The sequence below is a fragment of the Coenobita brevimanus genome, chromosome 95 (assembly GCF_032717465.1).
Source record: "Coenobita brevimanus isolate Jiangsu-jjx chromosome 95, ASM3271746v2, whole genome shotgun sequence".
Lineage (NCBI taxonomy): Eukaryota > Metazoa > Arthropoda > Malacostraca > Decapoda > Coenobitidae > Coenobita > Coenobita brevimanus.
In genome coordinates, this window is record NC_137048.1 from 22,206,120 (window position 1) to 22,278,208 (window position 72,089).

Consider the following 72,089-nt stretch of genomic DNA (forward strand, 5'->3'; position numbering starts at 1 on the left):
ATTTCTAGCAATTTTAAATTGGGAGAGTGATTCAGATGTTTTTTATTTTAAGTAAGAGTTATATGCTAATGACTTTTGGGCTGTTGCTCTGGCACAGTTGCCATCAAACCACTTGGGCGAGTTCGATCTTTTAGTGAACTGTTGACTTGGTATGAATAAATCCATACCAGCTAGTATTAAGTCGCAAATGTGGGACTGGGTAGAACTGGGATCACTAGAGAGGAAAGACTGCCATGGAACATCAGCAAGATAATTTCTAAATCCATCCCAGACTACTCTCAAAGTGTCATCGGGTCACCCTGACAGGTTCAGAATGGGGAGGTTTGGGAGGGTTAACTAAAGAGGCTTTGATGAGATTGTGGTCAGAGGATCCAAGTGGTGACAGTACCTCTATCCTTTGATCTGGATTATTTGTCAAGAATAAATCCAAGAGATGGGCATTATGGTCAGGATTATCAGGTATTCTGGTTGGTTGCTTTACCAACTGGGTGAGATTAAATGATTCCGCAAACAGCTCGCACTCTAGACCATCGTCGTCAGTCCAGGCAGAATGCAATAACCATTCAACATTGTGTATGTTAAAATCACCCAAAATGGTAATTTCGGTGCCAAGGGCAAGGTCAAGGTTACTCAACTGAGTGGATATGGAATCAAATACACTGGGTTCCGAAGAAGCATTGGGTGAATGATAAACTACACAAATGTATTTGGTAATGTTTTGACAATTCAGTTTATATAATGAGTAATCAAAACTGGATGAAGTGAAGTTTAAAATAGTGTCAACTGCATATTGGGATTTAATATAACAAGAGGTACCGCCCTTGTTACGGAAGTTTGTAAGTTCAAACAAAAGGTTCATTTTCCTTAGGTATTTTAGCCAGAGGAGTGACGATCTGTGCATAACCTTGAATAAATCGTCAATAGTAGCCGCTCAGTCCATGGAAACTCCTTACATCATGAGTACTGGTAGGTTCTGGGAAGTTAGAAACTGCCTTAACTTTCTCGTCTGAGGTATAAATTCCTTCAGTGTCAACCACATGTTCGAGAAATTAATTCTCTTACGTAGAAATTTGCATTTACTGAAGTTAACCTTAGACCTGCCAATTGGAGGCGATCAAGAACTTGCTGTAGCATGTTCAGAGATTGACTATGATGCCATCTAGATAAGCAAAAAGAGAATGACCGATCATACCACTGAATACAGAATCGATAAGCCTCATGAATACTGGTGGGGCATTTCTAAGACCAAAAGGAAGCATTATAAAATGATAGTGGCCAGAAAGGGTACTGAAAGCAATTATAGGGAGAGACGACACTTCAATTTCTACATGCCAGTAGCCACTGAGTAAATCTAACGAAGTGAAAACGTTATTTTTGCCAAGTTATTCCACTAAATCTGTTAAGGCTGGTAATGGGAATCGATCGGGTACAGTGACAGTTTACCTTACGATAGTCTACTACGGGTCTAAATTCACCTCATTTCTTCGGGACTAAGAAAAGCGGACTATTCCACGGACTGACGGAGTGATCATTGATGTCCTGATTTAGCATATCCTGTACTTTCTCGTCTGTTTCTTTTCATAAGCCATGGGGTAATCTATATGCAGGGACATAAACTGACTGAGTACCGGGAATCAATTCAATAATATGCTTAATCATACCTGCCTTGCCCGTATGGTCACCAGGTAAGGCCACAACATCTCTATAAGTATGGAAAAAATTTATTAATTGTTCTTTATATTGAAGGAAGTTACCCGGATCTACGTGAGAGGTATCAGCTGAAGGAGTCGTGGCAAAATCCGTAGAGTTTGCTATGGTATATACACCACGTAAATTATCATCATCCTTAGTAGGCTAGTTACAAAGAATGGTATATCCTGGTACACATATACGGCCGATGTGTACATCAGGAAATTGCCAATTTTTGTATCATTTTTAAGTTTTAGTGGAGCATTTATTACATTTGATAATTAAAGATAACACAAATTATCCTCTAACACGGAACACAATGCTGACTCGTATGTTAAACCATTCACACAACACGTATCAGGTAATGTTAATGCATTCATTCCTTCTTTGACACCCACAACTTGGAGAGACTTTCGCGAATTCTTGAAGCAACAAAATTGTGCACCATTTTGTCACTGCCCGTTTCACCTCTGCGTGTTGCAAAATGCCATTCAGACTATTTGAAGTAGTTAAATGAGACGTAGACGAGTCAGCCATTGCGTCACTGTTAAACGAAGTGTCATGAGATACTAGTAAATGATCCTCATTGCTCTCTACTGGTGGTGATGGAGTTGCAGTAGACTGTTCGATCGACAGTGTGTGACCGATTCATGCCTGATGCGTAATGTCCCTGTACGTTAATACTACCACAAGCAGGTATCAGTTCAAAAGAGTGTTGAACCACGGTGTCAGCAACAGTTAAGACATCTGCAGGATACCGGAGTTTGTTTGTGGCATAAAACTGAGCTGTGAAGCATTTTATTAACTGATCGAGTTGTATCTCAAGAGTTCCCATGCCCTTCACATAAATTTCTGATCTGTCAACACCACAGTGACGAATGTCATGCAACTCAAGGATCCAAACAAGTTTGATTATTCTTTTAGTGCTGTTTAGGGAGGACTCCGATATTAATAGACACAGAGTCCATGAAAATGATGTAGGGACTCCATCACCTTTACGCAAGATAACTATACCTAAGCGAGTCAAAGGGCCAATTTTGCAAATGTGGAGCAAATGGGAGAACTTCGTGCGTGTTTTTTTTTTCCTGGGTGAACATGAGACGTGTGGTTGACCTTGTGACTGCAAGGACTGTGAAGATGAAATTGTGACTGGGCGGATAGTGCATACTGTTTGAAAAGGAATGATTCCGAGTTTCTCTTCTGTCTCTACAGTTAATATGGTTATGTCATCCTTTGGAGAAAACTGAATTTCTAATGCTGCATCTAATTCATTCTTACTAAAGCGATTTAAGAAACTGAGATAACCAAATAACGTTGCTACATTCTTTAATGATCGGTAGTGTCTCCTTTATCCTCAATTTCCGTCCACAGACTGTTTCGTTATGCCTCTGAAATTTCTGTCTCGGTTTGTGCTGGCACGGCTGCCGCGTCTAACAGAGTATTTTGTAATGAAGAGATGAACTTATCCTGTCTCATACTTTGTAATAACGTGTATACGCTCATCAGACATCCTGTTTTCCTGTGATTACAAAAAAAAAAAAAAAAAAAAAAAACTACGACTTTGTTACAGCATTCATCAAAGATAGTAAGCTTATGAAAAAATCTGCAAAGGACTGGTGACCCGACTCGTGAGTAACCATTATCTACTTGGCTCCAAAGACAGGCAATAATTAGCAGTCTATTGTAAGTACTTTGCTTGTAACTGCAGACTGAACATCACTAAAGATATCATACATGCTAAATGCAGGATTCATTCAAGTGAATTTGAGACGAGATACATCTTCCAAAATAATTGTCTGGGGGAAGGAGGGGTTGCCAAAATTTTAAAAAAGTAAGAGTAGTAGAAGGTAACTGAGAAATTTTTGATGTATTAGGGGTATGATTCTCTGAGAAACCGAACTATTTCTCGTGAATAAGTCTTTCCGTTTCTCAGACAAGAAAGATTATCGTGTAAGGTAGTAGGTTTTTATTTCACCTCCGGAAGCATGTGCATCATTATTAGATAAGCAAATTTTCTTGAAGTAAGGAAATGTCATTAAAAACAAGGTGGAATGAAAAAAGTACAAAAGAAAAATATAATGAGTGAATATAAGTGAAGTTATTTTTTTTTTGTACCTAAAGAAAACTAATATGTACAGTAATAGTTAACAAAGGATGGTTTATATATATATATATATATATATATATATATATATATATATATATATATATATATATATATATATATATGTATATATATATATATATTTTGAAGGTTTATATCCAAAGGGTGGTTGGGGTTGATTGCTCATGCAATGCCACTCAGGGATGAGTAAGGCTGGTCACTCTCATCTTAAATGTCAGGACCAACTGTCTAGCCCCGGGCTCCTACGCTCCTCATGGGGCAATGTAGGGTTGGATGATGGATGGATGGAGATATATATATATATATATATATATATATATATATATATATATATATATATATATATATTACTGGTCCGGAGATAATAGACGGAAGTTTTCACTGAATGGCTCTTAATCCCACCTATTTAGATAACATCTAGTGCAGGGCATGGTGTGAGCTGTTGCCGATGGCTGGTGCGGGGTGAAGATGTCAGGTTGTAGGTTCTGGGTCACAGGAGGTTTGATAGTCAACTGGATGGTTGCCGGGATGATTGTGGCAGACAACAGGGATGGTGGTGGCAGACGGTTTTAGCGGCAGGCAGTCTTATTGACGGGCTTGGCAGCAGACAGACTTATTGACAGGCTGATCTGGATGACGGGCGGACTTAATTGCGACAAATAGTCTTGACGACAGGCTGGCTATTGATGTCAGACTTAGTTGGTGACAGATAGCAGACAGTCGGTATATAGGCTACTGGGTTTGACGGTAGACAGATTTGAAATAAGGCGTGTTCTTGACCTCGCTGCCACCAAAATGTGATTTATCATCAGGATGTCAGGTTAATCTTAACTCGTATCGGGCAAGGGACAGAGATTTACGTCCACCCCTAAACGCCAGCGACATAGATCTATGTCCTGCAGCACTGAGAAGTCACTGCAAGCAACCGAAGTAAAATGGAAGGTAATAACGTATCTCGCAAACTTCAGACAATTTTCTGCTGCGCTTACAACACTAATTTAGGAGTACAGGAGATGAGCGACAGTCTTCACAGGCTCACAGCTGCTCTGCTTTCTCAGTAATCTTGAACATTTCAGAGGTCGAGTGGCACTAACCCGACTCGATTCAACCAACTGTCCGGTTTTGATGATTGCTTTTATTAGTTCCAGGGATCTTATATTGATGTATTAAGCCCAGTTAGCCAAAGAAAATTTAAAATCGGCCAACGCAGACGGCTATCTTTTTTTTTTTTTTTTTTAATCAGCGTGGTATGGGTTAAAAAAAAAAATCTGTCTTCCCCACTGGATGCTTTATTGAAAAACTTAGATGTTACACGTATGGAGTGTAGTTGATGTCTAACTTCTTTTACAATCTTTCAGGGCACAGGTAGATAGTTTCCTTTGTGTGTGTTGCCCTACATTGTTTACAGGAAAAAAAAAATATATATTTCTCCAGCAGAAGCGCAAGGGGCCTGCTATTCTCAGCCTGACTCGGGACGTTCTCAGATGCATCAGCGTCCAGCATCCGGTTACTTACTCTAAAAAGTAAGTAAATATTCTAGCTCAAATACTGTTTAACCACCTCATCAGAAATGTTGAAAGTTTACACCAAGATGAAATTATGATGGCACCCCTATGTACGAAAGCTCGCTCGCTCGTCGCGCTCTCACAAAGCGCACTTAACTAATATTTACTATGATAACTTCTGCGTTACCTGATGGGAGGCATAAACATTAGTACTTATATGAATCAGATATTCATTTCTGTCTCTTGCTGAACTGGATAATTTCCACAGGTTGAATACTAAGTTAGAAATGCATGGAATCGATGAATCTTATATAATTATGAGGTAGGAATAAGTTATCGATGAATCTTATATATGAGGCAGGAATAAGTCTCCTTGGTTACTGTTAAAATCAACCCTTCAGTCTTACTAAGCCTGGCCATCAAATGAGCTGATAGAGGTTAGGGTTCTTCTTCATGTCAGAAAAAATGAGCGACAGAGGTGAAGCATGTATTAAGCCTGAAAGTATTTAGTGGTGCACGATTATGGAAATATTTCACTGAAAATGAAAGAGAACGAGGCTGATTTACCCTGTATTCTGTCCTCTGGTACCATCCCTCTAAAGTAAGTAAACAAAATCCTGTTGATTGCTAGTTTCTGGATCCCGGGAGTTTATCCAAAGCGACTAACAAACAGACTCCGATGTGATAGGTGAGGGATGGGTGAGACTAACAAACAGACTCTGATGTGACAGGTGAGGGATGGATGAGACTGGCTGACAGTGGGCTGGTGATCGCGTCAGACCTCTTCTTTACATGATAGTCATACACGCCTGCTATCCATTTGCTCTATTGTTACCTTCAGGTGACCCCTAAATGGAGTGACAAGCCAAATGGTTCTTATTTACTTGAAAACAGTTTAATTCACTGGGTTATAATCATATAATCAGATCGACTTATGATGGTCAAGTCATCTTGAAAGTAAGGGACTCCAGCTAGTTGTCGACCATAGAAAGTCACGTCTGAGGGTTAGCTGGCTAACATAGCACCACTCAGAGAAAGACGACTGGTCACACCCTCCTTAATCGTTTCGACTAAGTAGCCTAGCTCTGAACTATTAAGTTCTTGGTTGGCTGGAGGACATGCAGGTCTATAAATAGGTAGACAGATAGACAGATAGATATATAGACAGACAGAGGCATACCTTATCAAAAATGCCACCAAGCCTCTGTCACAGCATATCACCACTCCGCGTACTGTTATTCCAGACCACCTACTCCCTGCCAGTTAACTCCTTCACTCCGATGACGTATTCTCATTTTATCCTTGTTACCACCAGGCGATTTCATTCTCCTTAGAAAGGGCTTTCAGTAGCAAACTGGCTAATGGAGGTTATCAGACTCACTACTTTGAAACATCTCTTATACTGAAAATAACCATCTTGATGTAGCAAGAATAGTATTAAGGACATCACAAATTGAAAATATTAATGCGTTTTTCTTTACAGACAAACGTGAAATAAATGCATGTTCAGTTGGTTACACAGTACGAGGTAAAAAAAAAAATCTTAATTAGATAAAAAATTCTTTCGGGAATCCATAATAATAAGTATAAATATTGTTTACCTAAAACAAAAATAAAATAACTCACACTAAGCAGTACTGTTACCGATGAGTGGACTACCATTTTCGGTAAAGGTCATTTTTCAATGATGAATACATTTGCCAAAGGTGCATTAAAAATGGCAGTACTGCTACACAAGAAAGGCCTTCTCTGTTATTTTCGGTGTATACCTTTACGTGGTCGGTACTTTATTATGCAAAAGCGTGTTATAACTGGGTATGTTATTATTACAGAAGACAGGGTGTAATACCCATTTGTGTATACACCATCTTGTAATTAGCAATAAATTTTGCACAAGTGTGCTGCAGTTGGCAATATTTTGAGGTGAAAAAAATTTAGTAACATTTTTTTATGTACACTTCCTTGTAAACTGGAATGATATATAAAGGTGACTATATGACATTAGGGTGAAGTGTGTGAGGTTAGTGGCGTGGAGGTGATGAGCTGGCCATTAACAGCGCTCTGTTAATGATTCTGTACTAAAGTTGTGGTGTCCTGGAGTTCTCCTTGCTCCTCCCTCTCTGTCACACCTCACTCACATTACCCGCGACACCTCTCTCTCTCTCTCTCTCTCTCTCTCTCTCTCTCTCTCTCTCTCTCTCTCTCTCTCTTTAAAATTGGAGATTGCCATTGTCGAGGAAATTACTGTCATTTTGTCTTACCTCTGACATAGGGATGTAACGAAATAATATGTTGTGTAACTCACACCGCAGCTTTAGGCGGCATCGTTCGTATTTGACTATTTTGACTGAATTCTTCCATTGCATGCCCTCTGAATATGACCAGTGGTTGGCAGCTGACATTCTTTATTTGCACTTCCACACGACGTTCGGTAACATACTTTATCGAAGGTTGATGGCACTCGTACACTGAGAATTCAGAGAGCACTAACTTCTGTCTGGTAAATTACCAATATGCTGGGAATCGAACCAGGGACTCTCAGATGAGAGCCAGGCAGCATATCACTACACCACGACCAGGTAAAAGTTAACTCACGTTGTCACAATCTTGTAACCAACGTCCCTCCGCCCCCACTGTGGGCATCAAGAGGATGAGTTAACCCCCTGGCACTCGGGCAAGTAGATGCTTTTAATCTATCCCAAGCACTTACGGCAAGTCAGAATGAAGGGAGAAACCTGTACTGTACACAGGAAAAATCATCTGGTAAATTACCAATATGCTGGGAATCGAACCAGGGACTCTCAGATGAGAGCCAGGCAGCATACCACTACACCACGACCAGGTAAAACCACTCACGTTGTCACAATCTTGTAACCAACGTCCCTCCGCCACTGTGGGCATCAAGAGGATGAGCCCTGGCACTGGGGCATGTAGATGCTTTTAATCTATCCCAAGCACTTACTGTGTACAGTACAGGTTTCTCCCTTCATTCTGACTTGCCGTAAGTGCTTGGGATAGATTAAAAGCATCTACTTGCCCGAGTGCCAGGGGGTTAACTCATCCTCTTGATGCCCACAGTGGGGGCGGAGGGACGTTGGTTACAAGATTGTGACAACGTGAGTTAACTTTTATCTGGTCGTGGTGTAGTGGTATGCTGCCTGGCTCTCATCTGAGAGTCCCTGGTTCGATTCCCAGCATATTGGTAATTTACCAGATGATTTTTCCTGTGTACAGTACAGGTTTCTCCCTTCAGAGCACTAACTGTTTGGACGGAGAACTGCCTGGCTGGCCGGCGACAGAGAGTAGTCAGTGGGGAAACCTTTGGCTGGACATCGCATACAAATGAAGTACGCTAGGGTTCAGGTCTCGATCCATTTTTATTCATCATATTCATCTGTAATATAGATGTGGACATTCTCTACAGGTCTACAAAATAAGCGGACGACAGAAAGCCAGGAGATAATGCCTCCTCATTCAAGACTTGGGGACTTGGCTGGAATAAACGATTGATTTAAAACGTGGCAAATGACATTCAACCCGGACAAGTGCAAGGTGGTGCACACTGGTCATACAGATCCAAACACTAATCGGCAGTGACCTCAAGTTCTCCAAACAGTGCATTGAAGTTGGCCTGAAAGTAGAGAGGCGTTTAGGTTGTATAAAGAAAACGTTTACATACAGAAACAAAGAAACAGTCCTCTTTCTACAGTTTTATTGTGCGGCCGTATCAGAAATATCTTGGGCAGTTCTGGTCGGGCGACCAAGAAGAAGAATTTGGCGAGTCCCCAGAGAGAATAGGCACAGGCCCCTAAAGTGGTCCCATCCATTTGCATCAGGTACTGATCTTACTGAGGTTCTTTTCGTTAGAAATTCATTTGCGTGGAGCCTCCAAAATCGTTCATGGGTTTGAAAACATCGGCTACCACTTCCTACTTTGTTTAAATAGTAGTTGGGGGGGAATCATATTTGGAAACTGACTTGAAGTGTTTCCACCACGGTTCATTACCTACGCCAAAGAGGTTATGTTTTCTCCCCTGTCTGTTTGTTTGTTTGTTTGTTGGTTGGTTGGTTGGTTTGTGAGCAAGATTACACAAAAACTACTGGACAGATTTCCACAAAACTTGGTAGAAGAATGGGCCTTGGCCCAGAATAGACTCCATTAAATTTTGGTGCGGATCCAGATAAAGGTACGGATCCAGGATTTTTTTTTTTTTTTTCACTTTAACATTGCGAGATAGGGCGTCTTTCGACATTTTTGTACATTTTTCAGTAACTATTGCCTGGATTATGATGGCGGAGGTATACTCTCTGCTGTGTGTCATTTTAGTTAGGTAATTTTTTCACTCTGAACATTTGCAATACCTGGAATCTGCTACAAACACAGGTAGTGGGCAGCTGTCCTACATTACTCTTCAGAGCTAGGTTAGATAAAATTTTGTTGAGCTCATCTCGGTGGTAGAGTGTTTGTTCCCTCCTTTCCTGTAAAATTTCTTGTCCCTGCCATTTCCCCTGAGTTAAATGTACGTACCTCATTTGACGTTCCCGTTCTACTGATGGGAGAGATGGGTTGGGAAAGCCTTTACCTTTACCAAGCTTTTCTCACTACTTTAGTGACAACATGTACATGGCAAAATCATTCATGGAAACTCCTTGGTATGGAACGGAAGACCATTTGAAGTATTACTTTTTCTTGTAATTACATGTAACTGTAATTCTATCTCCCTCCCTCTCTCTCTCTCTCTCTCTACTTCTATCTCCCTCCCTCCCTCTCTCTCTCTCTCTCTCTCTCTCTCTCTCTCTCTCCCGACCAGAATCTCAATGTATTCTACGAGACATTTCCGTAACTTATATTATCCATATTAGTAGCAGCAGTTGTTGTTGTTGTAGCCCTGCGTTCATTTTAAAAGTGAGGCTACCTGACTGCAGACTGTATTTATAAATGTAAGTAAGATATAAATACCGAATATTGCTGTATAAATAACGTTTCCATTTCTTCGGCAAAACTGTTTTGGATTCCCTGTGGCAGTTAAACTATGCAGAATAAAATCACAAGACGATGAGCATCAGTTAAGTATACAACAGAAAACCATGCTTTTAATGTGGAAGGCAACTTATGATACATTTTTAAGTGAGTGTACAGGTAATTTTTCAAAGGTTGTTCATGTGTAAGCAAAAGTAAGTGCTCAGTTATTATAAACATTATTAAATCAACCATTTTATTTTGGATGCAGACGAAATAATCCATAATATGTATACAATTACGTTATCAGACTCATGAAGTATAATGGACTGCGAAATAAATTTTTAAAAACAAATTGCATTTTCAATTAGGGTAAGTGCTTAAACACTGTACGATGTTTTATAGTTCGTGAAGGACCACTGGTACCATCTGCCATGTATGTTATTAAATGATAAAAGGATAAATGCTATAATCTGTCTACACTGACATTTTATATCTGCCTGTCTCTATCCATCCGTCTGTCTGTCTATCCGTCTGTCTATAGCCAATATCTTTAAAATCCCGGAAGGAGTGGCCACGAGTAAATTGCTTCTATGCACGCTGTCCTCCTTCGGGTTGCCCTCCCTTCAACTCACATGACAATTATTTGTATACTTTTCCATCACGTCTTCCTCTCTCCCTCAACCTTACTCAGATACTCGTACACTTTCCTCGTCATTCTACCACTCACGATTTTCTGAATATGGCCAAATATATTAATTACAGAGATCCTACACAAACTGTTTAACGACAGCTGAGTGTGAATGAACTCTTGTTGGTTAGCTTGGGGAAAATCAGTATGCTTGAGTAAAATGTACGATGTGAATCTGATGTAACACCTTCGTCTATAGTTAATAATTATCCCGAAAATGATTCGTTAGAGAAATGACAGAATAAATAAAAAGAACCACTCAGTCCAGTGGTTTTTTAATCAGGAGTAAAGCTGGGATCAATATATTGGCAGTTTTGCGTGACTGCAGTAATGGAGATGTCTACAAGCTCATTCGGGTTGGTGGCATTGGTGATGGAGAGATGGGGATGAGAATGAGAATTATTAATAAACAGAAATAGACTTGATAGAAGATACGAACTCTCAGAATACATGCAAGATTATTTCTCCTTGCCCTTTTGCTGTCATCTCTCCTTTCCTGTCATCCTTTACCCGTATCCACATGGCCTTTTTTTTTCTGTTTAATTCGGTACGATACATCCTTGTTTACAGAAAACTTCAGTTATTTTTGTTTATATCTTAATCTTAGAACAAAGTCCCGTTCATTGAATATGGAAATGAATGTAATTCTGTTGTAGTCAAGAAATTGTAGTACATCTATTCTGCTACTATCATATAATGAGCTCATTACCACTATTGGTATAAAACTTTAAATATTGGAGAGAAGAATCCTCATGCAAAAAGTTTATCAATCGTACGAAGCAGGATGGTATCATTTTCGACAACTCGTCATATACCGTTGTGCGAGAATCAGTCTGTGTGTGTGTGTGTGTGTGTGTGTGTGTGTGTGTGTGTGTGTGTGTGTGTGTGTGTGTGTGTGTGTGTGTGTGTGTGTGCGCTTGGTTGTGTGTGTGCGTGTTTGGTTTTGTGTGTGTGTGTGTGTGTGTGTGTGTGTGTGTGTGTGTGTGTGTGTGTGTGTGTGTGTGTGTGTGTGTGTGTGTGTGTGTGTGTGTCTGTGTCTGTGTGTCTGTGTGTGTGTGTGTGTGTGTGCGTGTGTTTGGTTTTGTGTGTGTGTGTGTGTGTGTGTGTGTGTGTGTGTGTGTGTGTGTGTGTGTGTGTGTGCTTTGTTGTGTGCTTGCGTGTGTGTTTGGTTTTGTGTGTGTGTGTGTGTGTGTGTGTGTGTGTGTGTGTGTGCTTGGTTGTGTGTGTGCGTGTGTGTTTGGTTTTGTGTGTGTGTGTGTGTGTGTGTGTGTGTGTGTGTGTGTTTCTGTGTGTGTGTTTCTGTGTGTTTGTGTGTGTGTGTGTGTGTGTGTGTGTGTGTGTGTGTGTGTGTGTGTGTGTGTGTGTGTGCTTTGTTGTGTGTGTGTGTGTGTGTGTGTGTGTGTGTGTGTGTGTGTGTGTTTAGAGAAAGAGAGAGAGAGAGAGAGAGAAAAGAAAAAAAAATCTTGGTAACCATATCAAAATAAGCTGCCTGCATATTTTATGCCAAAATCTTTCTTCCAGTAAGTGAGTTATGCACCATATGGCATTAGTTTTTCAGAGCAGAATTAAAATGGTAAATACAATTTCTTTCCCTGAAATAATCCAATAATGAACTATTTGGAAAAGTTCTATTAATAATATACCGTACGACTATGATTTATGGATTATCAAATATTTCATGCATTTTAATAACAGTAGGAAAACTGACTAATAATCTGTTTTCCCTGGTATAAGCTGAGCCGCTCTATCTATTCACTGCCAGTTCTAGTCTTTTTTTTTTTTTTTTTTTTTAATAACAGAACGGAGGAAGGAAAAACAAATGATTAAAAAAATAATCCATACTCCAGATTTCTGGTGTGCTCAGTTCATAAAATATCTGTAACAGTTAGACTTGAACAGTTGTGGGTTGGAATTTGGAGGGAAACAACTCTGGGGATGCGAGTTCCAGAGAGATGCAGTTCGGGGAATGAAAGAATACTGATAGGCAGAAGTTCTGCAATATGGCTGAGTGACATTCCAGTCATGAGCGCTACTAGTTGCCCGTGTAGCACGAGGGAAGGCATGGAGAGGTGGCACCATGGACGCAACTTCGTCTGAGCATTTGCCAAAAAAATATCTGTAAAATAATGCAAGGGAGGCAACATTCCTTCTTACTTGCAGGGGAGGTAGTTTATTTGTATTGGCAGGATTGGTAGTAATTCTAACAGCTTTATTCTGAATTTTGTCTAGTTGTCTTAATGTAACCTCTCCACATCCATTCCACAAGGGTGAGCAATATTTAAGCTGAGAGCGCACATGACTCTTACAAATTATAGCTAACTGCTCGTCAGTGAGGAAGTTACGATCTCTGAACAATAATCCAAGTTTTTTGAGGCAGTTTTAGCAAGTGATCTGACATGAGAGGTCTAGCTGAGGGCGTTATTAAGTGAGACGCCAAAAATTTCAATACTTTTGGAGATGGGAATATTAATAGCACTGAAGGTAATGTACGAATCTGGCAATATTTGTCTATTAGTAAATTGTATATATCTGGTTTTACTAACATTAAAAGATACAAGGTTGTTTTGTCCCCATTCACTGATCGTAGATAAGTCTTGATTTATGGAGATTGCTGTTCTCAGTTGAGAGTTAGAAATATTAGAATTTGTTAATGGGTGTCTGAGTGTGAATGAACTATGTAGTGTTGAGTCATCTGCATATGAGTGGATAGGACTGTGGGTGACAGATAACAGACCATTAATACGAACCAGGAATTGGGTTGGTGCCAGAACTGATCCCTGTGGCACTCCGGCGATAATTGAGTGGAAATTGGAATGTACATCATCTACTTTTACTTTTATTTTCCTGTCACTAAAATATGCAGAAATCAAAGGAACAAAAGATGTTAGTCCATAGCAGGGGAGTTTGGACAGCAGGGAACTGTGCCATACTCTGTCGAAAGCTTTAGAGATATCAAGAGCTACTGCATGAGTTTCTCCATGTAGATCAATTGACTGATGGATGGTATGAGTTAGGAGATTGAGTATGTCAATGGTGGATCTCTCGAGGCGAAAACCATATTGTCTATCACTAACTAAGTTGTTGGATTCAAGATCTTTAACAATGTGCGTATTAATTACAGTTTCAAATACCTTACCAAGAGAAGATGTGACAGCTATTGGTCTGTAATTGGAGGGGTCAGACAACTTCCTTTCTTCGGAATTGGGTGGATATTGGCTTCTTTCCATGAATTAGGGAATTACAAAGTACGTATGCATAGTCCGCATAATTTAGTTAGAACAGTGGCAAGTTCAGGGGAACATTTTTTCAAAACAATTGGCGGAATTCCATCTGGGCCTGGAACTTTGTTGGTAGGTAAATTGTCTAGGATGGATTTTAGGTATCTTGTCTGTATTTTAAGTGGGGCAATTTCGGGAGAGTCAAGTTCTAGTACTGGGACATTCTGGCTGGTATCGTCTATGGTAGAGTTTCTGGCAAATGTACTGGCAAAAATATCCGCTTTCCCACGCGGGTCATTTGTAATGTTGCCATCTGAAGGTTTTAGTGGAGGAATGGAAGATGACTTGTTAAAGTTATTATTGAAAGAATTAAGAGTTGACCAGAATATTGTATTGTCATTAGGGTTGTTAAGTAGTTTTGATGCTTGCTTTCGAAGGAAATTTGATTTAGCTAGATTTAATACAGCCTTTGCATGATTTCCAGCAAATTTAAATTGAGAGAGTGATTCAGATGTTTTTTATTTTAAGTAAAAATTATATGCTAATGACTTTTGAGCTGTTGCTGTGGCACAGTTGCCATCAAACCATTTTGGAGAGTTCGATCTTTTAGTGAACTGTTGACTTGGTATGAATAAATCCATATTAAAATCTACCCTACTAACTTAGGTACACTCATGATTACTAATCTCTGACCAGAGACGCGCGGCGGGCAGTGTTATCACCACACACGAGCCACGCATTCGAACACAACCTCTACACTACTGGGCGGGGCAAAGAACACTAAACAGGTGATCTGAAGCGTTCTGCACCTCATATCTCTGATATTACCATATTTATATGGTTTCTCTTCCATAACATAGTTATCCGCGTTCATTTACAGGGGCCATCTTTTTAAACAGGCTGCAACTGGGCAATTTCTAAGAAGTAAATGAATGAAAAGCATTCGTGAGCCGAATGCTAATCGCCCTCCAGAATATGCTGTTGGCCAAGTCCAATATTTTGACTATATATTGATACCCTGAATGTTTCATGTTGATAGCTCAAGCCGTTCATGAGATATAATGGTGCTAAAGGCGGGCGATAAAAATTAGTTGACCTTTGGCAGCCATTTTGGTGACCTTCACCTTGTCCCCGAGTGCCCATTTTCGAACTCGGCCAAGATTTTGGCCATATCTTGATAACCTGAAGGTTTTATGTTGATAGCTCAAGCCGTTCAAGAGATATGATGGGAACAAATACACACACACACACACACACACACACACACACACACACACACACACACACAGAAAGAGAGGCAGGGAAATACATTATCGCTCCACCTCGTAAGGCGGCCGATAATGAACATGTGCCATTATTCGTGGGTATTGGCATCAGATATACCGTAAAAATCATGTATGATTTAACGGCTTTAATTGGCGAACATTTTGACCAGAGGGGGCATGCTGCTAAGACGTCGCGTCAGAATAGCGCAACCATTCCCACTGGATGGTTACTGGGCCTGTTTTTACTTGAAAAAAAAAAAAATCAATTCAAAGTAGCAAGTAATGGTAAATTTATGTCACTGATATAAGTATTAAAAGCATACGTACTTGGAATATGTCGTGTGGATGCCGGCTACTGTGGTAGTCGTGGATATTTCTCCGCTGTCGCCTATCAACAGCTCGGTTAAAGGATCGCCTCAAGAAATAGGTCAGTGAATTAATAAAGAGATTAATAAAACACAGTATGAATGTCAAATGGCATAACGCACTCATTACACACTAAAAATAACATCTGTGATCAACTTTCATGTCCGTTTCTTAAAATGCATAAGTATTACTTGAAAAAGTAATACAATATGTGACGCGAAAGTGTTCCAGTGATGCTTAGAAAATTGTTCATTGAAGCATTAAACCTTTCTGGAACGATGGCTGTGCGTGTCTGATTGAGTAGCCTACATCTGACCACGACTCAAGCTAACTCTCTGGTCAGAGATTAGCAATCATGAGTGTGCCCCTAGTGAAACATATGTCATAAATAGAAGTAATTAGGAGCACACAGGAATACAGATAACACGAGACCAATTGTCAATGAACGTAGTTTGGCGTAGTTTACTGTTGTTTACCGTTGCTGCCAATATTGATGAGCGTCGCCGTACTGCAGATAGACGTAGGGAGGCTGGTTGTAGATCGTCGAAGCACCGCTAGCATAAATTCGTAAGGCTTTGTATGACTCGAACTTGCCGCCGCATAGTAAAATGGTGTGTCGTCGACTAGAGCGAATAGGTAAGTCTCTCTGTCTCTCTTTCTCACCTTCTCCCTTTTTGCGCATCACAAGCGAGGTGACTTACAGAGCACTCTTGGGTTACGGAGTTTATTGTACACAGTTATATCGAAGTGTGATTCACAACGTAACGTAGCGTGACGGCAAAACCTCCTAGTTGACCAGCTGTCCTCCGCCCTCGATCGTATTCTCGGGCCCTCTTTAACCCTTTTTGCCCTGAAAGGAACCTCTCCAACATCATATATAGCTCGGAGAGAATGTGTGTGTGTGATGTAGCGTCTGGTAGATTTCCATTCACGTGGACTACAAAGAGATTTTTTGAGATACATCATGTGTTAAGACTTTTTTGATGGTCTGGGACAACAAGATTGTGAATATAGATTATGTAGATTGACATTACTAATGAGAAGCTGTATATGTTTCCAGCAGACACTACATCCTGCATACAGTGATGTGAAATATATACTAGTGCTTATATAATGCCCACATATCGGTGGGTCACTCAAAGCTGTTATACCAACGACAGTGAATATTGTCATAACATATTAATGCATATTATTTACACATTATAGTCAACTTGTAAGCTATTTAAGTGAAATACACAATATTGTATAAGTAACATAATTGTGCGAATACTGCATCGTATTTACTGTTACACTGTTACATTATGTAAATGCAGCTGTCACGCAAGTGTGACTGTAACATAACATTGTGTTAATGCAAATGATACACAATTGTGGTTGTAATGAAATTGTTGTTACATCTTGTTAATGCAACTGTTACATAATTTTGGTTGCAGTAAATTTTAGTTACATCTCGTTAATGCAGTTGTTACAGAATTGTGGTTGCAATAAAATTGTAGTTACATCTTGTTAATGCAACTGTCACAAAATGTATAAGCTGAGCCGCTGTGTCTATTCGCTGTCAGTTTAAGTATGTCATATTAAAATCTATCCTACTACTTGAGGTACCTCTAGTGAAACATTTGACATGAACAGAAGTAATTAGGAGCTCACAGGAATACAGATAACAGGAGACAAATAGCCCATATCGATGTTGTTTGGGTGATGCCAGTTGAAATCAAGATGTAACCAACACTTGTGAGGAATGAAGGCGGGAAAGCTTCATTCACGCACTAGTATTTACCATCATTCTCCAGCAGGTCCGATTAAATCCACTATTTAGTTCATGACCGATATCGATTCTCTCTCTCTCTCTCTCTCTCTCTCTCTCTCTCTCTCTCTCTCTCTCTCTCTCTCTCTCTCTCTCTCTCTCTCTCTCTCAACAAGTTCCTTTGTCGTCCCAGCAAAACCGCTAGATGGCAATTATGTCAACCTGCATAACCATCAGTCGGCATTACCATGAAAAATTAAATAGGTGAAATTATTTGGCATTTTACCATGTGGCCAGATTAAGAACATTAGGTTGAGTTTCCTCTCAGTCATCAGGTCATTTGCGTCCGTTCTGTCTCAGTCAGGTTACTTAAGGAAGATACAAGTTACTTCTGGTATTTCTACACCCACTCCTTTAAGCTATTTCAGCAGCATTCGTATCATTAAAACATTTCAGGCCACTTTCTGGAAAGTCCAATGAGGTCAATTGTAGTCCACTAAGAACTGTTCAGGGACATCCAAGGCAATTCAGGCCCTCCATTCAGGCTACTTATTCTGTTCAACCCCTCCACAACCAGTTCAGCCTAATCAGATTAATTTAGTTCCAGTTAGGACCATTTATTCACTCCAGGAAAACCCAATCCATTTTAGGTTCAAGACACGTAATATCCGTTTCAGCCTCACCAGCTAACTTCATGTAGTTGGCTTAGAGTTGGGCCATTTAGATTCAATTAGTTTTTTTTTTTTTCCTGTGCTCCACTCTGGGCAAAGGCTTCAGGGTCGATTTCTCGGGGTCAGTTGCCTATCTCAAGGCCCAGTAGTCCTCCTACACCTCCACATGTCACCACTTCGGCGCTAACACCCACCGTCCATATTGAATATATGCTAGGGCTGTCTCATACAGGACTGGTGTACTGGTATTAGCGGGGGTACTTTTACGACATGTCGGCGGGTCTTCTGGTAGATCAGGAAAGTCTGCTTTTATAACATTCAAATCCTTAAACTGTTTCCTGACCAGTCGGGATTTGAACCTGGGTCCCCTGGAACTGCAGGCCGCCTCTCTACCGATTCAGCCACCACCTCCCCCAAGACTCCAATTAAATGGCCAATATTGTCAAGATCATTCAGTATGCTCTAAAGATCGATATTAAAATCACAGATGAAGCACAAAAAGAATATTACGACTTAAGAACAAAAACAAAAGCTGAGGATTACATGCTAGAGAGTCATCTAGACTAACTAGCATATGATCCTGCAAGACTTGCCCTTCACTGCAGTGTTTCGTGTTTAGTATATTTTTCCTACGTCTAGACAATTTTATTCTGCTTGGAGAGACTTTTTGATCTGCAGCTACCTTCTCTTCCTGACCGAGACTAGGCTGTCTGAGGCGACTGATAACAAACCGTTCCCTTTATTCTCCTATTTTCTCTATACTCACTTTTACTGCAAAGGTGGCTGTTGTGTATATGTACACAACAACTTATTTTGATCAAGTGTTCCTGAACATCAGTACGAGTATTTTTTATTCTCTACACTCTGGCTTCGGCTGTCCTGTCACTGTCTGACTAAATACAGTATATCTGCGCTGTGTACTCATCCTCAAATGAAAAGTTCTTGACTATCTTAGGAATTCTAAGATGGACAACGTATTGTCACTTCTCTATTCTCTGAAATCTCCAATCTACGTGATTTCAGTGTTCATCACCACCTTTGGCTCTCCTCCCTTCATTCACTTGGTGAACAAGACTACATTTCTTTTTCTCCTTGAAGACCTAGAGCAACTTGTACAGCACCCTACCCGTATCGCTGACTGCCTTGGACAGAGTTCCAACATGCCTGGTCTTTTCCTTACAGATAACATTGGTTGACAAAATTTAAAAAGTGTTATGGTTCTAGTACATTTTTATGTGATTCTAAATAACAAGAACCTGTAAATTTCAAATATGATATCCAGTTTTCGCCAGCACGTCCAGTCATCGAGAACCATTATACCATAGGAAAATCAGCTCGTGTGTTGGAAAATTCCATTCATCTCCACTCATAGTGATAGATATACCTTGTAAAGTTGCATTCAGATAGTAATTGCTGCGGTTATACCAGTTTCAGATAAGTACCTGAATCACAAGATATTTAGCAACTCAAAGTGAATCAGCCACAGCCGAATGTCGGGTAAAATTTTTGCACCATCAAGCAGATGATTTTTTTTTTTTTTTTTTTTTTACACTACTGTATGCAATGGTAATCTTATATTTCCTATTATTCCATTTCAGCTTTTCTTTATTGTTACAGTGCCTTGATCGATGTTGGCAAGCAATGACGCACCGCAACGGTATGAATGGATCAGATTCTTTCTGCTACATCTGGGGGTTCTTTACACCTCAAGAGATCAGTTATAAGGGATATTAAAAATGCTTACAAACATTACTTCAAATGTCATGATGGTAATGAAGACAAGAAGTGGGCATCCATATTGCATGCAAGCTCGGTGTAAACCATATGAAACGGCCATCAGGTATGCCTTTTGCTGTACCAATGGTTTGGCGTGAACCAAATGATCACTGTCCTGACTGCTACTTTTCCCTCACTAACACCAAAGGGAATTCAGTGAAAACTCGGTCCAAGATCAGGTATCCTTAAGTACCTTGTCTAAGGCAATCACCCTTTGGCCCTGAGCTTCTAGTTCCAGATCCTCCATTGAGTACCAGAAGTGAATCAGAATCTAGTGAGGAGGAGTGTTGCTTGGATGCCTACTTTCAAGAAGATTTAGAGAGCAAGGAGCCACACCTCGTCTGTCAGGCAGAGCTGCAAGACCTTAACTCCCCCAAGAAGAAAAATGATTTCCTTGGATCTTGAGTCAAGCAATAGAACATGCTACAAGGCGGAGTTTGTACCACCACCTTCCATCATAGACATGAAAAGCTCTCAATGGACTTCAAGACGGATGACATGGTTTGTTACTCGTATGATGTAACGTTAATGCAACACCTTTGTAGGTTTCGTCATTCTCAAAATGGAAAATGGTTGTTCATAGATTCTGGGAAAAATGCATTGAAGGCAGTCCTTTTCCATAATGGAAATAAGCTGCCTTTTGTTCCATTTGTGCATGCCCATAGAATGAATGAGTTAAGAAACTATGAGTACTCTGTTGACCGCTACTGGCTACAGAACACATCAGTGGAGCATCGTTGAGGACCTGAAAGTAATCTGCTTGCTACTAGGACTTTAGTAAGGTTACACAAAGCACATGTGTTTCTTTGTTCATCGGACAGCAGAGCAGACGCTAAGCATTACACACAAAAGGAATGTCCAGTGTGACCGTAAGATGTGACTGCAAGGTTCAACTGTCTTAACAAACCTCTCCTGAGAAAGTATTCTTGCCTCCACTTCATTTGAAATTTGATGAAGAACTTTGTGAAGGCCATGGATCAAGATGGTGCTGGCTTCCACTGCCTGCTGACGAAGTTCCAAGGCATTGTATCTTAGGCCAAAGTATTTTTTGTTTTTAATATGCCCTCATTTTCATCTTATACTCAACGATGAGGATTTTGTAAAGAGTTTATCTGAGCTGGAAAGGGCTGCTTGGGAGAGCTTCATGGCTCTTACAATGAATTACCTAGGAAATTTTCGAGCATCGAACTATGAGGAGCTTGTGGATAAGGTGTTGAAGAGTTACTATGCACTCGGTGCTCGAATGTGGCTCAAGATAAATTTCTTCCATTCTCATTTGGACTTTATTCTATTTATTCTTGGCAATGTCAGTGACGAACGTGGCGAAAGGTTTCACCACGAAATTGTCATAATGGAGAGCCGATATCAAGGCCAATTCAGTCCAAACATGAGCGACTGTTGTTGGACTTTACGGCTTGAGAGTAATTGCTCCTACAAACTCAAAATGCAGAGGCACTTCTAATGTGCAAAGGTCATGTAATAATGTTTTGTATATATATATATATATATATATATATATATATATATATATATACATATATACTGTATATCTATATATCTATATATATATATATATATATATATATATATATATATACATATATACTGTATATCTATATCTATATATATATATATATATATGTACCCCCTCCACAATATGTCTACCCCCGATGTATATATGTCCCCCCCCAATGCATACATTCCCCCACTAAACTTGCTAGATCAGCATGCTTTCCCACGCCTGAAGACGGTGTTATTGCATCAGTTGATAGCAGACAGCCGAGACTGGCAGACTATTTTACTGTGAGCTTGTAATAAACTCCTTATCTAGCTGTTTGTACACGGAGTTTCTATTACCAAAGTATTGCAAGTTACATTTGGTAGCAGCGGTGTTTCGAACCATCAGATTCTGACCACCTCCTTGGATTTTTAGTGATACAACAAGATACACGACGTCTCGCATCTGCCAGCCCCGCCCCTCCTCCGTGCCTCTAGTGGTGTACTACCTGGCTGTCCTTTCCGAGTGTCCAATTTTTCTCAACAGTGCTCACCTCTCAACCAACCCCACCCATACGCCTTGTTCCTGACCGCACGTGTCGCCGTCACCGACCTACGCACCTGTTGCACCTGTTCCCAGCACCTGTTCCGAACTCATCATAGCTCCTGCCCCCACGGTGCCACTTATCACTGTCTGCCCGCTGCCTGCCCACCACCATTCTCTGCATTTGCAACTCACCAGCTCTACACCTGCCTTGCGCCGACATCTGCCCTCACCACCTACCACCGGCCTCCGCCGTCGCCCGCATCTGGTCTGCATTACGGAGCCTCCTAAGACCGCCACTCCCTGCCAGTGATTCATCGCGGTGTCTCTTCTCTCCGCCCAGCTGTCTCTACCCCACCGCCCCGCCTCGCCCCGCCCCTCCCAGCCCAGCCCCGCCCCAGCCCAGCTACGCCCAGCCACCCCTGCACGTCATACATCTCGACTCTCTACTGTGTAACTATAGTATATCTTTCCTTTCTATAGAGATTATCCTCGATTTTCTCTACAGATTGGTTGTTGTAAATATTCCATCTCATTTCCATTCCCCGTTTTCATCTTCACCTACGTTATTTATACTCCATCTCATCCTTCGCCTTTTATTTAAGCCATCCATCCCCGCACCTTCATTCATTTTCACAACTACTCGTGTATTCCATTCTCTCATTGTTATTTATACATTTCCACCTACGTATCCATCTTCATCCTTTCATCTTCCATTGCGGCATTAAGTGTCATACTTTCCACGTCACCCGCTTACCACCAGCCCTCTCGACCCGGAAACATCACCTGATCATACCCCGTCTGCCGACTCTAACCCAATCACTCATTTACGAAGTGGCAAAGAGTACCACCGCCCTGTCCCTGAGACTCCCGTTTCACTTCCCACAGAATCACTTACTACCCATCCTACACTCGTAAATCCAGATATCTCCTCCTCTACTCCTGCCTCTACTCTCCATTCTTCTTCCTCTACTCCTTCCCCTGTCGTTACCTCTCCTGCCTCCCTTCATACCCCGTCTTGCTCGCCCTTAACTGCCACTACCTTCTCTCTCTCCCACACCTCTCCTGCCGCCACTTCTACACTTCCAGCCATGACCAACCCTCCACAGTCTATCTATCTCGACGATGCCAATCGTCCCAAATTTACCGGCCAGGACCCAACTTGGTCTGTCTATGATTTCCTCAGAGAAGTCGAAAAAGAAATAAACAATAGACAAATAACCGAGGAATCGCTCAAAGTAGCTTACCTCCTCGGTCGCTTGCACCACGGTAAATCGGACATCGGATCCGCGATCCGTGCAGGACATTTCGATAGCATTTGTACCTTTGCTGATTTTCGTACGGAACTCATCAGCCTTTGTTGCCAGCATTCAAATACCGCGTCTCTCATGGGATTCATTAATCTCCTAAACCAACTAGATGAGGACTTGCACATCCCAGCGCAATATGCCAAGCTCCGTGAAGCTTTCCGCCGCCATGAAAGCAACTAGTAGCGAGATGCTCCAATTACTGGTAGGCACGAAATGGTTAGAAGACAAGAACGGCGTTCCAATGCTTTCACTCACCAACTTTGCTGACTTAATTGGTTACCTCAGATTCCTTCACTGGCTTACTCCTAAACAGCGAGAGCTCGCCTTGGAAATCAGTTTCAATCCAGGAGATAAAATTATTCAGGTCACTAAAGCCATTCATGAAAGAACAGGTTCGAACTACACGCGTCAGGGCACCACCCAACCCTTGGCCTCCTCAGTCTGTCACACCTCCACTACCCCAGACCAATCTCGCTCCCGTCCCACCACACACGGCAGACCTGCCACACATCGTTCTCCTACCGCAGGTCGTGATCAATCTAGCTCCCGACGGAACAGACAATCTTCGATTCTTTGCTGGTACTGTGGTCATCCTGGACATCGAGCATCCAGTTGCGACCGTACATACAGACGTCCTCACTCCCAAACCAGACAGTGTACGCCTTCCCGCTCATGTCGTCCACACTGCAAATACCACAAATCAAGCACGACTCACACCACTGAGGAATGTCGTTACCTCAACTGCCAACAGTCGGGGGAAGCGCCGCGCCCGTATCGGACCAATATCACGTAGAACCAGAAACCCAACTCCCCATCCGCCATGTAGGTCCCATAACATCCTCGGGTTTAGTCATTCTCGGCAGCAGTCATGACATACCAACGTCATTCTTCTTGGACACAGGATCTATAGTAAATCTCATCTCCGAAAATTCCTTACAAATTATTCATCGCCATCACAACCATGTCAGTTTCCTAGAACCACCAGACATTCGCCTATGTGGTGTTAACGGCTCAGAGTTTAAGGTTAAGGGAAGAGTCACCCTTGAAGTCAAACTCCACAGAGATTTGCTCCCTATCCCCATTGAATTTCATGTCACTAATGACTTGCAGTATCCCGCAGATGCCCTTATTGGTTTCTCCACCATGGCACAACACTCCATTGCATTATTACCTGCTTGTGGTAGTATAGACATTTCTGGATTCCCGGTTTACACTATGGAATGTCCCCGTCCTGTTCTTACGATCAAATCAGTCCTTCAATTACCTCTGTCCCTATCACCACCAAAAAGTCCAACCCAGCCCAAACCACCACTATCATCATCTGAGAATACAGAGATTATTCCTTTACTGACTGCGAGCAAGGACATAAATTCCTCATTGTCTCCTGATACATCATCTCAGCCTTCGAACATGGCTCTTACCTCCTCTCCCGACAACACTATCGCTGACTCAGACATGTCTCAGTTACCTACCTCACAGAGTCTGAATGATCTTCTCCAACATGCAGAGACGAAAAGTGCAGTAACGAATACGTGCACAATTTTGTTACCGCATGAGTTCACCAAAGTCTCTGTTTGTGTTGCCGGTGCGAAAGAAGGAGTGGATGTACTAACCCTACCTGAGATGTGTTGTGTGAATGGCTTGACTTATGAGTCAGCGTAGTGTACAGTCTTAGAGGACAGTTTATGCTACCTGTACTTGCTCAATGTCACAAATGCTCCACTAAAACTTAAAAGTGGTGTAAAGATTGGAGACTTCCTAGTATACCCAGCGGCCGTAAAGGTGTGCCAGGATTCCTCAATTCCTACTATTCAGACTGATGATACGCTAATCGGGGTATGTACTATTAACTCTACGGGATCTGCGCCGACATATTCACCCGATATGCTCTCACATCTCACTTGCACAGATTTCCCAGAAAATACACCTCAACTCCTCGACCTTCTGACCTCGTACAGAAACGTGGTTGCCTTACCCGGTGAACCGATGGGTGGAACAGACCTTGTCAAACATACGAATGAACTACTCCCAGGAACTCAGCCGATTTACATACCAGCGTATCGATTTCCTCACAGCCAGAGAAAGCAAACAGATCAAATGGTACAGAACAAGTTAGACCAAGACATTATTGAACCCTCCGTCAGTCCATGGAATAGCCCACTTTTCTTAGTACCAAAGAAGGACGGCAACTTTAGACCAGTAGTCGACTATCGTAAGGTCAATTCTGTCACCGTTCCAGACCGTTTCCAGTTACCTGTCCTCACCGATTTGCTAGAATCCCTTGGTGAAAATAACATAGTCTTTTCATCTTTAGACCTCCTCAGCGGGTACTGGCAGGTCGAAATGGAAGAGTCCTCTCGCCCAGTTACAGCCTTTAGCACCCCTTCCGGACATTTTCAGTTTAAGAGACTCCCTTTTGGTCTGAGAAATGCTCCTTCCGTGTTCATGCGACTTATCCATTCAGTCTTCAGCGGTATGATGGGACACTCTCTTTTTGCTTACCTAGATGATATCATTGTTGTGAGTAAATCCATCCCTGATCATTTTACCAAACTCCAGCAAGCCTTTGAACGCCTCCAGCTCGCAGGCCTGAAAATCAATCTCAGTAAATGCGACTTCCTGTGAAAGAAAATCAAATTCCTAGGCCATGTCATTGATGCACAAGGCATTCATACTAATGAGGATAAAACTAAGGCGATCATTAACTTCCCAGAACCTACCACTACCGACGCTGTATGAAGTTTCCTGGGCCTCAGTGGCTATTATCGTCGCTTCATCTGGAATTATGCACAGATCGCCGCTCCTCTGACCCACTTACTCAAGCAGAATGTGCCCTTTGTTTGGACTAACGACCAGTCACAGGCTTTCCAAAAGCTAAAGACAGCTCTTGTAAATGCCCCTGTTCTAGCGTTCCCTGATTATACCACACCCTTCCTTCTCTGCACAGACGCCTCAGGCACTGGACTTGGTGCTGTTTTGATGCAACTCGATGAAGCATCAAGGAAGCGCGTAATTATTATCGTATGCTAGTCGCACCCTTACACCCGCTGAACGTAACTACAGTGTCACAGATCTCGAAGCACTAGCGGTAATCTGGTCCTTGAAACATTTCAGAGATATAGTCTATGGTTATCCAGTGCATATCCAAACAGACCACCTTCCACTATGTGATTTGTTCAAGAATCACAACCTAACAGGTAGACTAGCTAGATGGTCTGTCATCATCCAGGACTTTAATCCCACTTTTCAATATGTACCAGGCAAGTTGAATGTAGTCGCAGATGCACTCTCACGTCATGTAGCAGCAGCTATAACATCACTGCAGCCTGAAGTAACTGAAAACACTACACTAACGTCAGAAGTTGTTCGAAACTTTCAGCGCCAAGACCCCATGTGGTCCAAAGTCATTTATTTCCTAGAATCTGGCGATGCCTCGACCTTACCTACTCTGCCAGTATCACTAGATGAGTTCATGCTAGATGATGATCTCTTGTACAGGAAAACAATGCTAACAGGCAAAGATATGCCCAATCGCGAAGTACGCCAACTTGTTCCCCACTGCCCTGATACCAAAGGTTCTTCATATTGTTCATAATACTCCTCAAGCTTCCCATCCAGGTAAAGACCGATGCTTGCGCCAAGCACGTCTCAAATACTATTGGCCAACCATGCGCCGCGATATCAATGCCCACTGTGACTCTTGCCTCTCCTGCCACCGCCACAAAGGATCAACCAGCTTACCAGCACCTCTCTTACAATACCCAATCCCGTCACGACCATGGGAAACTGTCTCAATCGATCTCATAAAACTACCTCTCACAGAATCTGGCGCTGAGTACTTGTTCGTAGTGGTCGACCACTTCTCCCGCTACTGTGTCCTCGTACCCCTCTTCTACAAGACCGCGAAGAGCGTTGCCCGTGCCTTTGTAGATCATGTAATTTGCCCGTTCAGTACCCCTCATACCATTCTTACTGACAATGGTACAGAGTTCAACAATAGCCTTCTAGATGAGATCTGTCGCCACTTTCATATCAGTAAGTGCAATGTCGTGCCTAACCATCCGGCTTCCAATGGCCTTGTAGAACGCCACAACCGAAAAATCTTAGAGTGCCTCAGACATCTAGGCTCCCATAGTTCGTCCTGGGATGACTGGATTCCCCAAGTGGCATCCTCCATCAATAGTTCCATCAATGCATCCATTGCTGAATCTCCCTTCTTCGTCCTTTTTGGTTTTGACAAGGACCTCCCATACTCTCTCTTATCCTCAAAGCCAGAACCCATCTACAGCATGGATGATTATGTTAAACTAAAATTGGCCAACTTCCAGACAATCCACCAGTATGTCCAATCCACTTTGGCTTCCTCTCAGGAGGACATGCTGCAGCGCCAACATAAGTCCGCCTCTCCTATCACTATCAATGTATGCGATCTTGTCTTTGCTCATTCCCATACGCGTTCCTCTAAGTTGGATGACAAATTTACAGGGCCCCACCGAGTCCTCAATCAACAAGGCAACAAATTTCACCTCCAGGACCTGTCCACTAGGGACACCAGATGGGTCCACATCGATGACTTAAAGCAAGCACCCCGTGGCCTCGTGTTGGAAGAGTCACTTACACAACCTCCTGCCCCCTCTTCCCCTCCTCCTATCCCTCAGTCTACCTTGTCTCCACCTATCCCTCAGTCTCCTTCCTCTCCACCTCCACCTGCTCATTCATCAACCAATCAATATCGGTCCAAACTGCGCTCTGCCCATCAACCTCTTCACGACCTATCCCATTAACTCTACCCTGATTTTCTAGGTACGATGTTAGCGATCTCCCTGCTGGCAGTGCTGACCCTCCTGGGGTCTGGGTCAGGTCAGGACGAAGGTGGAGTACGTCCCGGGGCCTTGGTCGGCTCGGGAGGCGAGGTAATGCTTATTGAAGCCGTAGCCTCCTTGCGCTACGATCTTGCGCCCCTGGCCGACGTAGCCATTGCCCTACCTGCCTACGAGCACCAGCTCCACGGAATCAGGAACCATCTCACGGCCCTCATGGGGACACACAACCCGAATGAGTATCTCTATAACCTTTTCCTCCCACTCTCCTGGCAATTGCAATACATAAGTAACAGATTCACTGAGCTCAATGACACATTTTCCATTCAGACACCCGTGGGTCGTTCTCGTGTGAAACGAGGTCTCTTCGACTTCGGCGGTGAGATTCTGAGTGGCTTGTTTGGCGTTGCTACAGCCTGTGACATTTCTGGCTTCAAATTGATAGCAGACAGCCGAGACGGGCAGACTATTTTACTGTGAGCTTGTAATAAACTCCTTATCTAGCTGTTTGTACACGGAGTTGCTATTACCAAAGTATTGCAAGTTACATATATATATATATATATATATATATGTTTAGTATATGATATAAATTAAAGACTAAGTATATTATTTTTCTAACAATAAGACTTACCGACACTTTTTTGACGAATTTGCATATTTCTTGGAATTTTCCCTTAATTATGATGTAATACTTCAAGGTTACGTCATAGGGTCAGTTTAGAAACTGGGGGTAACAAATTAGTTAAAAACAGGTGAGAATTCAGAACCATTATGGCTGTTGACCAGTGGAATCATTCTGCTTACACTGTTAATCTCTCCGGGTGTATAATTGGTAAATAATATGTTCGTTGAAGATTTGGTGTAGTGCTGCTCTTGGGTGTCTGCCTTGTCCTCTCCTCCATCCTTCTTTCCTTCCATCTTCTTCTATCTTTCTTTCCTTCATTCTTTCCTCGTCTTTCTGCCCTCGGGTGACTTTACATTCCCTCTTCTGTCTTTCATTCCTTCATTCTTTCCTCTTCCTTCTGCCTATGGGTGACTCTACACTGAGTGACAAGCCAAATGGTTTCCTGTACACCAGGAAGCTATTTACTACGTTGGGTGGTAACCATATAACCAAATTTAGGTGGTTTAGTGGGTAATTATTGTGCTCCAATCGGATTGAACCGTTGAAGGTTTATATCCAAGGGATGGTTGGGGTTTATTGCTCACGTAATGCCACTCAGGGATGAGTGAGGCTGGTCACTCTCATCTTAAATGTCAGGACCAACTGTTTAGCCCCGAGCTCCTACGCTCCTCATGGGGCAACGTAGGATTGGATGATGGATGGATGAATGAAGATTTGGTGAAAATAGTTTTGTTGCCAGTAAACTGATGTTCTTATTTTGGGATGCAGTTCGAATGACGCAAGTAAAATTGCTGTGATGAAAAAATAACTTGTGTTGGTGGTGGTACCACGTTAAACCAAAAGCCGATGGTAAACGAACTCCGAGCTTTGATGCCTAACTCGTAAAGTCATGTTATTTTCGTAATCTTTTACCCGTTAAAGTTGAGTGTTGCTTTGCTGGCACATGTGTCTTTGTGATAATTCCCAAATCGTGCGTATTTTTAATTGGTTTGAAAAGGAGGGATAATGGAGAAACGAAGCGACTTAACTGTGAAGGACCGTGCGTCATATTTTCTTTTTTCTTATTTTTCGGACACAAATGGACACGCACAGGAATTTGCTCCGTCACTATATGATTCCCTTGACCTTCAGGCAAAGGGTTAACAAGTTTCGCAGTCAGTAATGACACAGTCAGTGATTACGCTCTCAGGTACAGGGCTTTTCCACAGATCAGGTAGTGTATGTGTGTGTGTGTGTGTGTGTGTGTGTGTGTGTGTGTGTACAGAGTTACGACATGGGTTTTTCTTTCCAGTTTCCAGCCACCGTGGAAAGGTCCTTTTGGATGGTATTGGTGTTCGATCAACAACCCACCCAGATTACAGGGTATTCTATATATAAAGCTTCTCTTCCAATCTGTCAGGCTTTTTCTGTGTTGCGGGGATGACTTGGTCAGCGATGTCAATGCCATTGGTGTGTCACACAATTTCCTACTCCCACTGCAATACCTATGCCCACACAGGAAACAGAGCCGTTCCTGCAACCCATTAGGTACCGCCAGATGAGTTTCTAGTTGAGCGTTATTTACGGACAACCCTGTATCTTCTTAATCACCCTGAATTTATCCTATTTATGTTATCCATGCAGCCACCAAACAATTTACTTTAGTTAAAGACATCATTCCATGAGGTAAGTGGTTAATGAAGGGCATATGTAACCCCTTCATTTTGAATGCCTATCCCGAGGTGAATAAACTCATCTGCAGATACAAAGAAAAAAATACGGTATAATTTAAATGTCTTCAGACTGATATAGTTAAGGATAAAGAATCCTCAGGCTGGGACTGACCTAAATGCAATCAGTAATGACGTAAATGAAAGTGCTCAGGGCTGCTGCTTGTGTGAGCGAAATGAATGATGCTGTGAAAGAAGATAAGTACTGTACTGTATAAAGATGTAAGACACGATACAGTTGAAATGAGTCAAACAAAGCTGAGAGGCAGTAATGTCAAGCAATGGGAGTGTGGGATGGATGTGTATTCTGGAGTAGATGAGCGAAAGCGAGCAAGGGAAGGGGTGTATATTGTGTTTGCGACAAAATGATGTGGATTGAAAACGTGAGGTTTGAGGCAGGATGAATGGAGAACTGTTTGGATCAAAATAAATCTGGGAATACAGGTGTGGGCGCATGTGTATGTGCTCCAGCTTAATGATGGACAAGGAAGAATGAATAAGAAGCATAAGAAGGAAATGAGATTAGCCCAAGTGTACGGATGATTCTAAAGAGTGAAGATCATTTAAAATATATGATGAGAATGTAGGACAGAAGATTTCTGGCTCTGAAGTGCCAGGAGTCAGTGGAAGTAGCAATGGTTTGTTTAACATTTGTATCAGAAGATTACCGATACAAATACACTAAATCGGAAAAAAAGAAAACAAGTATACACAGAATGAGAGTTTTAAACTGCAGGCACGAGTGACACACACACACACACACACACACACACACACACACACACACACACACACACACACACACCTGATCGCGCGGTTGATAGAGCACTCGACTCCCAATCCAAGGACCCTAGTTTGAGCCCTGTTTGAGCCAAGATCCAGTGACCTTAGTTTGAGCCATGCTCATGCCGCGCTGCCTATGTGGGTGAGGTGAGCACTCACCTGTCGAGTGTAGCTCAAGGCGCACTATGGAGGAAGACTGGAACGGGTCCTAAGCTCAGCGGGGTAAGATTAGGCGATCTCTACCCTTGTGTCTACGCCTCACTCTAGCCTTGGTGAGGCTTAATAGCGTGTCGGCGTTCCTAGGGAGCAGCTACTGTCAGCCCTCTGACTCTCTTAGTTTAGGATGCTAAACTAAGCCACTGGCTGCAATGAATTAATAAACTGAAAATTATTATTATTATTATTATTATTATTATTATTATTATTATAATTATTATTATTATTATTATTATTATTATTATTATAATAATAATAATAATAATAATAATAATAATAATAGTAACCACAACAGTAATGATAAATAATAGTATAATATTAATAATAATAATAATAATAATAATAATAATAATTATAATAATAATCTATCTAGAGATAGATAGATTATTATTATAATTATTATTATTATTATTATTATTATTATTATTATTAATATTATACTATTATTTATCATTACTGTTGTGGTTACTATTATTATTATTATTATTATTATTATTATTATTATTATTATTATTATTATCATTATTATTATTATTATTATTATTATTATTATTATTATTTATCATTACTGTTGTGGTTACTATTATTGATATTATTATTATTATTATTATTATTATTATTATTATTATTATTATTACACACACACACACACACACACACACACACACACACACACACACACACACACACACCTGCCATACTCCCAATCCAAGCCTGAAATCATTCAACACCTTCATCCATATCTGATCACCTCGCCACTACCCTGAATCCATTGCACCTAAATTCAGCGGGTCCATAAATCTGACATGTGGCTGGAATACAAAGAGCATTAGTTAGTGGCAGCTCGGACATGTGTAGCGAATGAAGAGTGAGACGCTGACTATAGTAAATATTATATAACCTAACGAAGACCCGCTACCCCCTTCAGCTAAGTTGATGGCTAGGTGTTCCCTTGATTAGAGGGTCGATTTGACTACTCTGCGTTTTTTCTAACCTGTCGAAGATCCCAAAGTCCATCCAGTTCAGGTGATCTTCAGGTCTAGAAGATTGGAGGGTCGCTTTGATCAGTAACCAAGGAGGCTCATTTCTACCCTATGACTGTTACATCGTTTCATGCACCAGGCATAACATTCAAGATGTGACTATGACCCAGTTCTGTCAGCTGAAATCTATTGAACAATATATAACGTTATAGAGAATGTAGTTGTTGGATAATATTAATCAGCAATGATATGAAGGGACTTGGTCATGTGGTGTATGTGGGTAGTACACTTGATGATTACAGAGCTAAATGTTTCCTTGTGTGTGTGTGTGTGTGTGTGTGTGTGTGTGTGTGTGTGTGTGTGTGTGTGTGTGTGTGTGTGTGTGTATGAGTATAGCAGTTGATGATTACATAGCGAAATGTTTCCTTGTGTGTGTGTGTGTGTGTGTGTGTGTGTGTGTGTGTGTGTGTGTGTGTGTGTGTGTGTGTGTGTGTGTGTGTGTTTATGCAAGGAAGAAGGAACAAAAGGCCAGAAGCCCGCAAACCGTTCCTTCCAAAAAAACAAAACAAAAACAATACAAATACAGCCAAATTCAAGATCCTTTCGTTTCGAGATGACTGGACACACTGCCTTTGAAAGACTGGAGATCATAGGAAGTAGGAAATACAGACAGAGGGAGACAGTTCCAGAATTGACCTGTTGCATAATGAAAGACTGGGAGTAACTGTTAACTCTTGCATTAGAGATTTGGACAGAAAAGGGATGAGAGTTTGTTGCTAGACGGGTGCTACGCGCCCGTCGTAAAGGTGGAGGGATGCAGGCAGACAGTTCAGAGGAGCAGTGACCATTGAAGTAGCGATAGAAAAGAGATAAAGATGCAACAGTGCGACGAAGAGACAGAGGATGAAGGGAATCAGTAAGAGGAGGAGAGTTAATGAGACGAAAAGCCTTTGACTCCACCCTATTGAGAAGATCTTTTTGTGGGGTGCCTCCCCAGACATGAGAGTTGTACTCTACACTGGGGCAAATAAAACCCGTGTATAAAGTCAACAATTGTGCAGGATTAAAGAATGTACGGAGTCGGCTTAGCACACCTATTCCCTAGGAAGCAGATTATAGAAGAGAAGTTATGATCTTTCCAAGATATGTCCTGAGAGAATCAAACCCCAAGTATGTTCAAGGATGATGCTGGATTACGCTGGATATTATTAAACATTAGAGGGTACTCCAGTGGAAAATTTTGTCAAGTTGATAGGTGTAAGAACGGAGTCTTTGATGCATTAAAAACAAGATTATTTTCACACCAGTCAGTGATACGAGCCAAGTCAGACATTAGGTGTGGCATAGCATAATGTGTGTGTGTGTGTGTGTGTGTGTGTGTGTGTGTGTGTGTGTGTGTGTGTGTGTGTGTGTGTGTGTGTGTGTGTGTGTGTCTTTTGAAGGGATAGTAAATGCTTCCCACATTCAGCAGCGACAGTAATTAAAGAGATTAATAGGGGGATAGATAAAAGGTTGATATAGGTAATTGCTCCCTCAGCGTTCAGCCCGTACCCTCTGCCCTTCTGCCCTTCTAGCACAATCAACCAGTTCACTACTCACTCCGCAGCACCCCTCACTCCTCTCCCTCGTCTTTGATCTCAATACTTTCATGTTCTGCAAAAAAAAATACAGAGAAAAAAAAGGAAGCTGATGGAACAGATGGAAATGCTGAACCTCGCTGTAGCATATGCTTGTATGCCTTTCCAAGCTACCCACAGCTCTGTAGCTGCTCGATCCTTGGTAGTAGTCAGGTGGTTAGAAATGTGGTCTGTTGTCTGAGAGGCCAAGGCTGGGGTACAGAACAGTTTGAGATTAGAAATGCATTCAGACAGTCTTTAATGATCTTCGACAATACCCGCCAAAATGCCTTCAAGACACTCCTGTTAATGAGATCACACCCTGAAAGAGACACTACTAGCATGTATTCAGTTTGGACGGTCAGTATTAGCACATAAATGGTGACATATGAAGGTGTATTGCACATAGTATTGATGGGCCTCCGGTTACCAGATGGTCATGTCCGTTGCCATCAGACACAGTGTAGTGCAGTGTTTTCCAACCTTTGGGGAGCGCCCCCCTAGCGGGGCACGAAGGGCTGCCTTGGGGGTCGCGAAGGCTTGATAAAGAGGGTAATTATATTTGAAAATTACGAATCATGATGGAAATCAGTACTTTCTAAATGTGGTGAAAATATTTCAGATATGAATAAGAAATCTAGTTATCTGGATATATAAACAGTTTCAAAGATAAAGAATCTATAATATTTACTGATATGTGCCAACTATGCCAGTAAAATACAGTATTTGAGGAAGGAGGGGGGAGGGAACATGTCACTCAGTGAGGGGGGGCGAGCATTAGAAAAAGTTGGAAATCACTGGTGTAGTGTGTCATATGTATCTCAGAGGCTATTTTTAAAAATTCTGAAGTCTCTTTTGCTAGAAAGCTGCATATATTTATATTTCCTTCTTATTATTCACGAATGCCTTACGAAATAGTGTTTCAGTGGCGAATGCCTCTCAGTGGTGTTTTCCATGTCATGCTGTGTTGTGTGTGGCAGTTGATGTTTTCAAGCTAAATTTCTAAAAAACTTAATACAACATTTATCCTTACCCTGCTTCTAGGAGCTCCCATTCTTTTAGCGCTTCCACTGAATCATATAGTTTTTCAATTTCTAGGAAAGCCAAAGTCAAAGGGTTACTGAATTCTGTCGCCTTTTCGGACGATTTGATTGCATGCAGTCACCTGGTGAGATAGACTAGGTGAGAGAATGAAGGAGTATGTGTGTGTGTGTGGTGCCAGTCGAGATGAAACAGCGAAAGCTTAAAAAGGGTAGGTTGTGATAGTTTGACTTCATGGAACAAACAGACACAATAATGTGTAAGTTGTTAGCTGTATGTTTATTATTAAGTTTATAGTTTGTCATCAGCTGTGACAGAAAGCTGCATAGTAACATTCTCAGGCTTCTTTAGTCACTCTTCTCTGAATAAAATGGTCTGCCATTAGCTGGAATATATGCTAAAGTTGTCAACATCACCATGGGGTTAATGGTGTATGAATTAAACTTCACATGGGATGATAAATTTGTCTCGAGCATACCATTCTTTACCTGCGGGTTCGTGATCACATGGGTCCTGAGTTAGTACTCTAGAGGTCCCCTATCAACATTTAAATGTCCGAAGCTATCCTTCTGAGGGAGTCTTTCTCAAACTGAAGGGCCACGGTGCGTTTCGTAGGGGCCATAGTTAAGTATCTGGAGGTGTTGCAGATAGAATTATAGAATTTCATAATTTTCCTCAAGCCATATTTATGAGAAATTATTTTTTCATCAGCGACCTTGTGCAAATCATACCTGGAGATAATGCATGATTAACTGGAAATTAGAAGTGATTCATTTGCCAGTGATACCCGACGAGAGAAGACAAATGGAGTTAGGGACGGGAATGAGGTTCTGCATTGGTAACAGCGAAATGGCAGCTGGTGATTGTCAGTCTTACCTACCTATCTCTTCAGGGCGGAGTTTTCCAAACTACTGAAAATAAAATAGAAATTACTTGCTTAGTTTCAAGTGGAAGACACTCAATGTTTTGCCCTTACTGTGATGCAACCACTGAGAGCCCGATTGCTTGCAAAATGCAGTTTCAATTGTAGCACTGAGCTTCCAGTTCACTTTTGTTCTTTTACTTTCAAGCATTATATGTATTGTTACCTGAGTTATTAAACTGTCATGGCTAACGTGTTCATCCCGAGTGACATCGCTTGGTTTGCTTCAAAGAAACATGTAGATAAGAACCATAGATATCACATTTTTTTCTGGGGGCCACAAAACGAAAAAGTTTGGGAGCTTCTGTTCTTAAGCGAACGCGAGCGGTAAAGAATTACAGTATTTGCAGTCTGATTATTTCTCCATTTACAATGCTATTGGTTGTTGGGACAATGTGACTCACAGTGTGACACTAGAAGGTCTTTAATATTTCATTCTTGTTAACTCCAGACGCTGTTATTCAGATCAAGATACCCTCTTAAGTAAGGAGTTACAGTATGGGTTTCTGAGTGAGAGTAATGGAAACGGGACTTTTAAGAAATGAATTTGAGCTGTGTTGACTGGAAAGGTTAAGCAACACAGAGATTCGTTAAAGATGTTGAGCAAAGAAAATATATTACAAACGAAATATTATGAGTGAATCTGAAGGTGTGAAATGGTGTGGAAGGCTAAGAAACCGAGGAATGTGTAAGGTATGGAAGTTGAGGAAACAAATGAACTGGCAAAGAACCAGAATGGATAGATGAAGTCTAAATGGAGAGGCACATGATAAAGACTGCGCCCCCTTTTTACCTGGTAATCAACATATAGGGTCCGTCCCACATATTTAGTGATGCATATTCATAACGTCTCTTATGTTTGTTGTCTGCGTACCTGTTCCATGCCGTCATAAACATCGGTCGGCATATCTAACAACGGAGATGTCTTATAGCTGGCATTGATATAACCAACATATCCGTCAACCAGCATATCCGCCAGTAAGAATAACCAACATACGTCAACCAGCATATCCGTCAGTAAGAATAACTATCAACCAGCATATCCGTCAGTTAGTATAATCGTCAGATGGTATAACCATCACCCTGCACATCCATTATCTGGTATAAACATCTACCATTCATGCAGCATGCCCATAGCCAGCAGAAACATTAACCAGGTTATCCATCAGTGTGGTGTAACCGTCAGCTGGTATATCCGTCACCTGGCGTACCTTATAACCTGGCATATTCAGCAGCCAGAATTTCTGCCAGTTGGTGTAACTATCAGCTGAAGTATCCGAAAGATGGCATGTATGTCAGCCAACAGATACATCAGGTGTTATAACGGTCATCTGGCATTTCTGGCACTCTACATACCTATCATCCGGAATACCCATCAGAAGGCATATCTGTCGCCTAGCATAGCCATCAGCTGGAACATCAGTTAACTGGCATAATCATCAGCCAGAATAACCATCATCTCTTCATCTGATATAATCATCAGTCAACTGAGCCGGAAATCGACATATCTGTCAGCCGACACAACCATCAGCTGCTGTAACTGTTAGTGGCACAACCATCAGCTGTTGTAACCGTTAGTGGCACAACCATCAGCTGCTGTAACTGTTAGTGGCACAACCATCAGCTGTTGTAACCGTTAGTGGCACAACCATCAGCTGATGTAACTGTTAATGGCACAACCTTCAGCTGCTGTAACCGTTAGTGGCACAACCATCAGCTGATGTAACCATCAGCCAGCACAACCATCAGCTGTTGTAACCCTAAGCCGACACAACCATCAGCTGTTGAAACCCTAAGCCGACATAACCATCAGCTGTTGTAACCCTAAGCCGACATAACCATCAGCTGTTGTAACCCTAAGCCGACATAACCATCAGCTGTTGTAACCCTAAGCCGACATAACCATCAGCCGTTGTAACCCTAAGCCGACATAACCATCAGCTGTTGTAACCGTCAGCCAGCACAACCATCAGGCTTCGTCAGGATCAGAAGGGCAAACTCTGGAATTAGGGGGTAAATTATATTCCTTCATGAACCAATCAGTCACAGATGAGTCTATTGCTCTTTTCAGATTACTTCAGATCCTTTAAATGATAGTCTTTCATAGACGTGGGCAGTTCTAGACACTCTGCCTGTTACGAATCATTTAGGACACTTTAGGAACATTCAGGTCAGTTCCAATATACAGATTCAGTTAGGTCCAGTGTGATTCACTTGGGCCATTTAATGTTGGTTACGTTTTCCCATATCCTGTGATACCCAGCCATAGAAATTCAGATCTTTTTTCGTCAGCCCCGTCCAATTGGGTCAGTTTTGGTCCAATCATTTCTTATTTCATTTAGGTCTACTTGAGGTCCGGTTACTTCAGTTCAGGGGCATTTAGATCAGTTCATGTTCATTTAGATCAGTCCAGGTCCATTTATATAGATCAGTTGAGGTCCATTAAGTTTAGGTCCGGTCCGTTTGGGACAGTTAAGGTTCATTACATAATTCCAAATCCGTTAGGTCACTTCCGGCTCATTTAGGTCAGTTCAGGTCCATTTAGCTTACTTTAGGTCCATGAAGTCAGTTCATGGCTATTAGGTCAGTTCAGGGCTATTAGGTCAGTCCAGTGCTATTGGATCAGTTACGGTCCATTTAGGTCGGTTCAGGCCCATTTCGCTCATTTCCCATAAATTTAACTCAGTTCCGGTAAATTTAGCTCAGTTCAGGTCCATTAGGTCAGTTTGGCTGGACCACCCAGCCACTTCACAGCCATTCCAGGCCAGTCAGATCGATTTACTGTAGGTCTGTTCAGGGCCAATTTAACCCTTCCAGGTCCATTAGGGATGGTGATGGGTAAGTGATTAGAAAAGCTGTCAGCTATCCGAAAGATCCCTAGTTTGATCCTGACTGGGGCAAGGAACAGTTCACTACACCATGTCACACAACAGTTCAGACTGGTCAAAGAAATTCAAAGACAGTTCACCCATGACTTTGACACGTTATTCCATCTTTTGACATTGCCCTGTAATGAAGTGACGCTGTAACAAAATGGTTTGACAGATAATATGATCACATAATAATTGACGAAGCACTAAGTATATTGAGAGTGACAATAAAAGAATGGATAATAAAATAATGGTTACGGTGTAATGTGTCAGTTTCCAGCTGGTACAATCTTAAACATTATCCAGACTGTCGGTTTGTTGTTCAGGTCTTTCAGTCTCAAAACGTATGTCAATCATTTCTGTTCGGTTGGTCGAACAGAAATGTGACAATGTCACTCGGTAAGTGTTCTGTCACTTAGTTAGATGTCATATAGATATACAACTATGTCTCAAAAAGTATGTGAAAGTGTGTGTTTGAATTTTAAACTACTTTATGTTCCACAAGACCCAATGACATGTCACAAAAAAGGCCCATGGTAAATCTATTACACAATTTATAGTCCCAGATGAGTGAGTCCTAGCATGTATTAAGAAGGGCCGGTGGATATTAGTGGCAAGAAGTTAAGATGTGGAGGTTAGGTTCTTTCAGATTCATTTAAGTTCAGCCAAATCCGTTCAAGTCCATTCATGCATGGCCTCCGTATCTAATCGGACCTTGTCATGTCAGTTTAGGTCATTCAAATGCAGTCTACTCTAGTTATCTCCCGGCTGTAGAAGGCGGAACGATCAGTTTTTGCCTGCCCCTGTGTGCCTGTCGGTGTGTGTGTGTGTGTGTGTGTGTGTGTGTGTGTGTGTGTGTGTGTGTGTGTGTGTGTGTGTGTGTGTGTGTGTGTGTGTGTGTGTGTGTATTCTCATTATATCTTATGAACGGCTTGAGCTATCAACAAGAAACCTTTAGGGTATCAACACAATACCAAAATCTTGGCCGAGTTCGAAAATGGGCACTAAGGGTCAAGATCAAGGTCACCAAAATGGTTGTCAAAGGTCAACTAGTTTTTATTCCCCACCATTAGCACCAGTATAGCTCATGAACAGCTTGAGCTATCAACATGAAACGTTTAGGGAATCAAGATATGGCAAAAATTTTGGACGGGTTAGATAATGGCCACTCGGAGTCAAGGTCAAGGTCACCAAAATGGCTGCCAAAGGTCAAATAGTTTTTATCGCCCACCCGTAGCACCATTATTTCTCATGAATGGCTTGAGCTATTAACATGAAACCTTCGGTGTAACAAGATATGACCAAAGTCTTGGACGACTTCGAAAATGGGCACTAGCGGTCAAGGTCAAGGTCACCAAAATGGCTCCTAAAGGTCAACTAGTTTTTATCGTCCGCCTTTAGCACCATTATAGCTTATGAATGGCTTGAGCTCTCAACATGAAACCTTCAGCATATCAAGATATGGCCTAATTCTTGGACTTGGCCAACAGCATATTCTGGCTGGCGATTAACATTCGGCTTCTGAATGCTTTTCTTTCATCATCCCAGTTTATTTAAGCCAAGATCATAGCTAATCATAATTCATGCCTTTTCAGTTAATTTATATATTTTCTTTCAAGTTCAATAGATTAATTAAAGTCAAAGTAGATCGATTCAAGGCTTACCTATGGAGGCATGTTGCAATAAGCACTAGCAGATCTGTTGGTGAAATGATTATGAAGATAGCGGAAGTTCAGGTTTTCAGCTTCTTTCAGGTTCCTTCTAGGTCATAATACTGATTCTGGTTAAAACAAATTAGCTTAGATCATATCTTGCAAGGCGTGTGCCGAAAGTATTGGTATTCATAGAAATGTCGATTGCGGTTTTTCAGGTGTGGGTGGGGTGGACATAGAGGAGTGGACAGTTTGGTATTGGGTGATGGAGTACGATGAGAAAAGTGTGCCTTTTAAAATGGGCAAAAAATAGGTGAGGTGGGAAATAACGAGTCTGAGGGGTGGCTTGGGATGGGGGTGGCGATGTTGTTGTTGCCCTAGGCTCATCTGGACGTGAACCCAGTGGACTGTAGGTTGAAGCTGCCCTTCTCATGCAGCCAACAGTCCTTTCTGGAGATAAGGAGGGAGCGGGAGACTTTTGTATAAATGGATTACACTGTCTCTTGGTTCGATTGGTGCTGCCGAGTCGAGGCGTCTCTAGCGTTAGGCCCTAGCATACCCTGTGGAGACTGGCGCAGGATAAAGGGCAGTACCAGCGAATGGAAGGCTTACATGACAAACTGCTCTTAGAAATTTGATGTAGGGAGTGTAAGGCATGGCGAAGGAAAAGGGGTGTGTAGAAAGGGGTGGCAGGCAGCTACGACGAAAATGGTAGTGGGAAGGATGAGGGCCTGGAAAAGGGCAGTTCACCCTGTACATATGGGCGTTTTAGGTGTGACAGTGTGGCCGTGGTATTGGTTTAAACAAAAAGCTGTCTACAAATAATAATAATAGTATAAAATGAGCAAGCACGTGTCGTCCTCATATACCCTGCTTTTATGACGCAGCTTAAATGTTGTTGATCGTAAAACAGCGATAATAAATACGAGCTAACTGCCTGTATTTAATTTTATTATGGAAGTAAGTGTATTAAATCCTTTAACGGTGCTTTGCCAACATTCATCGTATAGCTCGTCCACCCACGTTCTCCTGCAAACGATGCTGAAAACCATTTTGTGTTTAAAATCTCGTAAATACTTCAAAATAGCAGGTGACTAGTCCTGTTTTGCTTCATGAAGTTGATTTTGACCATTGTAGGATTGTCTTATTTTGCAAACCATCAACAATATTTATAACTCATTGTTTTGCTAATTACTGGCTATTTAAAGTACTATCAAGTTCCAGTGCAATGGAGAAGTTTTCTTGTCGGAACTTCTTCACTGTAAAAAATATGCTGGAGCTGAATGAAAATTGTCTGGCGTTAACATGAATAATACTGAAAAAGTCAGTACCGTACTGAAAAGATAACTCTTTCAACCCCTGGGGATTTTTTTCTCTACTTCATCTTGGCTAACACCACATCATTTTACATGCCACTGGAAACCTACCGAGGTCTGGGGTGTTTGCGAAACCGTTTTATATATGCCTTATGCCTTGGGAAAATATGTGTTTTTCTCTTGGTCATGGGAGACGATGTTACCAGTCATATGGAAATTTTTCAAGGTTTGATGGTTTAGGGAGAATGTTTCTATCCCATCACTGTGAAAGTTCTCGCCTGAACTAGATATATCTGAATCATCTGGCAGTAGCAAGAAGGAGAAAAAAAAGTTCATCGTACTGAAGGCATTAAAAATAAAGAATATGATAATCACAATGGCTATGGGACAATTGGATGCCGAGACCATTTACGGAGCAAGTCGGAGTTTTTGTTGGGACGGTACTCCGAGGCAGAGTGGAAGCGGTTGGGGTATGAGGGCTAGGAGTGAGTCTGGCTGTGATAACGATAACGACCACAGCAGCTGGCAGCACCGGCACCTCATTGATGCTGTCTAATGCATACACTTTTATTCCAGCAAGTATCGCAGGCAGACTTTAACCCATTCACAGTAGTGGCGTCTTTTTATTATATGTACTTTTCGTTAACGTCAAATGATTGTCCTCAGCTGAGAAGTGATAATATTGTTCTTAATTACTTTTAGCATGGGAAGAAGTGTAGACGGATTTAACCTCTTGAATACGAGACCGCCTTTTATAGGTTATTTTTATGTTTGTACTCATTTATTTACTTATTACCTACGTGTGATTATCGTTGTCTCAGAAGTCACATGTAGTAAAGGATTTACAGTACAAACAACATCCATCATCCCTAACAATTCAATGACATATTCCATATTTTTTTCCAACAAATTATATAATTTAGCTTAGAAAAGACCTTTCCTCGCAGTGAAGGACTTAAATTCACTCAAATTTTACGGCAAAAGATACTAGACGAGTTTAATTTCTACTTCAGAATGTTAAAAGTTAGTAATGCAGAGACTTTAATTAACCTCACTGGGATTTTTTAAAGCCAACAGTACAGACAGCTTTTAGCTCCATTAAACGGTTCCCTGTCATTCAGCAACAACAAAAAATAATAACTTCAGCGTCAATAGAACTGACACACTGAATCAGGTGACTCATTTTAATGGCGTTTTTGCAATTTCTAAATTGTTCAGTTCATATCAGATATGGATTCTCTTCACCAAGGTTTTAATGAAGTTTATATCTTAAGCCCGCCAGTCCGCGAAATCTCATTGAAGCTGAATCAAATCGTCTGGAGTCAGCAAGAATAATAAGTTATTGCGTTGCACTGCTGACAAAGTTAAAAAAAAAAAAAAAAAAAACGAATCGAAAGCGGCATAATCCATAACTGTGACTGAAGAAAAAAAAGGAGAATTACTTCGGTTAAATATATAAATATATTTATTTACTTATTTACTCATTTATTCATTTATATATATCCATCCATCCATTATCTAATTTAGTGTTGCCCCATGGGGAGCGCAGGAGCCCGGGGTTAGGCATGTTGGTCCTGACATTTAGATGATAGTGACCAGACTCACTCATTCCTGAGCGGCATTACGTGAGCAATAAACCTCAATCATCCCTTGGATATAAACCAACACCGGCTCAATCCGACTGGAGCGCCGTAATTACCCATGAAACCACCAGGCGCCATAATTTGGTTCCGGTGTACAGGAAACCATTTGGTCTGTCACTCAGTGTAGAGTCACCCGTAGAAAGAAGGAAGAGAAAAGAATGACGGAAAGAAAGACAGAAGAGGAAGGAAGGCATGAAGGAAGGAAGAAAGGAAAGAGCAGGCATCCGAGAGCAGCACTACATCGAGTGGGTGGATGATGAGCGCCCCCTTTTACCACTATATATATATATATATATATATATATATATATATATATATATATATATATATATATATATATATATATATATATATATATATATATATATATATATATAAAATTGTTTGTAACCTTTTTGTAAATATTATATAGTATGTAAATATAGAATGTAAGTAGTTGTAAGAAGAATCCAAGTAGGGCGTCACTGCCCAGTGTTATGTCTACGAGCACTTGATGATTCACGACTTCCGTACTCGCACCGCCTCTCTCTAGCCTGAGAGAGCCGGCGATCAGTAGCTGTCTGTAATGGTCTAGGGTTGGACACGGATGCTGTCCCCTGTTGTTGTACAAAAATTCAAGATGGTGTTTAATATATTGTCAGAAAACTAACTCCTACACTTTGTCTTCACCTACGTCTGGCATCAAGGGGCTTTGACAGCATTAACATTTGGTGGCAGCAGTGAGATTATAGTGATTACTTCTTCTGTGGGCCGGCTTAGCTGTGTCTGTCTTCCCACGCTGCTGTCGCTGCTGTTCTTCCCACCACGACACACAGTCTATCTCCGCCCTAGCCTCCAGCCCTGTTTGCAGTCTTGGTGTGGAATCATTCTGGCAGTTTTGATGTAATTTTGGGAATTTCCTCCACATTAACACCCCACTTATTACCACACTACTACAGCCACGTAAGCCTCCTGCTCCTATCAACCTACAACCTGCCCTTGCCTGCCTGTGTTCCTGTCCAGCCTGCTGTATGGGTTAGTTTCAGCCCCACAAACTCCACCCCAGACCCCACTCCAGGAAGCAGCCCCCAACCGCCGCCCGACGCCGTTACGTCATCGTTTTCCCCACCCACCACACAGCCCGACGTCAACCAGGGAGCGTGGCCACTCACACCGAGCTACGTCAGTCTCCTGCTCCTATCAGCTTCTCGTTCCGCCCAGTGGTGAGCCGCCACCCAGTGACGTCAAGGACACTTCCACCCAATCACGAGGAGAGGAGAGCCTCACTTTTCTCCAGCCTTGGGACTGACCGCATCTCACTTCAAGTATTTTCTACCTGCATTTTCATGCTATTCCTCATTCCATCACATTTATCAATCCCTTTCTACAGAGAAGCCAGGCTGTCGCTATAGATTGTGATATTGTCACTATTTACTCTCATCCATTCATTGCATTTTCGTCCCTCATTTTTCAATCAGTCAGAATTTTTCGTTTACTCCTACTTCATCCCATTTTCTCCCACTTATACTCAGCTGTAAATAACGCATTCATTTTCACTCATATTCATTGTATATGACTCATTTCTTTACAGAGTACAAATATTATAATTTATTTATTCTCTCATTTATTCATCCATTTGTTCATTTAGTTTCATTTGCTTACTTCCTATTCTGTTAATGTCCCTTTTTAAAAAGGTAGATCTCTCCCCTATTGAGTCTGACAGTAAAACAGATAATCCTGTATGTAGTGATAATGTAAATCTTCGTAGTGGCAAATCTTATAGCAAAACAACCGTAAGTTCCCTACCTGTTTCTACTACTCCTGTTACTCCTACCTTAAATCAAGATAAATTAACTCCAGATACTCTATCATCTTCTCCAACTGATTCTCCTGAAACCACTCAGTCTTCTCCACAGCCTTCATCCTTCCCTACTACTACACATACACCACCACTACACACGACACACACCACTACCGCCACGACACTTCCATCCCACGCTCTGTCTCAGTTCACTACTGTGCCTACTTCCTCACCTTCGCGGTCTCACCCTCTTTCTACGATGACGACTCAGAACCCTCCACCGCCCCAATCCATATATTTGGATGATGTTCATAGACCCAGATTTACAGGAGAGGATAGTACTGTTTCGATTTACGATTTCCTCAGAGAGGTCGAAACTGACATCAATAATCGCCAAATCATCACTGAACCCTTGAAAGTTTTGTACCTGCTAAGTCAACTCCATCACGGCAGATCACACATAGGAGCCGCTATTCGTGCGGGGCACTTCGAAGATTGCCAAACGTTTGACGTGTTTCGCCAACGGCTTATTCAATATTGTTGCCAACATTCCAATGCTGCATCTCTTATTGGGTTGACTAATCTCCTCAAACAAATGCAGGAGGACATGAAGGTACTTCCCCAACATGCGACAGTAACTGAGGCAGCCGCTCTATGAAGGCGACAAGTTCAGAGTTGCACCAATTATTCCATGGTACCCCATGGGTAACACAACACAATGGAGAGGCAACGATTTCTTTAAATAATTTTGCAGACTTGTTCGGTTACTTCAGATTTCTCAACTGGCTTTCAGACTCCCAAAAACAAATAGCACTACAAGTTGGCTTTAACCCAGGAGACAAAATAATGGATATTAGTAAGACAATCGTTGAAAGGTCAGGAACAGACTTCACTCGCCAGGTCGATTCTTACAGTTCACCCTCTCCCTTTGCAGGCGGTACTGTGAGAGTACTACACACCAGCATTACTTCATCTGATTCCTTTCGTTCGTGGCCAACTACAAGAACCAAACTTAGTAATTGGTCTCACTCATACTATCATTCACCTTCTAGCGGTCGTGACAATTCAACTCTGCAACGAAGCAAACAATCCTCAATTGTGTGTTGGCACCGTGGTAATGTAGGTCATCGAGAGTCTAGCTGTGCACACAAAGAAAGACGCTTTCGCTCACGAGAACGCCCATGCGCACCCTCACAGTCCTGACGTCTAACATGCAAATATCATAAGAGTAGCACAACTCACTCCACGGACGAGTGTCGTTACCTTAAGAGCCGTCAGTCAGGGGAGGACGAGCGCTCGGATTGGAGAAATGTAACCTAACAGCGGAAGATCCGCCGGTGTCTGAAAATAAGGTAACAGAAAATCAACTCCCCATTCGTCAGGTAGGATCTATAACATCTTTAGACTTAGTCATTCTAGGATTGAGCAAAGGGGTACAAAGTTCTTTCTTTATGGACAGCGGATCTATGGTAAATCTAATCTCAGATACCTCTTTAAACAACATCAGGAAAATAACTAAAAGAGTTGGGCTCCTCGAACCACCTGACGTTCGCCTATGTGGTGTGGATGGCTCAGAATTTCAGGTCAAAGGAAAGATCACACTAGAAGTACAACTTGATAAAGCCTTAAGACCTTTTGAAATAGAGTTTCATGTTACTAATGATCTTAAATGTCCAGCAGACACTCTCATCGGCTTTTCGACAATGGCTCAAGAAGGTATTACTCTCCTCCCTGCTTCTCATAAAATAGTTGTCAATGGTTTCCCAATATCTAGTATGGAATATCCACGTCTGGTACTTTCCCAAACCAACTCAGTTATTAAAGCTAACGTTATTCCCACATTACTCAACAGTAAACAGGTACACACACCGTTACCTGAGCAGCCAAGTACCCTACCATCTAGTACTACATCCTCTGAGCATTCAACTGTGGATCGTATCACACTCGCTGACTCACACACGTCTCATTTAACTACCTCAGATAGTGTGATTGATGTTTTACAACACGCAGAGATAAGACGTGCAGTAACAAATCAGTGCACAATTTTGTTGCCACACAAATTTAACAAGGTATCTGTTCGTGTTGGGGGTGCGAAAGCAGGAGTGGATGTACTAACCTTACCTGAGACGTGTTGTATGAATGGCTTAGCTTATGAGTCGGCGTTGTGTACGGTGCTGGAGGATGGTTTATGCTACTTGTACATTGCCAACACCACAAACGCCGCGTTCACCTTACAAACGGGAACACAGATTGGCGATTTCTTGGTATACCCAGCGGCCGTACATGTGTGCCAGGATTTCCCACACCCTGTTGCCGATGTGTGCTCAGTTGCTCAGTCCACCGATATTCCATCTAATCTTGAATCTCATGTGAAACAAAGTGATTTCCCGGAACACCGACATCAATTAATTAATCTCTTGCGAGACTATCACGAAGCCGTAGCCCTACCCGGTGATAATATGGGCAAGACAAATTTGATAAAGTATAACATTACATTACAGCCTGGAGCTCAGCCAGTATATATACCTGCCTACCGTTTACCGCATAGCCAACGTCAACAAGCTGATCGTCTTATTCAGGACATGTTGGATAATGAGGTTATTGAACACTCTGATAGCCCGTGGAACATCCCACTATTTCTGGTTCCAAAGAAAGGTGGTGAGTTACGACCAGTCATAGATTACAGACGCGTGAATGCACTGATTGTCCCGGACAGATTTCCAATTCCTGTACTCACTAATTTGCTGGAATCCTTAGGCGAAAACAATTGTGTTTTTTCCTCCCTAGATCTTTTAAGTGGCTACTGGCAAGTCGAGATAGAAGAATCATCTCGTCCTATCACCACCTTCAGTACTCAGTCCGGACATTACCAATTCCGTAGACTTCCATTCGGTTTGAGAAATGCACCATCAGCGTTCATGTGGCTAATTCATACAGTTTTCGCCAGCATGATAGGTCACTCAGTTTTTGTTTATCTAGATGATGTCATAATTGTACTTAGAAAACTTGGCTGAAGCGTTCACTAGACTCAAACGAGCTGGACTTAAGATCAAACTATCAAAGTGTGACTTTTTAATTAAGAAACTCCAATTCCTAGGACATGTTGTTGACGCTCACGGAATTCATACATCAGATGACAAGGTTAGAGCCGGCACTGTACGCAGTTTCCTTGGTCTCAGTGGGTATTATAGAAGGTTTATTAAAGGGTACACCCAGATAGCTGCACCGTTAACAAAACTGCTAAAGAAGGATGCATCTTCTGTGTCGGCTGATGAACAGGCAACCGCATTCACAACATTGAAAAATGCTCTAGCACAATTACCAGTTTTAGCATTCCCTGATTATTCTAAACCATTTCTTCTCTGTACTGATGCTTCCGGAGTAGGCCTAGGTGCCGTTCTCATGTAATATTACTCCGAAGGAAAGAAACGTGTCATTGCGTATGCTAGCCGTGTGCTAAACTCCGCGGAAAAGAATTACAGTGTAACTCACTGGGAAGCCCTTGCCCTGGTCTGGTCCCTAAAACATTTCTGCGACATCATCTACAGATATCCTGTTCAGATCCAAACAGACCATCTTCCCTTATGTGATTTGTTTCGGGGACGTAACCTTACCGGTCGACTTACACGTTGGGCAGTCACTGTGACTGACTACAATCCAACATTTCAATGCATTCCTGGGAAATCCAATGTTGTAGCCAATGCCCTCTCGTGGCATGTTGGCACAGTCTCAACCGGTTGCGACGTAAACTTGGCGTTCAATTATGACACACAACATAGGTTCCAGCGTGAGGACCCCGTATGGTCACAGGTCATATATTTCCTAGAGTCAGGCGATGATTCTTCTCTGCCAAAGTTACCAGTCCCTGTATCTGATTTCTTCCTCAACAATGAATTGCTCTATAAAGACTCAGTAGTGAAAGGTAACATTCGCCAAGTTAAGCAACTAGTCATTCCAACAGACTTAATTCCTGCTGCCCTCCATTTAATCCACGACACCCCTCATGCATCACACCCTGGCAAAGACAGAAGCTTATGGCAAGCACGTCTGTCATATTATTGGCCCACTATGCGAAAGGATATAGAAGCGCACTGCGATATATGTTTATCATGTGCCCGTCACAAGGGGACAACCTGTCAACCTGCTCCTATATTGCAGTACCCAGTACCATCAAAACCTTGGCAAACTGTCTCTCTCGATCTTCTGAAGCTGCCTCATACAGAATCTGGCTTCGTTTATCTGTTAGTGGTAGTCGATCATTTATCTAGATTTGTTATCTTAGTTCCATTGTGTGAAAAATCTGCTAACACAGTAGCACATGCCTTTATTAATTCATTAATTTGTCCTTTCACAACACCAGAAGTAATTTTAACTGATAATGGGTCAGAGTTCCATAATTCTGTACTGGAAGAAGTTTGTCTTCGATAAGGAATTAAGAAATGCAATATAGTGGCCCATCATCCAGCCTCGAATAGCCTAGTAGAGCGCCAGAATAGAAAGACATTGGAGAGTCTGCGTCACTTAGTGGGAGATCAGACTTCCACCTGGGATGAGTGGATTCCGCAGGTAGCTGATTCAATTATTTCATCCATTAATAAGTCAATTGGAGAAACACCATTCTTCATCATATATGGCTTTGACAATAGACTACCTTATTCACTGTCGCAATCCAAACCTGATTCAATCTATGACTACGATAACTATGTGCGAGTCAACCTGTCCAACTTCCAGAAAATTCATAAATGTTCAGGATAATCTGGCCCTTACCAATGAGATGGTACGTAACCAACATGCCGCTGCCACAGATGTTACCATCCAAGTAGGTGACTTAGTTTTTGCCCTAGATCATGACAGAGAATCAAAATTAAACAGTAAATTCTTGGGTCCCTTCCGTGTCATATCTCGTAAGGGTAATAAATTCAAATTAAGAGATCCGCACAAGGCAGAGACGACATGGGTGCATGCAGATCATCTCAAACGTGCATCAAAACGCATAGTCTTGGAGGAACCACTAAGAGAGACCACATCCCCACAACAAACTCCTACTCAGCCTTCTTCCTCTTCTCTAAGTCTTCCTTCTGACACTACTATTCAGCCTTCCGCTACTGTTAATGACTATCGTGCAAAATTGCGTTCTGCCACTAAGTCTCTTGCATAACGTTATCATCTCATACTGTCGTTAACATCTGTATCAACATCACCTCTAAGATCACCTCATTTTACAGGAGGGATGCTGTGGGTCTACGTGCTGACGATGCTGACTCTGGTTGGGTCTGGATTGGGTGAGGACGATGGTGCCGTACGGCCCGGGGCCTTGATTGGCGCAGGAGGAGAAGTATTGGTGATTAAGGATATAGTCTCATTGCGCTACGACCTAGAGCCGCTGGCCGCCGTGACCATCGCCCTGCCTGACCTTGCATGTCAGCTAGACGACCTGCAAGGGTTCATGTCAGATATAAAAAATTGACAACACACTGACACATTTTTGTACCCACTCTACCTACCCATCTGCTGGAAATTAGATTATATTCATTAACAGTTCAATCATCTTCAAGATTCCTTCCCTCACCAAACGCCTGTGGGTCGCTCACGAGTGAAACGTGGACTTTTTGACCTTGGAGGAGAAATCCTCAGTGGATTATTTGGTGTAGCGACTACCCGTGAACTTTCTGGTTATAAAAAGGATTTACTTCAGTTAGCAAATGCCCTAGAGTCACAAGACAAAGTGTTATGTGTTCAACATTTTATTCTGCAACAGATGAGTCACCATTTACATGATGTTACTAGTACTTTAAATCATTTTACAATTATTCGTAAGCGTGAAGTTTCAAAGACTAATATTATTTCAGAGTTGTTGTATGTTAAATTACATGATGATAATTTGCAGGTTTCTCTGGACTCTCTTGTCTCCCAAGTTTCTAGCCTAACTCGTATTTTAGTCAATGCTGTTGATAGTCGTGTGCCCCTAGATTTAGTATCTCTCTCTGACCTTCGTTCTGCTTTGGAATGGGCTCACTCAACCTTCAGCTTGTCTCCTATGATTCCATTTTCCTCTTTACAACACTACTACCTAATACTAGAGGCCACATTCCTTACTAAAGATATAATTGTTAATATTCCTCCTTGTTCTTCCATCATATTCGATCTCTTTCACATCATTCCTTTTCACTTCTGGTACAATAACTCCCTGGTACAAGCCTCTGTCTCTTCAGAGTACTTTCTTCTCTCCCATGATCATCTCTATATTGCCTTCCTCTCCTCAAGTGACCTCGGTAGATGTGCCCTTCTCACACCCAACTCTCGTGTTTGTGCTGCATACCTCCTAACAATTTTTCCTGGCAGCGTTGCTCCTTGCAAATCTGCCTTAGTCTGTAACTTCTCAGTACAACCTGTCTGTACCTTTGTTCCTGCCCCCAAAGGCCAGGTACACCATGCTCGTCTAAATCACATCCGCTATTTCTTCTTTAGTGTCTCAACTTCTGTCAGTCTTATTTGTCCAGGGACCCCTGTATGTTCAGTATCCGCAGTCGGTTTATATAAGGCCCCTGATTACTGTACAGTAAAGTCTGAGTCTATAACAGCCCATGCCACACATTATCACTTCGCACTTCACTCCCACAAGTATGACATCTTCAAACCTATTAATACTACCTTTCATCTACCAACAGACAATCTTTCTATCACATCTGAGAACCTACGTATGTTGAACTATCTAAACAATTCTGATTTTATTATGAACCAGTTCTCTTCAGCTTTTAATCGCTTCTGGTCACATCCAGTCTTTGTATTTCCTCCAGTTGTCTTATGTTTCTAGGTTTTATTGCAATTGTTTGTATCCTGTATTGTTGTCTCAAGCGAATGGACAAAAGATTGCATGAGATCCATGTAGCAACAAGGTTAGTGTGACAACCAAAAGACCTGGAAAATGATAGTTCTGAGTAAAACTCATTTTGTGATTACATATGTACATATTTGTAAATTGACCAAATCAATATGTTTATGCTATTCTTTCCAACATGGCCATGTACTGTAAATATAGTAACCCACCCCGTCCCGTCGACGTATGGGTACGTTGCAACATTTTGCATTTGCCAGTCCCGGCGACATCCTGGTATGTCGTGCGATTGCAAGGTCCCTAATTTGCACAATTTTCAATTTTTGAGCGTGATTTTTCGTACGTATACACGGGACACCTTCCTCTATTCCTCTACAAGATGCCAAGCAGGGACAATGCCTTACACCGCATAACCTCCCCCCTCCCCTCCTCATGCAATGGTCTCGGCAATTCACCTGTTACCAGTGACCTGTCCAGTAAAGATATTCAGGGCCAGAGTGATTCCCCAATCGATGACAATGTGAAGGACAAAGTTTACATAGCATTAGAAGAAGAAACAATCAGAAATAATGATCAGGTAATGTGGCAAAAAAAGGTCATGTATGGTGATTAGTTAGTGAGTGAAACAATGCTTATAATGCCTATATTACTGCTTGAAAACCAATATACTCTCATACTACATATAAATTCGTACCAAGTAAATAAATAAATACCGTTTATGAGTTGTGTGAAATAGTTACCCTCCCATAGAACTCGTTTTCTTTGGTGCCAGCATGTTAGAAAACCCAGTCAGGTAAGGAGGAACTCCTACCTGGATCGAGTATTTTAAACCTCAGGTGAGCGATTTCTCTTTGAATTTTCGATGTTTCTCACCAAAAGCGGAGGTTTTAGTAAAAAAAAAAAAAAATCGAAAATATCTTGGGATTGGGGGATGTCAGAGGTGCGGAAAACCTCGGGACGTGACGGGTTAATCCCTTCTTACATCCAGCTTTGTGAAGTTGGTAGTAATATCTCATTTATTATTATACTCCCATGTAGTCCTGGTTGACTGTATACTCAGACCACTTACATTCTTGCCATATTATGATTTACTGTCTCACCACTGTGTCAGGAGACACACTTTTGATGAGGGGGAAAATTGTTTGTAACCTTTTTGTAAATATTATATAGTATGTAAATATAGTATGTAAGTAGTTGTAAGTAGATCCCAAGTGGGGCGTCACCACCCGCCCAGTGTTATGTCTACGAGCACTTGATGTTTCACAACTTCCGTACTCGCACCGCCTCTCTCTAGCCAGTGGGAGCCGGCGATCAGTAGCTGTCTGTGATGGTCTGGGGTTGGACACGGATGCCGTCCCCTGTTGTTGTACAAAGATTCAAGATGGTGTTTAATATATTGTCAGATAACTAACTCCTACACTTTGTCTTCACCTACGTCTGGCGTCAAGGGGCATTGACAGCATTAACATAATATATATATATATATATATATATATATATATATATATATATATATATATATATATATATATATATAGATATAGATATCCGTCCATCCATCATCCAATCTTACGTTGCCCCATAAGGAGCGAAGGAGCCTGGGATTAAGCAAGTTGGTCCTGACATGTAAGATGTGAGTGACCAGCCTCACTTATCCCTGAGTGGCATTACGTTGAGCAATAAACCCCAACAACTCCTTGGATATAAACCTTCACCGGCTCAATCTGATTGGAGACCAGCAATTACCCACTAAATCATCAGGCGCCATACTTTGGTTATATGGTTACCACCTAGCGTAGCAAATGGTTTCCTGGTGTACAGGAAACCATTTGGCTTGTCACTCAGTGTAGAGGCACCCACAGGCAGAAGCGACAGGAAAGAATGAAGGAAAGAAAGACAAAGGAGGGAAAGTAAAGTCACACGTAGACAGAAGGACAAGGAAAGAATGAAGTAAAGAAAGACAGAAGAGGAGGGAAGGAAGAGAGGAAACGGCAGACACCCACAGCAGCACTACATCGAGTGAGTGGATGGTGAGAGCCTCCATATATATATATATATATATATATATATATATATATATATATATATATATATATATATATATATATATATATATAAATGCAGTTTCAGCCTAAATTTTGGAAAAAAAAAAAAAAAAAAAAAAAGCAGATGGTATTATTTGTTTTGTAAAGTCAAAACCTTGTTGCTCTCAGCAATCGTCAGAAAATACTGCTGCGCTACTCTCGCAACATTAGACCGTTACTTCTTGCGCAGCCGGGTGTTAGGCTAATCTGCCTTATAAAAATCGTTTCCTCGATTGACTGAAAAACTACTGGGAATTACGGGTTGTCTATGAAATGAAAATAATTGAGGATTTTTATGCGATTTCCATATTGGTGTCTATCTTTCTTGTAACTTCAAAATTGGCTAAGGTATCCAAAAAAAAATCGCTACTGTACTACAGAGTTTACCTCCCGACCCCTACCCTCATTTCTTGCTGATGCTATTAATTTTTCGCTCAGGTACAGTACATATGTCGGAGGTCCAAATTGTGACAAATTTTGGTATTCTCGTAAGCGTGTGTAGAGAGAGAGAGAGAGAGAGAGAGAGAGAGACGGTATATATATATATATATATATAGCCAGACGCCATAATCCCGTAAGGGGTGGCGTTTTGACTTTGAGTTATTGGTTTTACGGGGAGGGACACTAACCCTCCACCAACCCACTTGTTGACACGTAGGGAGCACATATGGGTTGGTTTTATGGTTACCACCCAGCGTTGTAAATGGTTTCTTGGCTTACAGGAAACCATTTGGCTTGTCACTCAATGTAAAGCCACCTGTAAAGGAAAGAAGAGCAATAAGAAGTGACAGGAAAAATGGGAGATATAGGAAGAGAGGAGGGCAGGCACAGAAAAAGAATGATTAAGGCTAAGGAAGAAGTAGGCAGCACTACATGAAGTGAGTGGATGATGGTCGCCACCACCTACCATCATATATATACTGTAGATAGATAGATAGATAGATAGATAAATGGATGCATGCATGTGTGTGTGTGTGTGTGTGTGTGTGTGTGTGTGTGTGTGTGTGTGTGTGTGTGTGTGTGTGTGTGTGTATTATTTATCCTAAACATCGTCCAACTATCTATTTGGTCCACTCTGACTATCGATGTATTCTCACAGAGACCAAAATGCATCTTTTCTGACACAAACTGTCCGATCCTTTAGGCTGGAGACAAAATGGACCAAGAACAGTTCATTTCACTGGTTCACTATCTGGCCATTCCGTTTCTCTGTGGCAACTACATCTCGTGTGACGATAAGAAAGTGTGAGCAGAACATGGTCCATGAAACGAGACGCAGTACTTATAGGTTTTATCCTGACCTACACAGTTGGACAGTTTGCGTTTGAATTTGGTCGCCTCCGGCCTCAGTGTGAGAGCATCCTAACGAAGGCTGATTTTACTCTTCAGCTACTGAAATGCAAGGCCTCTATGATTAATACTGTTATCGGGCAGGTGTGTTCAAGGTCCCAAATATTATGATAATATCTAAAGCGTGTGATGATAACATATTTCTGACCTTTCTTTATCGTTGTCAACCACACTCTGTAGTGTGGAATGCATGCTGATCACATCTAAAAATTACTGGTCTTCCATCCGTGCACGACCGTCAGAAAGGGGCTGGCTTGTACCTGCCCGCATTCAGTTTTAATAACAGAAAATAAACTGGTAAATATACGTCTGACAAGGATAAGCAGAAGTGTACTGACGTCAAAGTAGTTTACAGAAAACTAAATATGGTGCATTTGCGTCAGTGCTTAAAGCTGTTATGCCGAATCATCACAAATAGGTGAATTAACACTAGCTCGAGCGGAAAAAAATATATATCTTTATATACAAATAGTAGGGTCGGTTCGGTAAACATCTCCGGTCTGTTCTTTGCTTCAAGTATTATATGCTGTATTGTATTAACAGAACGAGAATGAGACAAATAGATGACAATTTCGCGTTATATTTGCTCACAATACTATGTCGTTTCATCTGTGGCTTTCACTACACTTATACGATTTTGCCATGGTACCAGATTTCTTTTCTTTTTTTTTCATAATTTGTTGTCTGCAGTGTTATTGTTCTTACTTGTCTATAGGTCGACTCAGATCTTCCTGTTTTCCTGTTGCTTCACAAATTGGAGCCCTTCAGTAATTAAAGGCCATCACAGCACTCTTCCTCCATGCAGAGTGAAATAGGTTCTATTATGAGAGCAGTGACGAAGATTAAAGCTGGCAAATAATAATAATAAGAAGAAGAAGAAGAAGAATTGTCGCCTAAAACTTATAATAAGCAAGAAGGAACACTCAAAGTGACAACATTCGTGACTACTAACTGGATTAAGTGCCGAATACATGATTTTTCCCTGTGACTTAACCTCCGACTGTTTACCATTAAAATCGAATTCCCTCATTCTTGCCTAACCTTTAACTCTTCCGCCACTTTTGGTTCATTTCGGATCAAACAGTCTGAGTTGACTTCGCTGACTGACCTTGATATTTGACATTTCTCTGTGGTGTTGACCTTTGACTGATTGTGCTCAGAATCAAGTGTCTATACCCATGATTTACCTTGAACCGTCTTACATGAATTAAAACTGTTTAAACTGACATTATATCATTTTAACTTATATTCCAATGTTTTAAACAGTAATTGATAAACTTTCTGGGTGATCCTTAATTCATCTATCGTTTGATCCAAATCAGATGGAAACTGCTTTCGTTATTTAGCTTACAAATAGACACACGGTTGGGAATATAACCTTGCCTAATGACCTCGACCTTTGATTTTTTCAAAAATTCAATCCTATTGTTCTTCCCTGATCATTAACACTTCCACTATGTTTGGTTCAAATCATATCAGAACTGTATAAGTTGACCTTGCCTTGTAACCTTGGCTTTTGGCGCTTCCCTGTGATATTGACCTTTGAATCACTGTCATCAGAATCATTTCTTTTTATTCTTGCCATATTCGCAAAAGTTTCACAAAGTTTGGAGTAAATAATAAAAACTCTTTAATGTAACCTACCCCTTTGGCTTATTGTTCATAAACACAGTTGGTTTACTCCCTGACTGACCCTTAATCATTTCACCAAATTTCGCCAAAATCGGACTCCGACCATACCCAGCTACCTTGACCGTTGACTGATTGTTCTGAAAATTGACTCACATATTCTTGCTTTACTCTAAGCCCTTCCCCCAAGTGCGGTCAGAATTGGATAAACTTGTTCAAGCTGATTATAATGGACCAGTGTTTGCCCTGTGACCTTGACCATTGACCCGTTGTTTTAAAAAATAATAGGTCTTATCATGGACTGCCCTACAACCCTTCCACGAAGTTTCACTATACCTGAGTTGAAACTTTTTGAGTTGTTTTCTTCACACACACACACACACACACACACACACACACACGAGTATAACGATGAAATCACATCTCCCACTTTTGCTTTACAAATGCATTGAAATAATACTGTGGCTCAATCGGTAGAAAGGTGGCCTGCCATTCTAACGGACCCAGGTTCAAATCCCCGCTGGAGCAGGGAACAGTTTAAGGATTTTGAAATTCATTAAATCAGGCTTTACTGATCTACCAGAAGACCCGCCGACATGTCGTAAAAATAACCCCGCTAATACCAATACACAAGTCCTGTATGAGACAGCCCTAGCATGTATTCAATATGGACAGTGGGCGTTAGCGCCGAAGTGATGACATGTAGTGGTGTATGGTATGTAGGAGGATTGCTGGGCCTTGATAGCAGGCTGTGAAGCCTATGCACAGAGTCAGACACATAAGAAAAAAAAAAAAAAATCGTGGCCAGGGATCCTGTGTGAGGGATTGTGCTGGATAGGTACTAAGCGTACCCCCCTCCAACTATCTGCTCAGTAACGAGGCTCATAGGTCCTTACCCCGGGATTCCTCCTCTTTATTACCCTTTTAAAATACCCAGCTCCGTCCTGTATTGAGGACACTAGGAGTAAATGGTTTCATTTCACAGTATAAGCGACGCCTTCTAGTGTTTGTTTCAAGTACTGTAAATTAAGACAAGTTGGAGGTATTATACTAAAGATCCGGAGTTATTAGGTGGCTTCGGGTTTGTCCCTTTTCACTTCACTATTAATTATACTCCTATTTCAGTTACTCCAGGGCAACATCCCGAGTCAGGCTTGTCAGCAGCTGGTAGTGTCAGTGGAGATGTAAATTAAAATTTCCTTGGTGTGTAATTTTCTGCTTTGCATTATATTTCGGCTAACGACGGACGGAATTGCTATGCACAAGATAAGCGTTGATAATCAGATATGTTAAAATTTATCACTATTACCGTTCTGACCTAACTTTGGATTTTATTCCTTCTTAAGACGGACTTTTACATTCACCTTGTAGAAACCCACCACAACCAAACGGTTTACAGTGATCTGGAAATCAATAATCAAATAATTAAGGCATCCAATGACACGGTAGGAAGGAATCCATGGCCGAATTATGGAAATGACGGCGTAAAATGTATTCTAGCCCGCTGTGTTTAAGGATAAATTTCTGAAATGTTGGATGATTCAATATGTCAAAGTTAACCTTTCTGTAATGTTGCTAATAGGACTTTCTAATGTGACATGTAGTCTGATCACATTTAATACCATAAATTGCACTATTAATAGGTAATCATCAAGGAGACAAAGGACCATGTAATAATATTTTTTAAAAATCTTTACCTTTTCATTGATTCACTGACTTTGAAAAAGTACAGAGAAGTGCGTGTTCGAGTATCAGTAATCAAGGGAAATACGATTATACTCATATAAGGGAAAGGATAGGTTGGGCTAGGATAAGTTTGGTTAGGTTAACATAATATAGGTTAGGATAGGATACGTTAGAATTAATTACGTTGGGATAAGTTAGGAAAATCTGAGTTATGTCTGGATAAATTAACATTGATAAGAGTAATTTTGTGCCAAAAATGGCGTTATAAGATGGCGTCCGGCTGTCCTGGGCACCTTGGGGGATTGTAAACAAAGACTACTTTTTAAACACTATTCACGACTTGTGAAGAAAAAATATTTTTAAAAATCGAAGCTTATAAACGCACTCAGGAAATACTCAGATAAATCCATTAAGGGTTTTGATAAAGAAAAAAAAAATGAGAAAACTAAATTATTGTGGTACTATGTCTCCTTGAAGATTACCAATAATAATACGGCCGAGAGTGATTTATAGTAAGGATGGAAGCATACATAGACTCTTTTCATCGCCGTGGCTACCTACAGTTTTGGGTAACAGCACGAGACGGCAGAATGAAATCATCTGTCTGTGTGAGCATACAGACCCTCGGATATGTAATAGTGGAGGGAATGTCACGGGGTTTTTAAAATAACACGGTGTTTTAAAATACATGCTAAATATTATTTAATTGATTATAATGTTCAATAATATTGAAGAGCAGGGACAATGATTGTCTTGCTAAATCAAGCAACAATTACTTTACGCTAGCTTGCTTCACACGATTCTCTAAGAACGAGAATTTATAAACTTTCTCGACAGTACACAGCAGAGACTAATCACTCAGTTGCTGTTTATTTGTACTGTAGCCTCTGGAGAAAGTTACTTCACCCTTGACAATAAATAACTAATACTAATAATAATATCAGGTTCTTGCTGATGCTTAACTCCTAGGTGGCACAACGGATTTTATGCTTAATACACAAGACTAGCTTAAGTACCAGTTATGAAAGGCAAACGTTTATGCAAGCTAGGAGCTATTTGGAAAATAAGTTTAACTGCGGAGAAATGAAACAAGAGTTTACATTACATTAAGCTCAAGAAAAAGAACTGTTAAATTTATTGATTACAAAAATAAATTTAACGTTACACTTCAAATGAAATTAATGAGATCGCACTCACTCACTCACACAAGAGCTAAATTCTTACGTCTAGGAAAACACCTTAATTAAACTCTTAAACCTAGGAAAATACAAAAAGAAATACTGGTCGATGAATGCTTTGTATCACCAAGGGTGGGAGCTTGGAGCTGTGATCTTGTGGAGCTTGGGTTGACCTCTCACACTGCTAGAGCACAGAACCTCTCTCCGTCAGAGCAAACACTGGACTGACTAAGTCGTGGGAAACAAAAGCGGAGCACTAGGCCGCATTTTTCTAACGGTCGAGGCAAGCAGGGGCGAACAATAAAGAAACAATAGTATCGCTCAGTAGAGCACTTAGTGACGTGCATTAAATCGGTCACTTTTGAAACAGTGACGAATGTTTTGAAAAGTATACCACCGAAGTGGAGAGAGAAACGGTTAACTGAGCGATACACAGTGAGTTTTCCACTAATAGTTCATGTTTTTCACAAACGGGAAATGTCGCGAATTTGATTCGTGACATTACGCCCCTACAAAATTAAATTTTTTCCTTATGGGAAAAAATTTGTGGATATATATATATATATGTACACATCCTAAGTCATTCACGCAAGATTCACACTGTGGTGTGTGTGCTATCCTGCTACAGGAGAAAGTCGCAGTCGCCAGTGAGCGAAAAAAAAACTCGTATTTACGTTAATAGAAGCAAGCTTGAGGGAAAAACTCCGTGACGACGGTGAAAATCCTGTACTCAGGTCAAACTGAGCGAAAATTCGCTACATTTACACTGACAACTAATTGTTGTGTAGCATGGTGTATGTAATACACGGTGTAGGTGTGACAGTTGTAGTGTAACGGTGCCTACGTGTAAAATGACACAGTAAATAATAATATGACGACGACGAAGGCAGAGGAGAAGAGGCGGCAGCATGCGGCAGACGATCAGCTGGCCCGCACAGCAAAACTGCTACACCCATTGCCGTACCTGCAAAATCAATTGAGGTGGAGGATCAAAAATGTCAATGAGACAAAAATATTATTATCTTACAATTACTCTCTCTGCCTAGCAGTCAGTGCTACGACGTACATTCGAGGTTGCCACTAATTATAGCACACGATTAGTGTCGGCAAGTTGAGAATCCTTGTGCAAACTCGGGTCTTCCATAGCCTCGAACTGCACATGGGTCCTCAACCTGTGCCTTAACCTACAGTACTTATATTAATATCGGGGAGCTGAGAATCCTTGTGCAAACTCGGGTCTTCCATAGCCTCAAGTCGCCTCTGCGGAGTTCTCACTTCCCCCTTTACCTACAGTACTTATATTAATATCGAGGAGCTGAGAATCCTTGTGCAAACTCGGGTCTTCCATAGCCTCGAGTCGCCTCTGCGGAGTTCTCACTTCCCCCTTTACCTACAGGACTTATATTAATATCGGGGAGCTGAGAATCCTTGTGCAAACTCGGGTCTTCCATAGCCTCGAGTCGCCTCTGCGGAGTTCTCTCTCAAACTTTCCCCTTAACCTACAGTACTTATATTAGTATTGGGGAGCTGAGAATCCTTGTGCAAACTCGGGTCTTCCATAGCCTCGAGTCGCCTCTGCGGAGTTCTCTCTCGAACTTCCCCCTTAACTTACAGTACATAATATGTATGTACAGGCCCTGGACATACTGTGTCCTGTGGGGCCAATGGGCGAGACGTCAGGTCTGCACCCACTTCACCACTACCCTGTCTCTCAACTGTCTCAGAGATTACAGGTGTGGTTATGAATGGCACAGGAAGGACATATCCCTGATTACTGGTGTTCCTTTGACACACACTGCAGGAACGGACAAAACTATCTATGTCCCGTCCCATCCCTGGCCAGAAAAAGTCAGCTCGGATCCGGCCCTGGGTCTTCCTTTTGCCCATGTGACCTCCTGAGGCTGAACAATGACCCCATTCTAACACTGCTTGGCGGTACTTGGCGGGGACGACAAACTGCAGTCGAACCTCGCCATCGGGTGTTCGTGACTCACAGTAGAGCCGTCCTTGTTTGTGAAGGAACTTGGCTTGACCTCCCCGTGAATACTTAATCACTCGGCCCTTTTGTTTGTTCCACACGGCAGCAAGTGTCAGGTCAGAATGTTGTTCTTGTACAACAAGTTGACTACACATCAGATCTTGCAGCGATTCAATGATCACTGGGGTGACACAGTCTGGAGCCTCAGTTATGGCTCGTGTTACCGCAGCAGCTGAAGTCTGAGTAGCGTCATCATCGGAGCAACTATCCTTGACTCCACGAATGTTGCCTACAATTAGGTCAAATAAAGGTTCTGGCATGACAACTGCAAGTGTCGTACCAGTATAAAATGGAGATGCCACCTGGATACGTGCCTCAGGGAACAATCTCACTGATCCATCAATAAGGTTTGCATGGATCTGTCGACCTGTATACTGCTCAGGCCGAACTAGACTCTGCTTGACAGAGCAACCTGAGGATCCATTATCTCTCAGGACCTTCACAGGAATGTCTCCCACAAACCCTGGCTGAACAAGGAAGGTACTGTCACCTGTGGGAGGGCCTGTGGAGGAAGCAGCTAGCCACTCATGAGGCTGCTGAATTGATGCGGCAAACATTGTGCCTTGAGGATTATATTGGGAAGATGGAACATTGGCCATCTGTGGAGGGGGGTTCACTGTCACTGTGGGACTAGTGAACTGTGGGGAAGTACCCATACTGGTAGGGACGTGACCACCGTGCTGCTGCTGAGGAATGAAGGCTGCATTCGCTTCCTGCCTCTTTTGAGCTGGTGGTGAAAAAGTTTGTCCCAAAGGTCGGTTGTGTGGCTGATACTGTTGCTGGTTAGGGTACTTGTTGTACCTCTTCCAAGCAGGCTGCTGTGTATTTTGCCCCTGGTCCTTCTGCAGTTTGCTTGGACCTTGGCCATTACTCTGAGAACGGCCTTGGTGCTGGGATTCAGTCTGAGACGATTTCCCAGATTTGGCAGAATCTTTTCTGACCCAGGTGTTTTGCTTACGAGTTTGATACCCGTATGCAGTAAAGAATGCATCAGCATTCTGCCATTTGGCTGGCATCTTTCACCTGACAGATCTTAAGCTGTGCTATGAGCTCAGCAGGCTACGACCTCTCTAGCTGTGTACGCAGCATAAGGTCAATTATCCCCTCATGTGTAGAAGGAGTTTCATCTTTCTCCATCCACTCATTTAAGTAAGCTGTGAGACGATCAAGGAACTGAACAGCTGTCTCCTTGTCTTGGAGACGAGCTCACATGAACTGAACTTTGGCGTCGTCTACTGTGAGACCATACGCCTTAATGAGTGCAGCTTTCATCATCTCATACGTGAGATTGTCTCCACGAATTCTGTGGAGAATATCGAGGGCAGGGCCCTCAAATAAACTAAGAAATTGGAGCCTCATCCAGTTGATACATGTCTGGCATGTCCTCAAAACGAGCTATGTACGGCTCGATTCGCTCGCTTTCCTTGTATGAAGGAAGCTTGATGCATGGGGTCGCCAGGACATGTGCAGGGAGAACGCTCGTGGAGCTTGGACCAACTGTACCGGATGTGTCTGAAGCCAAGGAATCTCGCTTGAGCTTCAGCACTTCAAGTTCATGTTTTTCTCGTGCCTCTCGCTCGGCACGTTCGTATTCACGTTGTTCCCGCACATGTTCTAAGTTGAGTTCGCGTTGTTTCTGCTCGTGTTCGCGTTGTTCTCGCTCGTACTCGCGCTCTTTTTCGCGTTCCTCACGCTGTTCTCGCTCGTATTCGCGCTGAATATTACGCTCTTCATGGGCATCATTCTCACACTGCTAATTCTGATTATGCCGTGAGAGTATATACCCTTTAATTTCGGTTGGGTCCGAAAGACCCATTTCTTTGGCTTCCTGTAAAAATACAGTAGTAGCCATGGCGCTAATTTATTAAGCAAGCGAAACTGAGTACTGACTGCTTCGCAAACGAATGCTAATGACACAAGTAAAGAATACAGACACAAGCTAGTGGTGACCAGTCTTATCTAGTTAACTGGAAAGGAATAAAGCAAAAATGCAAATAACTGGGAAGACTCAATAATTAACACAATGGGTATGGCGGGTACCCAGGAGCGAATAAAATCGTCTGGCGTTACCAAGAATAAAGTACTAAATAGAGTTAAGTACTCTATGAATTAATAAAGCAAAAATTCACTTGCTAGATTAACGGTAAACACCAGTAAACTAACACGGTGTTTTAAAATAAATGCTAAATATTATTTAATTGATAATAATGTTCAATAATATTGAACAGCAGGGACAATGATTGTCTTGCTAAATCAAGCAACGATTACTTTACGCTAGCTTGCTTCGCATGATTCTCTAAGAACGAGAATTTATAAACTTTCTCGACAGTACACAGCAGAGACTAATCACTCAATTGCTGTTTATTTGTACTGTAGCCTCTGGAGAAAGTTACTTCACCCCTGACAATAAATAACTAATACTAATAATAATATCAGGTTCTTGCTGATGCTTAACTCCTAGGTGGCACAACGGATTTTATGCTTAATACACAAGAGTGGCCTAAGTACCAGTTATGAAAGGCAAACGTTTATGCAAGCTAGGAGCTATTTGGAAAATAAGTTTAACTGCGGAGAAATGAAACAAGAGTTTACATTACATTAAGCTCAAGAAAAAGAACTGTTAAATTTATTGATTACAAAAATAAATTTAACGTTACACTTCAAATGAAATTAATGAGATCGCACTCACTCACTCACACAAGAGCTAAATTCTTACGCCTAGGAAAACACCTTAATTAAACTCTTAAACCTAGGAAAATACAAAAAGAAATACTGGTCGATGAATGCTTTGTATCACCAAGGGTGGGAGCTTGGAGCTGTGATCTTGTGGAGCTTGGGTTGACCTCTCACACTGCTGGAGCACAGAACCTCTCTCCGTCAGAGCAAACACTGGACTAAGTCGTGGGAAACAAAAGCGGAGCACTAGGCCACATTTTTCTAACGGTCGAGGCAAGCAGGGGCGAACAATAAAGAAACAATAGTATCGCTCAGTAGAGCACTTAGTGACGTGCATTAAATCGGTCACTTTTGAAACAGTGACGAATGTTTTGAAAAGTATACCACCGAAGTGGAGAGAGAAACGGTTAACTGAGCGATACACAGTGAGTTTTCCACTAATAGTTCGTGTTTTTCACAAAAGGGAAATGTCGCGAATTTGATTCGTGACAGGGAAGAACGGTCAACCAGGCAGTGCGGTCTGTGTATTATTATTATTATTATTATTATTGTCCACTGCATATGTATGTGGCTTCCCTGCCTTGATTAATAACTGATCAGTAGCACTCTAAAGCTATTCTGTCAAATATAAATCTCAATGGCAAGGAGAAAATTTTGTAGGGGGTCTCATCCATGTCATAATAACACAAAGTGTTTGAAAAATTACACGCCATATCCTTGTCTGTAAAAACATGGAATGTATTTTTTAGCAATGTATTGTTGGAAAATCCAAACAATTATGGTGCTTCGATGCCCTTCGAAACTATCATTGGCAAAGAAGCTGTGAATACGCATTGAGGGTTGGTACACATGATCCTCCTAACTCTCTCTCTCTCTCTCTCTCTCTCTCTCTCTCTCTCTCTCTCTCGATACAGTATAACTCCAGAAGCTTCATGTCGTGTATAACGAATGATTCATAGCAATGGACATAATACTCGAAGGATGGTCTCAGAACAGAAAAACATTATCCACTAGATAAAATTGAAATTAAAGTGCTATTTATCTAGTTGGCACCCATCATATCCGATGTTACCACATTAGGATATTCTTACACGTTACGAGTATGATACAATGACAGCCATCATTAGCATTTTAAGAATGAGTTGATGGCAACCTTTCCAGTATATCCGACACCCCATGAACAATGCATGTAAGTACATACAGAATGTATCGTAGTGTTGTTCTAATATTAACCACATCTGTGACACGTGACTAATAGTAACTAGAGCCAGGACTTTCATAGGTCCTGTCTTTTCCCCACATTCACACCGATGATCCTGCTTCGCAGCCTATTGAAGCACTTGTTTTTTGTTATTCAGTTATTCCACACTATTACTTTAACCAGGGACAGATCGGAAATCTCTTAACCATCAGTGTAAAGCTGTGACGAAATCACAACTACGGTATAGTACTAAGCACAAAGAAATGTATTTAATATGCTGGGCCGTAATATTGTCTATTATTAATGCCATTAAAGGTGATAACTTAGAAAATTAAAATTCCGCTAGATGAAATGAATAAATTTCATCCGTAGATATGGGTTCACTGCATATTCCCGTGGGAAAAGTTTGTTATATACGTCCATATCTTGAAATTGTTATATTCTAAAACATCTTCAGACCCATTACAACTGATTCAGTGGCTAATAACGCAAGATAACGCACTAGCTGCATTTTCATGTACAGTATGTGTAAAATACGCTAAATGATGTTTCAGCGTGCTAGAAATTGCGATTTCCGCGCCAAAATGGCAACGCCACCATGTGCGCACTAAGGAGTACTCGCACCTAGGGCTTTGTTGTGGGATATTTGCCCCACACTTGGTGGGGCACGGGCAAACAGAGAACCCGTCAGAGAAGCTGCAGAAAAAAAGCTCTCAAAGACAGTGTAGCGGGGACAGCAAACTGGCGAACGAGGGAAAGGCAGCAGAGGCAGAGGAAGGTGCGATGGTTGGTGGTGAGATCGACTGCCCGATGATCGACAAGTCAGCGCAGGGCTTGACGGTGGATGGTGAGGCCGGCAGCACGATGGTCGAACGAGGGCAGGGCGAGACTACTGTAGAGTCGGATAGACAGTTCGGCGCCGATAGAGGAGGCACCGACGAGCTCAGGTGGAAAAGCCCCGACGTTGCCCTCAACCCCCTTGCCCTGGGTAGAAAGGGCAAAATAGACTCGCCCAGCTCTCCAGCAGCAGCAGGTGGAAGCACGAAAGAGGAGGCCTGGTCCTGGTTGTCGCAGATGGCACAGCCCTGGTCCAGGTCGTGGCGAAGGGAGGGTCGTCGGCCAGATAGTCTAGGGTGGAGGAGCCTCAACCTCCTGATGGGCAGACCAGGACACTCCCTCAGATAGAAACGACGGGGCCGTCCCTCGGCTGGTACTACTGCTGTGGAGAGCCGGTCCCACCGGGAGGTGTTACCGCGACGAGAGATGGACTGGGAGTGCCTAGGGCTCATATATGAAGGGGCCTCGGGTTCTTTCTGCATATTACACATCAGCATCTTTGGTTATAATTTCTGTGAAAACTGTTGATATTGAAACTTTCTAAGTAACGTAAAAGGTAGTGATAAGCCAAATTGGTTAGGCCACGGTGCTACAGTGAAGCCTCCGATGCCACTACGAATACGGACCTAAGGCTCAGCAGAGCAAGGATACCAACCAGGCACTTTAACTCAGTTAATTTTCAAATCTTTCGTCCAGTGTCATATTTTAGTGCCGAAATTTTTTTTTCGTCGATGTACTTTTCTTTTAATATTTTACGTTGAGCGAAGAAAAAACTTTTTAGGCTTTAGCAGAGTAAATACTCATATTACGTTAGGACATAACAAAAGCACGTGTACTGAATTTTCATGAGAGGAAAACCGTTGTAATAACACACATTTCTTTGATATTATCTACCGATTCTTTTACTTCCAGGAACATTATACAAGAGTGTGTTCTTAAAAACTCTAAGCTGTTTGGAATGAACATGAGAAGCGGTACGCACAAACTTTTGGAAGTTTTCTAACTGGCAGGATTTGTACATTTCAGGATCATTAAATGCAAGGACCCTAGTTTGGTGACCTTGACCTCCACATGCCTTACCCTTTCAAACAGCTGTTGTCCTGAGATCCTTCTTGAAATCACATCCTATATTCCATCTGTCAGTGGATACAGTGCTGTCTGCATGCTAGTCTCCGTGAAGTCGTACCTAGTTTCACATCGATTCATTTTTAAGCTTCGCCATATATATGACGGAGCATGTTGTTTTGGTATTATTATTATTATTATTATTATTATTATTATTATTATTATTATTCTGTGAGCGTCGTACCGTAAGAGTAAATGTAGTGAAGAGTAAAGTGATGATTATTGAGAGAGAAGGTGACTCCAAGTGTGATGTCATAGTGAATGGAGAGAGACTGGAATTGATGAGAGAGTTCAAATACTTGGGTACAGTGATAGAAAAGAAAGGAAAATGTGCAAAAGAAGTTGAAAGCAGAGTGACACTAGGAAGAAAAGTAGCTGGTGCAATGAAGGCCTTGATAAGAAACAGCGGCTTGAGTGTTGTAGCTGCACGAGGCTTACATGAGGGAGTGTCAGTGCCAACTCTAACATATGGGTGTGAGACTATGGTGTGGCATGAAAATGAAAAGTCAAGAGTAAGAGCAGTGGAGATGGGACTGCTGAGGAACGTATGTGGAGTACAGAGGGTGGATAGGATACGAAATAATGTGATTCGTGAAAGGTGTGGAGTGAGGAAGTCTGTGGACATCAGAATCGAAGAGAGTGTCCTGAGATGGTATGGTCATGTGGAAAGAATGGATAACAATAGAGTGGTAAAAAAGGTATACCCGAGCGAATTTGAAGGAGGGAGGAGGCGATGTAAGCCAAGGAGAAGGTGGAGAGATATGGTGGATGAGTGTTTGAGGAAGAGAAGTTTGGAAGTCGGTGAGGCTAGGGAACTGACAAGAGATCGAGCTGGCTGGATGAATGTTGTGAGGAGAAGTGCATGATCAGGGATTTTGGCACCCCTCGTGAGCATGGCAGCATCCGGATTGACTCAATCGGGTACGTTTGTATGAAGCTGCAGAATGTGGTGAATGTTTTTGGCGTATCCGGTAGAACCAGGACTCCGGGGGCTTGAATGATGAGTGAATGGAAGTGTGACCTATTTGGATTGGGCAAGTTCTGTGCTGTCTGGACATTGCTTCTCCTCACCCTGCCCTTGGATGGGAAAGGAGGTCCTGATGATGATGATGATGATGATCTTGATTTTATACAGGAAGGTACCCTAGGGTAACACAAATACTTGTGCCTAATATTGATGAGCTCGACGTAATTTTTTAAGGTCAGTTTTCCATTAGGCTAGTGGAAACCACTGAATTCAAATCTGCTCAGTGTTTTCTTTTCAACACGTTTTAGAGAGAACACAAAAGCTGTACAGTATGGCTGTAACTTCATGGAAATGCAGCTCTGGCCCCTATCATTATCTGAAAGGAATATGGTTACAGTTATGCATACAGTTAGCGAGTTATTGAGACAAATGTAAAATGTACCCATGCTTACAAAGACAATCAATACCAAAAACAGCAGTTGCGAAGCTTCCTTATTGTTGCTACATAGTATAGTAATAGGTAGCTAGTTCTCGTTCAGTTTGTTGGTTATTCCTTTTTTTTTTCTTTCTTTCTTTTTTTATGTACTTCTTCCATTCTCACAGTTTTTCCTCCTCCTGTTCATGATCGTCTCGTATTTCAGTGTTTGGTTCTTGTGCTGAATGTTGCGCCACTGATTAGCTTGTCAATAAATTATCCACCTCTATCCTCTGTATTATAAACTGTCAGTTACATCACCCATGTGTGTATTTGATGTTCATCCAACTTCTCTCTAGAAAGAGTTGTTATATAACGTTTGATATATAACATCGGCTCCTGTCTTACTCCTATTTGTACATGATCTTTAACATCACAGAGAAGCATTTAAGCAACCATAGCGCAAAAGTAATGGTAAAATAATTTCCTTTTTTTTTTTTTTTCTTTACCAATTTTACCGTTCTCAGCATCGAATGTCAAGTGGTTAATGGCTGCCTTTACGTCAAAATGGATGTAAGAGGTGTTCAGTGTTTTAGTACAATGAACTAAGGAATATCCTATGACTTCGCCGCCTGGTGAGAATGTGCCTGTACCAGAGAATTCGGTGAAAGACATTCTGGGCCGAATTTGCTATTCATGCCCTTCTTTTTTCCCCACGTTAGTATCGTGACTGCCTCTATGAGGTGTCTCCTTTTATATGCATTGGCCCATCAGTGAAGTTTCCTTCATTTTCAATATTTAATCTCTACAGTACCAGAAGCTTTAACAAAGTTTCAGAAAATCGTCAGGGAGAGTCTGATATAAAATAGGAAAATCTTCAGAGTGAAAGATTTGAGGACAGAATGTATTCGCGTAGAAGGCTTCCTAACAAATCTTCCATAAATTATATCTGGTTATGATAATTTACATTTTTTTACATATACAAAGTACACATACACGCGCACACACACACACACACACACACACACACACACACACACACACACACACACACACACAGCATATTTAGGTGAAACATCCAAAGTAGAGAGGCAAAGAGGAGGTGGTTAAAAGCCGCCTAAGCCAGCAAGAATACGTCCCTTAATTCAGTACTGTGACGTCCTTCGTACTGTATTCTTGCAATCTCCTGATGGTTTTACTCAGTTCAGGAGAGACTTTTAGAATTGGAGGAATAAGGTATAGACTTCATTAACCTGTTCACTACTAAGGTACTCTCCAAACCTGAACAAAGTTGCCTGGTACCAGCAAGAATAAAATATAAGCGACGTCCTCGAGCTGAAGGTATTAACCCCGTCAATGTGGCGCCGTCTTTCATATTCCATTATTACTACCATCAAACATTTATATTCAGCTTAGGGGAGATTATTGGAACTGGAGGGGCTAGTTATCGCCTTCATTAACCCTTCACCACCAAAGGTCTCCCTTAAGCTACATAAAACTGTCTAGTAATAGCAACAATATAATAAGAATAACTAAACGGGTTAGCCCCTTTTAGCCTGACGAAGGTATTCTCGTTCTAGTCTTGCTGCTGCCAGACAAGTTTAATGATGGCTATATTTAACCCATAAACTTCAAAAAGTTTTACCTAAACAGAATGAAATCATCTGGTTGTAGCAGGAACATAATAAAAATGACGTCCATGCGATGAATGACTTAACGTTGCCCAGACACTACAGCCAGAGGCCCCGTGGTACTTCTGATGGCTGCTCCCTTCCTGTGGCGGGACACAATGATCAAAAACTAAGTTCCGGTCTCTTTTTGCAATCCTGAAGAGAATGTGCTGCATGTAAGGTTTTATTCACCCAACTTTCTCTGCCTGTGTGCCTATCGCTCTCAATGTCGGTATGATTCCAATACAACAGAAACAGATTTGATTCGATTTTGTTCTAACATGGGGCGCTTGTTTGGGATCAGCCAACGGGTTCACGAATTGCTTAGAGCAACAAGAAAGCAAACATGAAGATCACATGGCAAATTCTACTTATACCGATCTGATTCAGTTTAAGCTATTCTTGGTGATGGAGCTGAGGATACAAACAGGATTTAAAAATTTATTAAGAATATGATGGGTTAAAGGTCAAAGGTAACATGGCATGTTCATATTTCGACTTCCGTGTGTCTTTGTGTAAACAAAAGAAGTAAAGCATCTTTGCTTCTATTTAGACCAAACTTAGTGGGGCGGCTGAGATCCGCCAAGGTTTTGAATTGCTTCTCTGTCGATTTACTTGTAATTTTTTCTATTTGGTCTTTTATAAACCCATCTAAAGGTCACAGTCACACGTCAGTGTCAACAAAGACTTGTAGAAACAGTTGCGTGTAAGAGACGAGTGTTGGAATACACTCTTTGAAAGGCTAAGATTACACATGTTGAAAATAATGTTTGACCCTTTAACTCAGCTTTTATTTGGTTTGGACGAAACACACTGAAATGACAGGGGGTCAGTTAAGGATGAATTAGTTGATTTTGGAAGCACTAGGTCAATTACTACAGGCACAGGAAAGGTCAGTTCAGATACCTCTTGATCTGACTGGAAGAGCTGAGGATTAAGCAAGAATAGATAACTGTTTAGAAAGAATCGATTAAACATCACAAAATAAAGTCAAATGTTGCCATTAGACTATGTTGGCGCGGGTGTTGCATTGTCCGAGTGATCCATATTGTTCA